The sequence below is a fragment of the Salvia miltiorrhiza genome, chromosome 3 (assembly GCF_028751815.1).
Source record: "Salvia miltiorrhiza cultivar Shanhuang (shh) chromosome 3, IMPLAD_Smil_shh, whole genome shotgun sequence".
NCBI lineage: Eukaryota > Viridiplantae > Streptophyta > Magnoliopsida > Lamiales > Lamiaceae > Salvia > Salvia miltiorrhiza.
Genome location: NC_080389.1, coordinates 6203694 through 6274903, shown reverse-complemented (window position 1 = coordinate 6274903; position 71210 = coordinate 6203694). Strand labels below are relative to the sequence as shown.

Sequence of the window (71210 nt, the reverse complement as noted above, 5' to 3'; positions counted from 1 at the left end):
GAAAATCCAATAATCTAACAAACTCAGCCGAAATCATAACTTTTTGTGAGTGATACAAACCTATCATAAAGAATGAATATTTTGCAACAGTAATCTTCAATTCGCTGGTGAAGCAATCGCCGACGGGAGTAAAGCACGACGCTGCCGTAGCCAAGACAGAGTAATGTGTGGATCGGCGGAAGCCATGAAGATCCATGTCGTCGTCTCTACTGAGGCTTTTCTGGTTGAAATCGAATATGTTGTAAACTATTCTAAAACTTTGCTGAAAACTGTGAGGAGTAATATTCTTGGTCTGATGACTGGGTGACAAACATGGTTTTCGTACCTCAATTCCACATGTTTTGTTGTCATTTCCCTTCATGTTTTGCTTGTGAATGCTTGTTTGTGCCCGAATATTTAGTTTTATGAAGATTTGATATCTTGGTGTAGTTTTGGAGTAATTTCAGGAACCATCAATGATTAATTGGAGGATTTTGAAGATATGAGATTGAAGTACGTCTCGAGAGGAATCCGTGAGCGCAAACGGCGACCAAATCCGAGTCCGGACGAGGGAGAACGGAGCAAAACGAGCGGCCTGCGCAATACGCCCAGTAGCCCGCGGTCACCACCCGCGGTCGCGGGGTGGGACCGCGGGTCAGCTGCCCCCGACTCAGGAGACACCCGCGGTCACCACCCGCGGCCGCGGGGTGGGACCGCGGGTCCCCTGACTCTCCCCCACGTTTGCCGGCCGCGGGCGCGGGCCAAGACCGCGGGAAAAGGGCGGAGCCTCCCCAAGTGGGCCCCAGTCGGGTTTTTCACCCCTTAAACCCCTTTCTCCCCCTTTTCCTCACATTATTCATCATCCCCAACATTCAACACACCCATTTTTCCATCTTCCCCAATTCCTCCACACCAAACCCTAGCCTCCATTACCACATCTTTTTACCAAGATTGAAGGCATTGAAGAGGAGAGAAGATTGAAGAAAGCTCATTAATAGGATTTGTCACTTCTTACTCTCTCTTTCATTTATGTATTCCTTTGATTTAGGTTTGTTGTTTGTGAACATGTTAGGCTAATTTGTCTTTGACTTGGGGATTAGGCTAGATGATTATTGTAATGGATTGATTATTTATGCTCAATATAAATCTTGTTTGTTCCTTTGCACATTATCTTTTCAAACCCTTGTTTTAATTCTTGTATGGTTTGTTGGCCACATTCTATGCATTTCTAATTTGCAATTTGAATCGGGAGAGAATAATTGCAATAGATAAGGTGTTTGAAACATATCAATTCGATAACCGGGAGGTTGAGAGTTGGGTGAGAGTATGTCGATCTTTGTGTGCTTTTGGGAGTTATAGGTTAGAAGTTGACCGGGGACGGCAACTATGACCCGTAATCTACCGTTCTAGTCGTCCGGGAGGGGGCTAGAACTAGTTGGGAGATCACTCTAGATAATTAGGATTGTCAAGATTAATATTGAGCTATAATTGAAGTCTTTTGCTTAATCATCGATGCCTAGTCCCTAAATCGCCTTAATCATCTTATTTATCCACTTTGTTTGATTGTTCTTATTTTGTCTTTGAATTTGTTAGTTAATCAAACCACTCACCTCCTTGTTTAGTCTAAATAGCTCTAGCATAATGAATTAGGATAATCACTAGATTGAACTACTAATCCTTGTGGGATACGACCTTGCTTCCATATATTACAACTACCCGTATACTTGCGGCGTGGTGAAAATATTAGCGAACAAGTTTTTGGCGCCGTTGCCGGGGATTAGTTTAGTTTGATTGATTGTGATATTTTGAATCATTGTGCTTAACTACTTTAGACATTTTACTTGCTTTATTTTTGTTTTCTATTTTAAGATTGAGTCTTGACTCGTTGTTTCTTGTTGGTTGGTAGGTAGTGCATGAACACAAGGTCTAAGGGTGCTCCTCTTATACCCATTGACCTTGAAATTGAAGCTTTTTGCCGACACAACAAAGCAAGAGCGAGAAGAGAGAAAGAAATGGAGGGAAACATGGCGGAAAATCAAGAATTGATCCTCCAACTCCAAAGGCAACTAGAGGCTATGCAAGGACGAATCAATGAGCAAGAAGCTCAAAGGAATGCACCTCCACCACTACCCATTAGTAACATGTTCCAACCCGTGTTGCAACAAGGAGGAGTGAATGCTCCAAGGATCAATGCCAATAATTTTGAGCTCAAGCACGCCCTCATAAATATGGTGCAACAAAACCAATTCGCCGGTCTTTCTCAAGATGACCCGAATGGACATCTTGGAAACTTCTTGGAGATATGCGGCACCATCAAGATAAATGGAGTCTCGGAGGATGCCGTTCGACTTCGACTCTTCCCCTTCTCACTAAGGGGCATAGCCAAGACATGGTATCAATCTTTAGAGGGTGGTTCTATCTCTACATGGGAAAAGATGGCTCAAAAATTTCTTATAAAGTTCTACCCTCCGGGCAAAACCATGAAGATGAAGAAGGATATTGTGCAATTCCAACAATTTGATGGAGAGTCCTTCTATGAGGCTTGGGAGAGGTTCAAGGAAATGCTAAGGAAATGTCCCAACCACGGCTTGGACCAAAATACAATCATTTGCTCATTCTACACCGGGTGTAGTGGTGAGATGCAAAGAGACATGAATGCATCGGCCAATGGAGCATTGTTGGAGAAAAGCCACGAGGAGGCCGCCCACATCATAGAGAACTTGGCCGCTAATTGCCATCAATTCCCGACGGAGAGGATCATCTTGAAGAAAGTGGCGGCTACAACAAGCTCGGATCCCATAGCCCTTTTAACGGCTCAAATGACCGCCATAAATAGCAAGATTGATGCTATGTCAATATCAAGAGTAGAGCCCGTGGTTGAAGAACAAACTAGCTTTGAGGATGTGAACTACATCAACAACAACAACAACCGAGGCTATGGGAACTTCCGGCCCCAACAACAAGGTGGCTATCAAGGACAAGGGCAATACAATCAAGGATTTCAAGCAAATCGCCACCCGAATCTTTCCTATGGTAATCCCAATAACTTCTTGCAACCACCGCCCGGATTTGCGGTGAGTGATGGCATGATCAAGGAAGAGAAGAAGCTCAACCTTGAAGAGATCTTAATGAAATTCATGACGGCCACTCAAGCCCACATGACGAGAACCGATGAAAGGTTAGAGGCTCAAGCAACCCAATTGAAAATGCTTGAGATGAAAGTGGGGCAAATTGCTGAATCCTTAAGCAACCAACATCAAAAGGGGCAATTTCCGAGTAACACCGTTGTGAATCCAAAAGAACATTGCAAGGCTATCACTATAAGAAGTGGGAAGATACTTGAAGAGTCCAAGATACCTCCGGAAGTCAAGAACAATGATGAGAACATTTCCTCAAAAATGCAAGGCGATAAGGAAAAGGAGAAAGATGTGTACAAGGCACCACCACCTTATTGCCCACCAATTCCATTCCCTCAAAGACTTCAAAAGAAAAATGTGGAGAGTGAGTTCTCTAAATTCCTTGAGATCTTTCGGAAGGTACACATCAACATCCCCCTTGTTGAAGCTTTGCAACAAATGCCCAAGTATGCAAAATTTCTCAAGGAAGTTCTATCCAAGAAGAAGAAATTAGAAGAATTTGAGACGGTCAACCTCACCGAAGAATGTTGTGCCATTCTTCAAAAGAAGCTACCCATCAAGATCAAGGATCCCGGGAGCTTTACTATCCCATGTGATGTTGGAAATGGTCGTTTTGGAAAGGCCTTGTGTGATTTGGGAGCAAGCATAAATTTGATGCCTCTCTCCATCTTCAACAAGCTTGAAATAGGAACCATTAAGCCAACCACGATTGCTTTGCAAATGGCGGACCGTTCCGTTTCATATCCAAAAGGGATAGTGGAGGATGTCTTGGTGAGGGTTGACAAATTCATTTTTCCGGTGGATTTTGTGGTGTTGGATATGGTTGAGGACAAGGATGTACCTTTGATCCTTGGACGTCCATTCTTGGCAACGGGGAGGGCCCTAATTGATGTTGCAAAGGGCAAGCTCACATTGAGAGTGAATGATGAGAGTGTTACCTTCTCAATCCACAAAGCTCCCAAGCACAAAGATGGGGAAGAAAGAATGAGAGTGGAGGAATGCAAATTGATGCAAGTGATTGAACCTTGCATCAACATGAAAGAAAAATTGAAGGGAGAAAGGAAAGAGGAGGAAGCCCAAGGCTTGGAGTTGAAGCTTCTCCCCACACACTTGAAGTATGCATTCTTTGGTGAGAATGAGATACATCCAATGGGGCAAGACCGTGTACTCCAACTCAAAGAGTTAGATGAGTATCACGCATTTGAGAAGTCAAGCCTCTACAAAGAGAGGACAACAAGTGCTAATGACGAGATGATGCACAAACGGGAGTTTGCACCCGATGATGAAGTCCTTCTCCTCACCTTCCGTCAATCACTACCTCCGGAAAAGCCAAGATCAAAATGGACGGGTCCTTTCAAAATCAACAAGGTTTTCAACAATGGAGCAATTGAATTGAGAAAGAAGGATGAAAGAACCTTTGTGGTTGAGAAGGAAAGAATCAAGGCATTTTTGCCCTTGAAACCAAAAGTTGAAGTGTTCGTTGGAACCACCCCCGAGCCATAACACCATCATGGAGATGTCTAGCTCATGACGTTAAACTAAGCGCTAGTTGGGAGGCACCCCAACAAGGTACCCTTTAATTTTTGTATGGTTTATTTTTTTTTATATGTTAGTTTTTTTTGTGAGTCCGATACAACTTCTCCTTCTCTTTTCTTCCAAACTCATTTTCACTTTGTGTGAAATATGTTTGGGGGGAGGGGAGAGATGGATTAGTTGTCTCATCTATCTTAAGCTTTACTTGTTTTTGTTTGTTTTAGTATTGTTGTCTTGTTTTTGTTATTGTTGAATAAATGAAAGCTTGAGAGTTAGTTGGGTTGATATTTTTGTTTTTGTTTTGCTTGGGATAATTGTATCAAACTTTGTGATGTTGATTGAATGTCATTGGGCTTATGATATGAATTGTTTCTTGGAAAAATTGTGTGTATCACTTGTGGATTATGCATGAAAAGTTTGAACTTGTGACAAGTGAGTTAAATGTTTTGCCTCCAAGAACTTGATAATGAGCTTGTAAGATTTGAGCCATTGATTGTCATATTATCACAATCTCATTTCATTCTTGAGTGTAAATCAATTGAACATGTTCGTTAATCTCTAGAACTTGCCATAAGTCCTCTCTCAAAAAAATAAAAGTAGATGTGTTATGAATGTTGAGATGATTGAAGGCCATCTTTGCAAACCACTTAACCCAAATCTTGTCCAAATTCTCATATGATCATAGTTTACCCACTTTTGTGCCTTATAACTTTTCTTTGAATTAACCAATGATGGGTAGAACTTAGATTGTTAGTGATTGCTTTGATGAAAAGGTTTGGGAAATGATTGAAATTGCTTATCAAGCTTTGATTAAGTGAAAATCACTAGTCCCCTATGAGCTTAGAAAGAAAAAGAAATGAAAATGAATGTGAATAAAAGAGCATAAATGGGAGTGATTTGCCTTTTGAATCATATCATGATAAGTATCACTAAGAGTGAAAAGAAGAAATGTGGGGATTTTGGTTTTTGATTGATAAGAACAATGGTGAATATGACATATTCAATTTGGGAATTGTATGGGATATGAGTCACTTTGCCTATAAACACCTCACCTCACCAAAGAGCTCTTATTGTAACCTAAATAGAAGCCCTTTTTGATCTTTATTTGTAACACATTGAAGTATAGAGAGTTAGGATAAATGGCAAGCTTATGGTAGATTGCATATTTGTTTCAATTTGAGTGCAAACACGTCCATTCTAAACACTTGAGAGTTGAGTGCGTCATTGAAACATCCACTTTGTTAGGATTCAAACTTGGAGGTTATAATATTGAACTCATTATCACTTGTGACTTCTTGGAATGCATTTCTACTTGTGATGCACTTTTGAAAGATTTTTTGTAAAATTTGAAGCCCTTGAAATGACACCAATTCATGCTCACATGTTTGTTTACTTTTATTTCTCTTCTCTTCGTCGTTTGGGGACAAACAACACTTTAAGTTTGGGGGGTTGACAAACATGGTTTTCGTACCTCAATTCCACATGTTTTGTTGTCATTTCCCTTCATGTTTTGCTTGTGAATGCTTGTTTGTGCCCGAATATTTAGTTTTATGAAGATTTGATATCTTGGTGTAGTTTTGGAGTAATTTCAGGAACCATCAATGATTAATTGGAGGATTTTGAAGATATGAGATTGAAGTACGTCTCGAGAGGAATCCGTGAGCGCAAACGGCGACCAAATCCGAGTCCGGACGAGGGAGAACGGAGCAAAACGAGCGGCCTGCGCAATACGCCCAGTAGCCCGCGGTCACCACCCGCGGCGGCGGGGTGGGACCGCGGGTCAGCTGCCCCGACTCAGGAGACACCCGCGGTCACCACCCGCGGCCGCGGGGTGGGACCGCGGGTCCCCTGACTCTCCCCCACGTTTGCCGGCCGCGGGCGCGGGCCAAGACCGCGGGAAAAGGGCGGAGCCTCCCCAAGTGGGCCCCAGTCGGGTTTTTCACCCCTTAAACCCCTTTCTCCCCCTTTTCCTCACATTATTCATCATCCCCAACATTCAACACACCCATTTTTCCATCTTCCCCAATTCCTCCACACCAAACCCTAGCCTCCATTACCACATCTTTTTACCAAGATTGAAGGCATTGAAGAGGAGAGAAGATTGAAGAAAGCTCATTAATAGGATTTGTCACTTCTTACTCTCTCTTTCATTTATGTATTCCTTTGATTTAGGTTTGTTGTTTGTGAACATGTTAGGCTAATTTCTCTTTGACTTGGGGATTAGGCTAGATGATTATTGTAATGGATTGATTATTTATGCTCAATATAAATCTTGTTTGTTCCTTTGCACATTATCTTTTCAAACCCTTGTTTTAATTCTTGTATGGTTTGTTGGCCACATTCTATGCATTTCTAATTTGCAATTTGAATCGGGAGAGAATAATTGCAATAGATAAGGTGTTTGAAACATATCAATTCGATAATCGGGAGGTTGAGAGTTGGGTGAGAGTATGTCGATCTTTGTGTGCTTTTGGGAGTTATAGGTTAGAAGTTGACCGGGGACGGCAACTATGACCCGTAATCTACCGTTCTAGTCGTCCGGGAGGGGGCTAGAACTAGTTGGGAGATCACTCTAGATAATTAGGATTGTCAAGATTAATATTGAGCTATAATTGAAGTCTTTTGCTTAATCATCGATGCCTAGTCCCTAAATCGCCTTAATCATCTTATTTATCCACTTTGTTTGATTGTTCTTATTTTGTCTTTGAATTTGTTAGTTAATCAAACCACTCACCTCCTTGTTTAGTCTAAATAGCTCTAGCATAATGAATTAGGATAATCACTAGATTGAACTACTAATCCTTGTGGGATACGACCTTGCTTCCATATATTACAACTACCCGTATACTTGCGGCGTGGTGAAAATATTAGCGAACACTGGGAAATGTTCGATGAAATGATTGAATGAGGTGATTTTTAGTGATATAACAAAATCTTCTTTAAACTAAAAATGTCCATATGGAAATTAAAAACAAAAAACCACATGAAAAAAGAAAATATCCACGTTGAAGTCAATTCATAATTTACTCCAACGGAAAGATTAATTGGGCGTGGTCCCAATTACTAAAAATTAATAGCCTTATTTTTGTTTGGTACACTTTGAAATTGGTGATGCAATGACAAATTGGACGAAAATATAATATAAAACAAAAATATAAGAAAAGATAACATTTCTTAGGAATCACATCTACAACCATTCATCATATATGGAATAATGTTTTATTATCACAGTAGTTAAGAGTTCTCATTTGAACCCTTCCCTGTGTATAAGGTCCATTCTATTATTTTTTTGATAAAAATATTTAAATCATTAAATCAATTGGCGTAAGCCTTTGATCGCCGGGATGTCAGGTGGCGGCGCGTTCTCGTTCTCGACCCGATGACAGTAGTCTTCACAGGCTATCCCACATTCAATGCCTCCACAATTGTCTGTACATCCAAAGATACAACTATTATAAGCGAGATCATATGCCACTGCATAATTAGCAGCAAATATTAGGACCATCAAAATTGCACCCACAACTCCGATTCTTGAGGATTTCATGTCTGGTAACTATTAGTATTTGATTTCCTATGAGAAAAGAGAAAACTTTGAGGGTATATTTTATCATCAAGTGGTACTACACTATTTATAGTTTCGATTTTACATATACTTGTCTACATTTATTGGAGTTAACGTAAGTAATTAATTCGGAAGGTTGCAAACAAGTCTGTTAATTAATGATCTTATAATGACTGAAAATATTACAACTCTATTTAAAGACAAATAATTATCATCTTATTTAACAGTTTTTTTTAATTGGATTTATATCTAAGAAACCACGTTTATTGTCGTGTGATTTTATATATTAGAAACCGAAAGAACTAATATATATCATAAATAATTATTTTCTATTATGTATGCTTTGTATCAATCATAGACATGGGTTGCATCTTTTTATATTTATTACGGTCATCAAATCCATTTTTTTGTTTTTTGAACACGTGAATAGCGAGTAGAGAGTATCCTTTTTTTTGGGCTAATAACTGGAAAATAAGATGAAATGTTGGCTACCAACTCAATTTTAATAAGTGTTAGCCAATTTTGACATGAAGAGACTTAAATGCGTTTACTTTAATTTCGTAATGTTGGATATCGAATATAAATATATGGTTCAACTGGTACAAATTCGTAAGCGTAGTGACGCGTAACATCCTAGTGCACCTGGTACAAATGGGACTATTTGTACAAGTACCAGGATGCTGCACGTCACCACTGGTACAAATAGTCTCCATTTGTATTATTTATACCATTGTATTATTTATACCATTGACTGGTGCAACTAGTTGGAACGGTCGGTTCGAATTATCTCATTCATACTAGTATGACTACAATTTTGTCAGCATCTACATATTAGTTATACCGCTGACTAGTGGTATTAGTTGAAACAACCGGTGCCAATAATCTTATTCGTACATGTACAACTACAATTTTGACCGCATTTACTCCAAGGGCAATTTTGTTTCGATTTCTAAAAATTGGCTACGGTTTATTAAAAATTAAGCTGGTGGCCATCTTTTAATTTCCATAATGGTAATCTATGAAGCATGGGGACGGCAGTTTGCTGGACGTACGCGTCCCGGGGACGATACGCGAAAAATACGCGTAAAATACGTCCCCGGTGGTGAAGTCTAACGTTCAAACCTATCTAAACTAGTCGGAAAAGGACGTCGGAATCACCTGTATCGCAGTGTGAGAGGGGATTTGCTTGAAAACTTGCAGATGAGATTTCTTAAGGTAAAATTGCATATATCAAATATTGGTTTACAAAGCGTATTTATAGGATTACATTAGGGCGAAGGGTAAAAGGGGCTTTTCATGTCGTTCACGTACTCCACATGCGGCGTACGTGAACGTTTCTCTCTCCACTAACAAACTCTCTAACTATTTTGCAGCTTTTTGTTGAACACGTGCTCTTTTCCAGCTCTCATTACTGGTTGTTTCCACTCCCTAGGTCTTCTCCATATGTCGCTTTAGTGCTGCGCTATCCTCTCTAGTCTGCGCAGACCTTCGGCGGCGCCGCTATCTTTTATGATATGGCTTTGCCTCTTTCGATCCGAGTGGGCCTGGGGTTTAAACCAGCTTCTTTCTTAGTATGCGCAGACATTCGACGGCGCCGTTGTATTATTTCGACGATCGTGCGGTGTATTCACGCTTCTTGAGTCGAGTGTGTTCCGGGGCTAAGTCGGCGCCGCTGTCCTTGTTTAGGGTAGGATGGCTGATGGGATCCTCACTCCTCATCAGCTACTCCCCCCCTAGTCTACGAAAAGGAGAGCTTTGAATTTTCGTAGCTGTGCTTGAAATCAGGTTTCCCCTATTTTAGTCTGCGCCGACTTGTATCGGTATTGCTACTTTGCCTTGACCGTTGTGTGACGCGATTCTGTTCTTCTGAGTCAAGTATGCTTAGAGCTTGGTTCAGTTTCTTTCTCAATCAACGATGCCTTAGACCTGCGTTGCTTTCTTGTCAAATATGTCTTCTGAGCCGAGTATGTTGAGGGCCCCAAGTCGGCGCCGCCGATCCATAAGGTGGCTGATAGGATCCTTGTTCCTCGTCATCTACTACTCCCCCCCTGGTGGAATCCGTAAGAGAGCTTTGAATTTTCTTGGCTACACTGGTTCTTCGAGTTTCCTCTAAACGGCGCAGGCTTCAGTTGGCACCGCTTCCCTGGTATTTCTGGGTGAGAAGTTTTTGAATTTCTTTTTGCAATTGTATTGAGTGTTTGGTGCTTTCTTGTCTTCGTATGGTTTTTCCCTCTGTCTATGACGTCTTGTCATTTAATGACTGACACCTTTGCTATTCCCCGTACCCGTCTTTTCACAGCCCTAGACTCGATCTACACCCTCCCTTTTCAACAGCCATTTTCGAGATTAAATCTGGACCCTTGAAATTTTTAACCCTAATGATTTCCCTCCTTTTCGGTCTTTTCGAATCCACCTCCTCTATAAATGTTCGTTCTCTCTCATTTTCCTTCTTCTCTTTCTTCCTTCACTCTTCTGTTGCAATTTTTTTTTTCTGTTTCGGTTTCTCCTTTCCCCCCGCCGGTCGTTCCCCTTTCTCTTCTCGCCCTCCCTGTCGCTAGATTTAACCAGGTATCTCTTCTCTCCTTCCTCCAGCTTTGCGATATTTTACTTTTTCCTTTTAACGGCTTCTTCATCCCCCTTCCTTCCCCTTTCTCGCTCCGTGCTGTTTTCTTGTTCGCAATTTTGCACTATCCATGGCCGCTTCGTCTGCACTTCCCCAATCCACTCTGTCTACCCGGTCCATGAAGATGATAAGGGATGCCCTTCGTATCGATGTTGGTGATTCGGGTTACAAAATCCGGATCCAGAATCCCGCTAACCCTGATTCCGATATGCCTAATACTTTCCGGGGCATTAATCCTGACGTTATTCTGATTTGGGTCGATCAAGTTGATGCTGGACTGCGCATTCCTCCTTCTCCTTTTTTGATTGAACTATGTAACTTGTGTGGCATTCCTTTTTTTCAACTTTCTCCTTCTTCTATTCGTCGAGCCCATGTGCTACATATAGTCTGCGCCGCTAACAATTATCCTTATAGCGCTGCCCTCTTCCATAAGACCCATGTTTTGAAACGAACAGGGTCCCATTATAACTTCACCTCCAAGGCTGGGGGTTATATGGCTTTTATGAAAAAAAATGACCTCTTTAGACAAAGATTTTCAAGATAAATATTTCTTTGTCCAAACCCGAAATGGCACTTGGCCAGACATCATCGGCGCCGATGCCCAACTTCAATGGCATGAAACTAAGCATCTCACCCCTTCTAGTTCTGCGCGCGTCACTGATATTGAACATATTCTTCTGACGCGATTGACCGAGGCCCGGGTCAAGGAAGTTTTGGATGTAAAGGTGCTGGTGACTAGACCCTCTGTCTTGGCCGGTGCGGGCTTATTCTCCCGCTATCCCCTATCTCCCGAGGGTATTAAATGTGTTTTAACATTAATACTTGTCATGTTTTGCTTTTACGTCCGCTCCTCTTTCTTGTGAATGTCTGATTTGTTCTTTGGATTGTGTTTCTGATGTGCCTTCCATTTTGTTTGCTCTGTGTTAGGTATGGATACGTGGAAAACCCCGTCGGTTGGTGTCATTGATAGTTTCAACTTTTCCCAAAGTGGTGCTGTTGAACCGTCTCCAGCTGCGCAGACTGTAGGCGGCGCCGCGCAAGCCATTGCCGCGGGGTCTTCCGGCTCTCGACGCCCCCTAGTTAATCCCCTACGGCTTCGCGATGCGGATACCGGAAATGTGGAAGAGGGTGATCCTCTAGTTCTGAAGAAACGCAAAGGCACTTCGACTAAGAAGCAGTTGCAGCAGAAGAAAAAGAAAACCGCGACGTCTGCGGCGCAGCCGGAAACCGTCGTATTATATTCGGAGGATGCTACCTCCTCTGCTCAGATGCCTGTTTCTCCTCATCGTTCCCGCGATGTTGGGGTGTCCTTTGGAACGGGGATCGCCCCTCGTGTTCTTGGAGATCTAACTGGTGAAGAATGTCGATCTCAAATGATCGCCCAGATTGCTCCGGCTGATCTTCAAGCTCAGGAGTCCTTGAACCGCCAGCAAATGGCGGATGGCCTTGTGATGACGATTGAGACGGTGGGCTTATTTTCGTTTATTCTATTTTCGCTTTTTTAGATGTGTGTTCCCTAAGTTCCTTTGTTATATCATCTGCGCAGGCTAGGGTTGAATGTTTGGCTGTTGTTCGAAGTCTTCTCCGTGCAGAGGGCGAGGTCCAGGCCAAAGATAAGGAGTTCCTAGCGGCGCTGGCCCGATGTACTACTGCTGAGGAGAAAGCTCGCCGTTTGCGAGAGGAAAACGAGAAGTTGAAGGCTGAGAGGTTGTTCGTTGATACGGAGCTGGCTCGGGTTCAGGGAGAGTTAGCGCGCGTGAAGCATGAGAGTGAAAAAGAACTTGCAGCAGCCGCCCAAGATCATGCGGAGAAGTTGGCTGCCCTTAGGCAGGAGATCGTCGCGAAGGAAAACGCGGCTTTCCAGAATGGCATTAAGCAACACCGGCTGCGCTACTTTCTTTCCCCGGAGGGTCATGCGTTCTTGCGTATCATGTTGCAAGAAACCATCATCGCATTCACCTGTACCCCCGAATTGCTGACTGCTGCTGCCCCAGCGTTGAAATGGCTTGTCAAGGAGTCTACCCAGATTACTCTTAACTTGACTCAAGCTTCTCTTGAGCAGAGAGCTTTGTGCGAAAATGATGCGGTGCTGCATGCCATTGATTCCAATGCTCTTGGAAAGATTTTGGGTATCCGCGCTGATTCGCCACCGACTCCCGAGTGGTGGTTCCCTATTGTAGACAAGGCCATCAACTTGTTTGTGATGGGCCGCAGTGCTAACCCTCCGCCTACTCTGCCTGCTCGGCCCTTTATTAGGACGCCTTATATGGAGGAGATCCGCTCTCGTATCCGATCAGTTCGGGGTAATTACCCCGGTGGCGGAGTGTTCTATGAGCCAGCTCCCGTGATCATGGCGGCGCCGGCTTCTTTCGCGCATGAATCTCCGCAGCCCGAACCTTCCGGTGGGGACAGTGGTGGCAACACGGATGAGGAGATACAGTTGGAGAAACCCCCAACTCCACCTTCCAACCCTTAGATGCTAGAACGCTTCCTCTTCTGGTTTTGAAAACTTCATATTTGTAATGGGACTTTCATCTGATGAGAACTGGTGTAATTTATAATTTGTTTGGCTCTTCGTATGAATCTTTCCTTTTTGGTATCTTCTTCTTCTTTGTAGCCATTCATTATTTCGCGTTTTGTTTTTGTAAATGTCGTGTGTTGTTTATAAATTCTCTGTTGCTATTGCGCAATGATATTTCTTGAATCAGATTACTCTCCGAATGACAGCTAGGACCGTAATCTTGATTGATGCTCTACACCCCCATACTCGTCAAAATGTTCGGACTCTTGGTTCAACCCTGGGAATTCTGGCTGATTCTTTGGACAAAATGTTTGTCGGCGCAGACTTGGGATCTCGGTCTGCGCAGACTGGGGATCTGGACCATCGTTTTTTTAAGTCTTGCAGTTAATGCCTCGAATTTGTACCGTGAATTTGTGCAATTTATGCCTCGAATTTTATAATTTAATGCCTTGAATTTGTGCAATTTAATGCCCTCGTCGTGCAGTTTATGCCTTGGATTGTGCAATTTATGCCTTGAATTTGTGCAATTAATGCCCTCGTCGTGCAGTTTATGCCTTGGATTGTGCAATTTATGCCTTGAATTTGTGCAATTAATGCCCTCGTCGTGCAATTTATGCCTTGAATTGTGCAATTAATGCCTTGGATTGTGCAATTTATGCCTTGAATTGTGCAATTAATGCCTTGAATTTTGCAATTTAATGCCTTGAATTTGTGCTTACGTCATCTTCTTAACCTGTGTTGTAAATTATGTTGAAGAAAACGTAAGAGGCGAATTTCCCCTAAAACCATAGATCTTTATTGATGACGACCATGGCCCCAGACCTCATTAAAACCCCTGTGGGGAAAAAGAGTATCTGGTCTACATAATGATGGGACATGAATAAGATTCACACATAGAATTTCTTGAGGTGATTGATGTTCCACGGCCTCTCGAGAGCTCTCCCCTCTTGATCAGACAGATGATAGGCTCCGCCTTTTAAGACTTCGGTGATGATATATGGTCCTTCCCAGTTAGCTTCAAATTTCCCAGTAGCTTTCAGAGCATCCGCGTGCTTGAGTACCAGATCGCCCTTCTGGAATCGGCGCTGCTTGACCTTCTTATCATACCCTGCTTTAATGATGCTTTTGTACTTGGCAGCCTTGACCTGGGCTTCTTCTCGCTTTAGATCTATGAGATCCAGCTCAAGCCTGCGCAGTTCTTCATTCTGCGCCGGATCATATGTACAAATTCGATGTGATTCTAACCTTACTTCTGCTGGAATGACCGCATTTGAGCCATAAACCAAAGTGAACGGGGCTTCTCCTGTGGCTGTTTTGGGACTAGTACGCAGCGCCCACAGGACCGTGTCCAATTCCTCTGCCCATCGTCCTCTGCTTCTTTCTAATCTTTTCTTGATTCCCTCACAGATAGTGCGGTTAGCCAGCTCGACTTGACCATTGGCTTGGGGATGGGCTACTGAGACGAATCTCTGCTCGATGTCCATCCTTGAACAAAAATCCTCGATTCTTTGACTAGTGAACTGTGCTCCATTATCTGATATTAGAACTCTGGGCACCCCATATCTGCAACAGATGTTTTTCAAGAGAAATTTTCGTCGGTGGTCTCATCCACCCTTGTTACAGCCTCTACCTCCACCCATTTCGAGAAATAATCTACTGCCACTATCAAGAAACATTTTCCTCCCGGCGCCGTTGGCAGTTTACCCACGATATCAATTCCCCATTTGTCGAAAGGATATGCCGAGTACATCACCCCCATTTCTTCCCCCGGGACGTTAATCCTTGGCGCATGTCTTTGGCAAGATTCGCACTTCTTTACATAAGCTTTGGTATCCCTGTCGATGCCAGGCCAGTAAAAGCCTGCTCTGATGATTTTTCTGGTCAGGTCTTTGTATCCTGCATGGTTTCCACAGCATCCCTGATGGATTTCCTTTAGAGCGAATTCTGCCTCCTCCGATGATAAACATTTAAGGAACGGGTTTGTGAAAGATCTCTTATAAAGCTGGTTGCTGATCAAACAAAAATTTTCATATCTAGCGTATTTTGCTGTGTCTCCCTCCATTCTTTCTCTCGTACGTAAGAAATGAATAATTGGGGCTCGCCAATCATCCCCCACTTCAACGGCGCAGACTTGAATCCCTGGGCTCTTCTTTGGTTCAAACAAGAGTGTGATTTCGTCATTCCATGATTGTTCAACGGCGCTGGCCATCCTTGCTAGCAAGTCAGCCCTTCGATTTTCTTCCCGGGGTACTTGTATTATTTTCAATTCTTCAAACTTTTCCTTGAGCTGCTGCATCCGATCATAATAAGCTCTCATTCTGTCATCGCGAACCTCACATTCGCCTCTCAACTAATGGGCTACCAGTTGCGAATCGGTCTTGATTATTGCTGTGTCTGCTCTGAGCTCCTTCAAGATATGGGCAGGCCTTATCACTGCCTCATATTCTGCCTCGTTATTTGACAGCTTGTCCTCAAACTTGATCGCAAACTGGTAGGTTCCATCCTCTGGCGATTCAATGTATATTCCGACTCTGCACCCCTCTTTGGTGACGGAACCATCGACATGCGCCGTCCATGGTCCTCGCAACGGCCATCTCGTGGTCTCTTGAATGAAGTCAGCTAGGGCCTGTGCTTTAATGGTTGTACGCGGTTCGAACGCCACGTCATATTCGCCCAGCTCAATGGCCCATTTTACCATTCTTCCTGCGAGGTCTGGCCTCCCCAGGATTTGTTGAAAAGGCAGCGCTGTTCTGACGATAACTTTGTGTGACAAAAAGTATGGGCGCAACTTTCTTGCCGTGATCATGATAGCATAAGGTGTTTTCTCTACTGCGGTGTATCTGATCTCCGCTCCTTGGATGATTTTGCTCACGAAATAAACTGGCTTCTGCGTACCCCCTTCCTCCCGCACTAGCACAGCGCTTAAAGATTCTACCCCCACCGAAGTGTATAGATATAGTGGCTCCCCCGGTATCGGTTTGGTCAAGACGGGTAGTCCTTTGAGATATTCCTTGAGGTCCTCGAAGGCTTGCTGGCACTCGCTACTCCACTCGAATCGACTTTCCTTTCTCAAAATTTTGAAGAAGGGGCAGACTTCTTTCTGCTGACCTCGATATGAACCGACTTAGTGCAGTTATTTGTCCGTTCAGTGTTTGTATCTCTTTGATGTTCCGCGGCGCCGTCATGTCAATAATAGCTCTAACTTTGTCTGCATTCACTTCTATCCCCTCAGGCGTAACCTTGTATCCCAGGAATTTTCCCGACTGCACCCCGAAAGTACATTTAACCGGATTGAGCATGAGCTTGTGTCTTCGTATCACCGAGAAGATTTCCTCCAAGTCGTCCGCATGTGTGCGTGCTTCAGTGCTACGTACCAGCATGTCATCTACATAGACCGACACATTCTCTTTCAATTGATCTTTGAAGATTCTGTCCATCATTCTCTGGTAAGTAGCCCCAGCGTTTTTTAGTCCAAATGGCATACTCACATATGCGAAGATCCCTGCGCAGACTGCGAATGCTGTTTTAATAACATCGTTCCTGTACATCTTAACCTGATGGTATCCTTGGTAAGCATCCATCATTGACAAAAGTTCGCATCCTAACGTTGCGTCTACTAACTGATCAATCCGTGGCAATGGGTAACAATCCTTTGGACAGGCTGCATTGAGGTCCCGGTAGTCCACACACATCCTCCAAGTATTAGCCTTCTTTTCCACCATGACAGCGTTTGACACCCAGTCGGGTATTGCACTTCTATGATATGTCCCGCTTCTAACAACGCTTGTATCTGCTCTCGATTAGCAGCATCCTTTTCAGTACCGAAGTGTCTCATCTTTTGCTTGACTGGCTTGATCGTGGGATCCACGTTCAAACGATGCTCGGCTAGCTCTCTGTCGATTCCTTTCAGGTCCGCCGTAGTGAACGCGAATACGTCAGCGTTTCTGCGCAGGCAAGCTATTACTTTTCTTTGCAATTCTGGCTCCATATGTGCCCCGATTTTGGTTGTAAATCCCTCCTTATCCTTGAAAAGCTCAATAACCATGCACGTATCATTGGTAGTGACGAGGGGTGTTTTATCATTTCCCCCTTGCAGCTCTGCGATCTCTCTCCGCTCGGGCTCTGAAGCCGTGATCACTCCAATTTTTCCCTTCTTGCTTGCCTCTTCTTGGTGTACTGACCTTTCCCGTTTTTGTCCGGAGTATTGAGTTAATACTTGTACATGGCATTTCTTCGACACAGCCTGGTCTCCCCACACTTCACCAATTTTGCCTCCTTCCAAGGGGAACTTCATCTTCAAGTAAAGAGTAGAGATGATTGCTTTAAAAGAGTTCAGCGCCGGTCTCCCAAAGATCATGTTGTAAGAGGGCTTCGGTGCGTCGATGACCAAAAACTTGACCATTCGGGTCTTTTTTCCCCATGGTTGCCCTATCGTCATTGGCAACTCAATTATTCCCACCGGTAGGACTGATTCTCCTGAAAACCCATAAAGAGGAGCCACAGCGGGCTCTAGCTTAGCCTCCAAACCCATTGCCTGCCAGCACTCTAGATATAAGATGTTGACGGCGCTGCCTGAATCAACAAAGATGCGGTGTACCAATACGTTGGCCACATTGGCAGAAAATACCAAGGCGTCGTCATGAGGATAGAATAAAGACCTAGCATCCTTTGGTCCAAAGGATATTATCGGTTCATCGGGCGCGGTGTTGATTGTCATGACAGCTTTGTCATAGTATCCAGATCTAACCGTGCGGGCCAATTGTTTTTTGGCCCTGTTAGATGTTGGTATATTATTTTCTCCTGTGATCATGTGTACCTCTCTGTCATACTGGGCGTGGTTTGCGGGGTTGTGTCTATCCTGGCTGTCTCGCCTATGATTTCTTTTTTCCCTTCTCTCCTCATGTCTGTGTCTTCTTTCCCTGTCATCATGGTCGCGGCGGGTGTCATCCCACCGGCGCCGCTCATCCTCCCTACGTTCATCGTAACGGTTCTCTCTATATGAGACTCGTGGTTTTTCTATGTATTGATCCAGGAACCCCTTCCTGACCAAAATTTCTAGCTGATGCTTCAAATGTCCGCATTCGCGGGTGAGATGACCGTAACGGTTGTGATATTCACATAACAAATTGTTCCTGCCTGGGGCTGGGGCTCCGGGTTGGTAATCTTTTGGAGCTCTGAAATAATTCTCTTCTTTGATCTGATGGAAAATTTTGCCTATGTGACGATTCCATTGAGTTGGATTTTGCAAATCATCTCTGTAACCCCCGCGCTCTTCCCTCTTCTCTGTCTGCGCCGTGATTAATGAACCTGTTCTAGCTTCGATGGCCATCGTTGGGATTCTGGGAGGTAGACCTCGGTAGGGATTCCTCGGGATGTACTTTTCTCCAGCGTCTGCACTGTCTTGCTTCTTAGGTTTGAGCTTATCGGCCTCTGCCTTTCTTGCCATTTTAGCGTCCTCCAGTTGGAGGTATCCCGGTATTATTGTCATGATGTCTTCGAAACTGGTGGGCGGCTTGATCTGGAGTGCTTCAAAGAGTGGGCCTTGTTTTAACCCTCTAGCGAAAGCGTACCACTTAATCTGAGATTCGGCGTCTGGTATGTCTAACGCGATTGTGTTGAATCGTGCCACATATTCACGAAGTGCTTCTTGTGGTTCCTGCCTGATGTCCATCAAGGAAATTGGTGTTTTCCCCACCCGCTTTGCGCTGGCAAACTGTCTCATGAACATGAGGTGAAGATCATCGTATGAGTATATAGAATTATTTCTCAGATTGTGGAACCATCGCTGGGCCATGCCCGATAGAGTCGTGGCGAAGATCCTGCATTTGATTCCCTCCCCATACTGATGTAGCGCCGCCAGCCCCTCGAAACGGGCTATATGCACCTCCGGATCGGTGGTGCCATCATAATCCAATGAGATGGGGCGGTAAAATATAGCCATAAACGCAGGCTTGGTAACGAAACCCCCCTTCTTCCCTTTGATTTACGCCAGGATGAACAGATCTAAACCAAACATGGACAAGGACACTCAGACACTCTCTCAAATCTCACGCCTTAGCCCAATTTTCCCACAGACGGCGCCAGTTGGTGAAGTCTAACGTTCAAACCTATCTAAACTAGTCGGAAAAGGACGTCGGAATCACCTGTATCGCAGTGTGAGAGGGGATTTGCTTGAAAACTTGCAGATGAGATTTCTTAAGGTAAAATTGCATATATCAAATATTGGTTTACAAAGCGTATTTATAGGATTACATTAGGGCGAAGGGTAAAAGGGGCTTTTCATGTCGTTCACGTACTCCACATGCGGCGTACGTGAACGTTTCTCTCTCCACTAACAAACTCTCTAACTATTTTGCAGCTTTTTGTTGAACACGTGCTCTTTTCCAGCTCTCATTACTGGTTGTTTCCACTCCCTAGGTCTTCTCCATATGTCGCTTTAGTGCTGCGCTGTCCTCTCTAGTCTGCGCAGACCTTCGGCGGCGCCGCTATCTTTTATGATATGGCTTTGCCTCTTTCGATCCGAGTGGGCCTGGGGTTTAAACCAGCTTCTTTCTTAGTCTGCGCAGACATTCGACGGCGCCGTTGTATTATTTCGACGATCGTGTGGTGTATTCACGCTTCTTGAGTCGAGTGTGTTCCGGGGCTAAGTCGGCGCCGCTGTCCTTATTTAGGGTAGGATGGCTGATGGGATCCTCACTCCTCATCACCCGGGGTAAGGGAGATGAAGAGGGTGCTGGAGAGGGAGATGGAGCAGGAGATGATGATGCAGAGGGTGTGGCAGATGGAAGAGCTGAAGATGTGGAGGAAGATGCTAATGATGGAGGAGGAGAACTTTCAGATAAGGGAGAGCTTTCTGATACAGGGAGATAGACTTGATGTGGAACTGGAGTGTCAGGTAGAGGTAAGATTGGAAGTATATTAGTGGAGTATTCAGTAGGAGCAGGACTTGGAAGAGTAAACATAGTAGAATAAGGAAACTCTTGTTCTTGAAAATGCACAGTATCTGCAATGTACATTCTATGAGAGGGACTGAGACATTTGTACCCTTTGTGGTGTTCACTATACCCCAAGAATAGACATTTAGAAGACCTATAATGCAGTTTATGTTGATTGTATGGTTTAAGATAAGGATAGCAGGCACATCCAAAGACTTTGAGCCACTTGTAGTTGGGAATTTGATGATAAAGAGCCTAAAAGGGAGAGATGTTATTGAGAGAAGGGGAAGGTAACCTATTTATTAGATAGACATCAGACTGGAATGCATCCTACCAAAAGGAGAAAGGAAGTGAAGCTTGAGCTAATAGTGTAATACCCATATCAACTACATGTTGATGTTTCCTTTCAACCCTCCCATTTTGAGTATGCATGTGTGGACAAGGGTGTTGAAAATGTATACCTAAAGTAGTGAGATGGTGAACTAAGGGTCTAAATTCTCTCCCCCCTCCCCAATCAGTTTGAAAGGATTTGATAGATGTTGAAAACTGACACTTAACCAGTTCTATGAAGTGTTTGACTGTGGCAGTGGTTTGAGACTTAAGAGATAAAGGGTAAATCCATGTGTATCTTGTGAAATCATCAACAAAAATTATATAGTACTTATACCCAGCAGTAGATAGTATAGAAGCAGGACCCCACAAATCTGAGTAAACAAGATCAAAGACAGATGTAGATTTAATAGGCTGAGAAGTGTGTGGTTTTTGATGCATTTTTCCCAACTTGCATGCTTCACAGAAGCTAATATCAGTAGATTTATAAGGAATTTGTAACTGAGTACAGACTTTAGCAAGTACATGTGGTCTAGGATGACCAAAAATTCTATGTAAGGTATCTAGAGAAGTGCATACACCAGCAAACTTGCTAGAAGAACTAGAAGCAGACTTATTACATGGAGTTTTATTACAAGTAGATCTAGTAGGGATACTAACAGCAGGAGTGTTATGACAGAGTGATGGAGAAGAAGCTTTGTTGTAGAGAGAAGACAAGTCAAGCTGATAAAGTCCATTAGATAGTGTTCCCTTCAGCAGGACCTGTTGCGTGTTGCAGTCCTTCACAAAACAGGAAGTGTGAGTGAATTCAATGGTTACTGCATTGTCTTTTGTGAACTGAGAGATGCTCAAAAGGTTTTTGGTTATTTGAGGAACATATAGAATGTTGTTGAGTAACAGAGAATGGTTAGAAGATAAAGGAATGGTGTTAAAACCAACTGAAGAGATTGGCAGAGTATTACCATTTCCAACCATGAGACTATCATTACCATGGTAGTCATTATTGATGGCCAAGTTCTGCATGTCATTCGTAATGTGTGTAGCAGCTCCACTATCCACATACCAAGAGGCATCTACAGTAGATGGATCCTGAGAAGAGAGATCATCAACAATATTGGCGGTGTGAGATGGTGTAACATCAGAAAGAAAAGCCTGAGAAGCAGAAGTAGTGTTGTCAGTGAAGTGGATATCAAATCTTTTGAAACATTTTATAGCAACATGTCCTATTCGGCCGCATAATTGACAGACAATACTTTTGGTAGAGGCAGCTACTCGAGAGAAACCACCACGAGCAGGTGAGTTAGAGCCGTGAGAGGAAGGTGCACCTCTTCCCTGTCCTCAATAAGCAACATGAGCTGCTAGTTCAAATTGAGAAGTAGAATGTTGCTGCTGAAGCCGCAGTTCATAAGCTTGGAATGAGTATTGAATCTCTTGTAAGTTCTGAGCATCATTGCGATGCATGATGTTGACAACCAATGCTTCATACTCAGATCCAAAACCAGAGAGAATGTACATAACCAACTCATCATCAGTAATGAGTTGACCTACAGCAGACAATTGATCTGCATAACCACGCATTTTGAGGAAGAATTCCTCAACACTCATAGCACCTTTCTTGGTTGTTTGGAGAAGAAGGCGAAGTTGCATGATCCTGGCCTTCGATTGCGACATGAACAGCCTCTGTGAGGTTGGCCCATTTCTCATTTATCTCTTTTTGTCTGGGCCATCTCTTGGGCCCAGAACCGATCCCATTTCCAAACCCTAGCCCACTCACCCTCAGATATACCCCACCCGAGCCCCACTCTCTCTCTCACTTCTCTCAGCGCCGCTTCCCTTTCCTTTTTTCTTTCTCTCTCCCCAACTCCTTGGCTCCTCCACCCTCCCACCGCCCTTTTGCCTTGATTTCTCCAGCGCCTTCAATGGCGTTTTACCCTACCGTTGCTGCCGCTCCCCTTAAAACCCTGATGCTTTCTCATACTGGGAGTACCGTGATTATCAAAGTGAGAAAGGCTCTGATATTCCTTTCAAGTGTTATTATTTCTTTGGTAGTACGGGATTCCCTGTGTGAGTGGAGGTATCACCGGGCTTTCCAGACCATCGGAGCCCTGATTGGTGGTTACCTGAAGTAGATCTGAGCCGTCGGAGTTCTGTACTTGGCTCCTGCTGTTGGTGGCTCTGCTGAGATCTGAGAAGCTACTCCATATCCACCACCTGGTCTTGATCGAACTGCTGGCGGAAGGGTTGCGAGTTCAAGGGAAAATCTGAGCCCCACCGTGTCCCGAGGACACCTTTTCCCCTCTCTGAATTCTCCTTACTTTATCTTCTTTTTCTTGTATCTTTTTACTCTTTTTCTTTCTCTTATTGTGCAGATCTGAAGCAGAAGAGGAAGAAGGAGCAGAAGACGAAGAAGACGAAGAGTCAAGTGCTTGAGCACGAAGTGGGAAAGACAGGAGGTTCGGGAATCAAGAGGTGTAACCCTGACTAGGCGAAGATACCCAACAGTGGTATCAGAGCCACGGTGACCTAGCCAGGGCACCCTCCGAACACATCTTTCCCACCCCGCCGCCCTTTGGCTGCGTCGAGTCGCTCCCGACGAGCAAGGAAAGGATAAGTCCAGATCTTCCTCCAGAAGAGTTTGGCTCTGGTAAATCGGCTGAAACCCTAGCTCCTAGATTTAGGCTTGGTCAAGGTGCTGCTTTTGTTTTTTCTTTTGGTATCTTGCGTTCCTGAGTTTTGTTTGCTTCCGCGTGTTGGCTATTATCTCGATAATCCCTTGGCATTTCAAGCCTGGTTAAGATCTCCCTTGTAGTTGGTCCAGTTCGTCTGGATTCTTCTTTAAAGGAGTCTTCTCGTGCGAGTAACCTGGAAAGCAAGGGAGAAAGGGAGTTATCCAGTGTGGTTGACTGTGTCTTATTTTCTTGTTATTTTTACTCTGTGTTTGTGTTCACTGAAAGGTCTGTGTGCCTTGAAAACTCTCTTGGATTGAGAGTTTGTGGACTGAGCTAGTCCTCTTGGAACCTCTAGGGTGACCAGTGCGAACCTTGCTCCACAGATCAATCTGTGCTGAGATCTGGGCTCTCTACTGCTCTTTAACTCTAGGTGGATCCTCTCAGGTCAGTTCTGACCTCCCTTCTGTTGTGTGCTTTCTTTGTGCTTGTGTCTGTTGTGTTCTCTTGCCTGTTGCATCTGCATAACCATGAACAACATGCATGTAGTGCCATTTAATGGCAGGGATGATTTCCAGGATTGGAAAATCAAAATTGAGTGCATTCTGGTAAAAGAAAAGGTAAAAAGGGCTATAACTACTAAGATTGATGAGTCTGTCACTGATGCTAGGCAGCATGAAATGAATGATAGTGCTAGAGCCACTATTTTGTTAAACTTGTGTAGCTCTGTGGTCAGAAAGGTGTCACACCATGCTTGTGCAAAAGATTTGTGGGGTGATTTGAACTCCATATATGCTGCACCTACTGAAGTGTCAACTTGGTCCTTACAAAATCAATTCATGTCTTTTCAAATGGACTCTTCAAAAGATATTGACACCAATATGGATGTTTTCAATAAACTGTTGCATGATTTAAAGCTTGCTGGAGATGACTCCATTGAGAAATATGCTCCCCAAATTCTTTTAAACTCTATACCTGAGCCTTTTGCTGAGGTAAAATCTGCTTTGAAGTATGGTGGGTCAAAAGTTACTTGTGAAATGATTACTAATGGCCTTGAGTCTAAAGAAAGTGAACTCAAATTGGTTAAGTCCAAGCCTCTGCATGGTGAAATCCTTTATGTGAACAAGAACCAACCCCAGAACTTCAATAGGGGTCAGAACCTTGATAAGTCTAAGGATATGAGACCTTATCATCAGAAGGCTGAGCATAGTGGTCAAAACCAGAACCAAAACTCTGACCAAAAGCCTAGGAAGGTTTGTTGGAACTGTGGAAAACCTGGTCACTTTATCAATAGATGCAAGCTCCCTAGGCAGAAAAGGCAACCTGTCCCTGAAGAGCCTAATCAAAGTGCCCATAATGTGTATGGGGATGATTGTGTTTATATGATGCATGATTATGATTTTCAGTTCATCAGTTACTCAAATGCTATTTCAAAAACCATGAGCTCCAGTGAATGGCTCATTGACTCTGGCTGCACTTTTCATGTTACTCCATTTGAGCATATGTTTCATAATCTTCAACCTGTTAAGTCAGGGCATGTTGCATTGGCTGATGGTCAGAATTGTGAAATCATGGGAAAGGGTGATGTATGTTTAAAGTTTGAAAATGGAAAGTGTCTCACTCTAACTGAAGTCAGATTTGTTCCCAACTTGAATTTCAGCCTGTTGTCTGTGTCTCAAATTGCTGATAGCATGATAACTGGGTCTGTAGATCACTTGAGTTTTCAGTTTAAAAGGGATTCTGAGCATTACTTCTCTGCACTTAGGAAGGGGAATTTATATGCTGTGCATGCTGAGTCTGTGCCCTTACATGTTGCTAATGTGGTTCATGATGATAAGTCTGCACTCTGGCATGCTAGACTATGACATATAATCAATAAAGGCATGGATATTTTGAAAAAGGCTGGTTCTTTTGAAGATGACAAGATTTCTGACATCATTTTTTGTGAACCTTGCATTTTAGAAAAACATCATAAGTCTGCATTCCCTCCTTCTGTGCCTTATCCCAGAAAACATGTTAGCACTGAAATTCTTGAATATCTGCATGCTGATGTCTGGGGTCCTGCAAAGGTGCTTACTCATGGTGGTAATGTGTATTTCTTATCTGTGATTGATGACTTTTCTAGAAAAACTTGGGTGTTTCTCATGAAGCAAAAATCTGAGGTATTTGATAAACTGTCTAAGTGGGCTGTTCAGATTCAAAACCAAACTAGAAAAAGCATTAAATGCATAAGAACTGATAATGGCCTTGAATTTTGTAATCAGTCTATGGATAAATGGTGTTCTGAGTTAGGCATCATTAGGCATAAGTCAGTCCCTTATACTCCACAGCAAAATGGAGTTGTTGAGAGAATGAATAGAACTCTCCTTGAGAGAGTTAGGAGTCTTCTTGTTGAATCTGGGCTGTCCAAGCATTTCTGGGGTGAAGCTCTTATGAATGCTGTCTACCTGATCAATAGGTCTCCCTCTGTGCCTTTACTTGGTAAATTGCCTGAGTCTGTATTCTGGAATAAGCCTATATGCTTAAAGAACCTGAGAGTCTTTGGTTGTGCTGCTTATGTGCATCAAAATCCTGACAAACTTGAACCTAGAGCTAAGAAGTGCATTTTTCTTGGGTATCCTGAAGGGGTTAAAGGATATAGGTTGTGGGATAGGTCTGTACCTGGGTTCAAAACTTGCATTAGCAGAGATGTTTCTTTTAATGAATTGAGTTTTCCTTGTTTGTTGAATTCCTCACATTCTGCTGCTCCAAGTGAGGTGGAGAACTTGAATGCTTATGACTATGCCAGGTATGAATTTATGTTTACACCTGTGATTCCTTTTGAGGTGGAACCCCAGCCAGACCCTGAACCTACCCCTCCCCTTGAACCATTGATTCCTGAACCCACTATGAATGAGCTTGCTCAAAATGATGTGCCTGTGAATAATAATTTGAATGATTATCAACTTTCAAGAGATAGAGAAAGAAGGCATGTTAGGCAGCCTGCTAGGTTTGATGATTACAACATGTCCATGTATGCTTTTAATGTGTTTAATAATGTGGATCATGCTGAACCTTGCTCTTACTCTGAGGCTGTTAACTCTGATGAATCTGCTAAGTGGCTGACTGCAATGGAATCTGAAATGAATTCTCTGCATAACAATAATACCTGGATTTTGGTTCCTAAACCTGCTGACTGCTCTATTGTTGAATGCAAATGGTTATTTAAAATTAAAAATGAGGTGGAAAATGTCAGATATAAAGCTAGGCTTGTTGCAAAAGGTTTTACTCAAAAAGAGGGCATTGATTATAATGAGATATTTGCTCCTGTTGTGAAATTTACTACTGTGCGCATCATGCTTGCTCTCTGTGCTCATTTCAACTGGGAATTAAAACAAATGGATGTCACTACTGCTTTCTTGCATGGAGAACTTGAAAATGATATTTACATGAAGCAGCCTGAGGGCTTTGTTGACAAGAACTTTCCTGATCATGTGTGCCTTCTCAAAAAGTCATTATATGGTCTAAAACAGTCCCCTAGGCAATGGAACTTGAAGTTTGACCAATGCATGAAAAGCCTGAACTTTGTTAGGAGCAGTTTTGATCATTGTTTGTATCACTTGGGTGGTGAGTCTCCTGTGTTCTTGCTTTTGTATGTTGATGATATGCTTATTCTTGGTCCCTGTTTAAAAACTATACAGCATGTTCAAAAGTGCCTTTGTGAAATGTTTGACATAAAAGATTTAGGGGATGCCAAGAAGATTCTAGGCATGAGCATAGAAAGAAATAGGAAAAACTGCACCCTTTTGCTGCATCAATCTGAGTATGTGAAGCAAGTCTTGCATAAGTTCAACATGTTTGATTGCAACTCTGTCAGTGTGCCTCTTGGATCCCATTTTGAGCTTAGTAAGAAGCAATGTCCCACCTCTGACTCTGATCTTGAAGAAATGAGAAACATCCCATATGCTAATGCTATAGGATCTGTTATGTACTTGATGATTAGCACTAGGCCTGATATTGCATATATTGTTTCTTGTTTGAGCAGGTACATGTCAAATCCTGGTCTCCCTCACTGGGAAGCCATGAAATGGCTCTTTAGATATCTGAAATCTACTATGAATCATGGTCTGCTTTTCTCCAAGTCTGGTAATGGTGTGAAATGTGTTGGTTATGTGGACTCTAATTATGCTAATGATAGGGATAGTAGAAAGTCCTCCACTTCTTATGTGTTTACTTTGTGTGATGCTTGCATTAGTTGGAAGTCTCAGCTACAAGGCATTGTGGCCTTATCTACTACTGAGTCTGAATATATAGTTGCTACTGAAGCTGTGAAAGAAGCAATATGGTTAAATGGTGTGCTCTCTGATATTAATTTTGTTGATGATAAACCTGTGCTTTTCTCTGATAGTCAGTCTACTATACAACTATGCAAAAATCCTGTCTTTCATGATAGAACCAAACACATTGATGTCAAGTATCATTTTATCAGAGATGTTGTTGAAAGGGGAGATGTTATTCTAAACAAAATTCCCTCTGAGTTCAATCCTGCAGATATGGGCACTAAGTGCCTACCAGTTGCAAAGCTGGAATCTTGCAAAAGGACTTTGAACATTGGGCCTGGTTGATCCCTCTGTGTCTTTGTGACAAGTTCAGCCTTTGTGGCTGCTTGTTTCTATTCTTTCCTTTTATTGTCTTCTTGTTTGCTGCATATGCTGAGTCTGCTCTGTACTGTGTTCGTATGCTCTGCATGTCTTCTTTTGCTCTGTGTGTCTGGTCTGCTGTAAGCCCTGCTTTGTTCTGTTGTCTGGTCCTGCTTGTGTCCCTGCTTATTTCTCTTTTGCATGTTGTTTTGCTGCTGTTCTCTTATCTTGAGTTTCTTGTGTGTGTTCTGTATGTTTGTGTTTGTTGAGTCTGTTGAGTCTTCAATGATAACCCTTTGGGTTTGAGAAATGGTGATTTCCCTTGGGTTGGTCTCTGTGGATTGAGACTGAGTTAAATATGCTTAATATTTCTCTCACCCTCTGTTATCTTGTCTTTGTGATAGGATGATAGTAAAAATAGGGGCTGTGATGACAACTCCAACTCAAAGGATGGCCCTTCCTTGGTGACTAAATGATCAATGTGCCAAAGGTGGATATGTGAGGTTGGCCCATTTCTCATTTATCTCTTTTTGTCTGGGCCATCTCTTGGGCCCAGAACCGATCCCATTTCCAAACCCTAGCCCACTCACCCTCAGATATACCCCACCCGAGCCCCACTCTCTCTCTCACTTCTCTCAGCGCCGCTTCCCTTTCCTTTTTTCTTTCTCTCTCTCCAACTTCTCGGCTCATCCACCCTCCCACCGCCCTTTTGCCTTGATTTCTCCAGCGCCTTCAATGGCGTTTTACCCTACCGTTGTTGCCGCTCCCCTTAAAACCCTGATGCTTTCTCATACTGGGAGTACCGTGATTATCAAAGTGAGAAAGGCTCTGCTATTCATTTCAAGTGTTATTATTTCTTTGGTAGTACGGGATTCCCTGTGTGAGTGGAGGTATCACCGGGCTTTCCAGACCATCGGAGCCCTGATTGGTGGTTACCTGAAGTAGATCTGAGCCGCCGGAGTTCTGTACTTGGCTCCTGCTGTTGGTGGCTCTGCTGAGATCTGAGAAGCTGCTCCATATCCACCACCTGGTCTTGATCGAACTGCTGCCGGAAGGGTTGCCGAGTTCAGGGGAAAATCTGAGCCCCACCGTGTCCCGAGGACACCTTTTCCCCTCTCTGAATTCTCCTTACTTTATCTTCTTTTTCTTGTATCTTTTTACTCTTTTTCTTTCTCTTATTGTGCAGATCTGAAGCAGAAGAGGAAGAAGGAGCGGAAGACGAAGAAGACGAAGAGTCAAGTGCTTGAGCACGAAGTAGGGAAGACAGGAGGTTCGGGAATCAAGAGGTGTAACCCTGGCTAGGCGAAGATACCCAACAGCTTCTCGAGCACAAACCAAAATTCTCGAGAAGTATTACAGCGAACGACGTGACCTAACATTGATTCAGTCACCGATGATAGCATCCAACTGAGGAGAAACTGATCGCGTCGTAGCCACAAGGAATGAGCAGGATTTGTTATCGGAGCTGCATTAGATGGAGTCGGAAGAAGAGGTGGTGGTGCCATTGCGGGATCTGTGATGTAGTCATAGAAGCCGTGAGCACGGATTGCCGACAAAGCTTGCGCTCTCCAGAACGTGTAATTCGTTCGATCAAGCTTTAGAATTTGGGGAAAATAAGGAAGATTAGCAGCGGAAGATGAATTCTCCATTGAAGAATGGAGAGAGAGAACAGAAGAGAATTGTATGAAGGATGAAGAGAGAAGAGCAGGAGAAGATTGTATGTAGACGGAAATAAGGATCGAGAGGATGAATCTGGACTATTTTTTGGCAACTAATACCATGTTAAAAGTAATAGCAAGCAGGAGGTTTGAGAAGTGAGAGAAATGATTTCATTTGATTGAATGAATAATTAACAACCGATTCACACATATTTATAATACCGCAGACTACTAACTGACTAACTAATACAAGCTGACTCAGCAAACTAATTAACAAGAAGCTAACTAATCATCTAACAACTAAACAAACAAGTAGACTTCAATATAGCTGATCAAAGCTTGACGTCCAAAACTTCAGCCTGGTAATCACCTGCCAGATGCTCGAAAAAAATCCCAACAGAAAAGAAAAACAGACCTACAGAAGCAAAGAAACAACAGACGCACATAACCTATTCGACAAATGCCAGAACGAAAATCAGAACAAAATCAAAGAAGAAACGAATAGTAGATTGCGCCGTGGATGATCCCAAGGTTAATGCAACAATCAAGCAAAGTATGTACTCTCTACCAAATTGGGAATCATTTGTTTTGGTTAGATACATTTGAAAGATTCCTAGTTTTGATCACTTTTAATTAATTTTAAGTACCATTTTATAAGAGAATTAATTTTCTCTGGAGTGTGAAAAACAGTGATGTTAGCTGAATTAGTTATTAAATACGAGTATTAATTAATCTCAAATTAGAACTTAACGGTCTTAATTTGAGTCTATTAATCACAATTAGTATTAAATTGTGACGCAAAGAGATAATTAAATCAAGCTCATTTAAATAATAACAGAAGAGTGGTTTGTTGTTTCAGTATATTTATGTAATTAACGAGCCAGCTATATGTCGGTTCTACATATAAATATGTAATTAAATTGAATTGAAACACATCTAGCTTTGCCAAATTAGTATAAATACCGAGATCATACATCATTTAACAAAACATCTTAAAAGAGAATATTTCATCAAATACTTCAATTTGAAATATAGTTGAATATCATGATTCAAATCTTGATTTTCCTCGTTATTAGTGGAGCACTGATGGTAAATGAAACTCAGTCGCACCGAATCAAATCGGCCTATTCAAAACAAGCTGATTTAAATGGCAAAATAAAATTTTGTGACAATAACCAAACGGGAATCTCTGAGATTTGTTGTTACAGGCTTGCTGATAGCATTTGCGATACTGATTTCCCTCTAATTTATCATGATTGTTGTGTTGCCTTTCAAAATCTTACAACAAAGAGTCAAAATGAATTTCTTGAGGGAGCTAGGGCATTACCTTATTGTCAAGGGGCTTATGCTTTAGACATTTCTTGCTAGCTTAGTGCTTTAAAATTACTGCGATACATGTAACGTCACAATAATCTTGAATAAATAATAAATATTTTTTTTCTTATTTTAAATATTCAAACATTATCTAGTGTATTGTTAATGTCGATATTTGTTGTCATATTAATGTAAATATTTCTTCATAAGATAAGACAATCACGATTATAATTTTATTTAACACCTAATTCCAAGAACCAATTTATGTTTAATTACACAAATATTAATGACACCAATTCATGTAACGTCATAATAATCCTTAATAAATATGTTTGTTTTTTTTAATGTTTGGGCATTATTATTTTGAACTTTTATATTTATGTAATTACAAGAACCATTAATTAGGCAAATATGGTAACCTTATATTTATACACTGTAATATATATATATATATATATATATATAGATATATGAGTTGAGCAATTAATATCTTCCGAAATAATTATCTCATCAAACTATTTGAGTAGACCAAATATTGGTAGATTCGTTGTAATTAGAAATGGAACCAACACATTAATTTAAATGATATGTAAGAACTAAAATTTGGCCCAAATATTTGATGCCCAAAACACTAATAAAAGTTGCAATTAATTTCATATTAAAATTCTTAATATATATATATATATATATCAAGTAGTACAAAACTCTCGAGAAGCAGAGGGGGTGATCAAGATAATCGAATTCCTATCGAAATACCAATCTCCAAAGGCCTCCAATATGGTCTGCAAAATTTTTAATAAGAAAAAATATTGTAAATATTTTGTATGAAAAAAAAAGTGAGAATAACATAAAAAGTAATTAAACTCACCAAATTTTCCAATTTGACTGTGGAATTTGGTGACCAATACTGCTCACGATATGCCACTGAGTGTGCGAAGCATGCGTCTATAAACATGCCTCTTGAAGGATTATAGGGGAGATTATTAATAGTTTGGAAAAATGCACCCCCAAAATCTGTGTTCAAAACTAAATAATTAATTTCATGTAAAAATAATTCTTAAGTTTCTAATACTAAAAATAAATGTATATTACCATTCAATAATTGTTTATCAGCAGTTGTACAACTAATGTTTTTCGTCACACATGATTGCCATCTTACCCCCTCAGGAGTAGATGGAGGCACCACTCTGCTTACAACCTAAACAACATTTAAATATTAAAAAAAATACTATTTGTGAAAAATAGTAAACCTCTATATATATATTGTAATAAAAATTTGTCAAGGATTTAATTTGTTGTCAGAAACATTGTTATATTAGTCAGCTATAATATGTTAACCATTTCAATAGTTTGAGTATTTTGTTTTTTATTTTTTATTAAATTTCATGAAAAAAAGAAAGAGAGCTGAGAAAGTACATACCTGGAAGTAATCAAATGCACTATTTAGTAGAAATAGTGGAGTTTGAATGTCCCCGACTAGATATTCGGGATATAGACACTACAAAATTTAGAAAAACATGTAGTGATTATATATTCAAATATTTATCAGAATAAAAGAGAGAATTTTTATTTATTTTTAATATAATATAATAATCATATATCACTTACCAAACTCGGATCTCTTGTTTTTCTGCATTTCTCAGGCAATAAGCTAGATATATTCTGCAACACAAATTATTTCATATCATTAATTATTTACATTATTTAAAAACACATGTATTCAAAAAGTTTTACAAGAGGGCGATCAACATACGTGGAGCTGGATGGTCGAGGCAAAAAACTGGTCCCTATAGTCGGCATTCGCCACATTTTCACTGTTTAATCAATAATAATAATAAAATGTATTAACACATAGAAATTAAATAGTTAACATAATTAACAAGGAATGGTATATATTCTCACGCTCGGATGAAAAATCCGGCATCGGAAAGGCATTTCACCCTGCCGACGTTAGGGAGACGTGCTCAGAAGCCATCGCAATGTAGTATAGTTGCTAGGCCTCCGGCCGATCTACCGGAAAGAATAACCTGCAAATAAATAAATATCTTGTAAATTAAGTAATTAATTTAGATGTGATATTGCAATTAATTAAAAAAAAATCATTAATGACCATACATTCTCTCCGGCACCAATTCCCTTAGCCAAAAGTTCATCCACGAGAGCATCGAAATTCCTCGACCCTCTGAATTGAACTATTGGTCCCTGAAAATTTTTATATTAATTAGTTAAATAAATATATTTAATGAATTAATTTAAAATTTTATACTACAACTTACTTGACCATCATCAACTACAGTGTCTCCGAGGAACGATGCCTGGTCACAGTAGGTCACGTAAATCCGGTTCCAGTTGTAGAAATCTACAATAATGCATAAAAAACATTATAATAAAAAAACAGTGAAACACATTTTTGATAAAATAATTAATTAATTACCCGGATTTATGGCTTCGTTTTCGCTTAGAATGCCGGTGAAATCTTCGCTTTTGCTGAGAGTGCCATTCGAATTTGGAATGTTACTCCAGCTTATTCTGCTATTCCCGTAATATTTTTGAAAATTGCCTCGACAGGCGGGAATGCTTTCGCACCACCCGCCTCCCTAAACAAAGACGAAATTAATTAGTTAAACATATATAATCAAAAAGCTATATAATTAATTAATTAATTAATTAATTAAATGAAGAAATTAAGAGGAAAAACATTGATATATATGAGCCAATTTCGGGCTCCGTCTCCTGAGCCCGGCACCAGATAGTATCCGTCTGGTGAGCCATCAATGCAGACTGAAACCAAAATATTAGATATATTATAAAACTAGTAAATATAATTAAGTTTAATTAGATGTTGAAATAAATTAAAGTAAGTAAAAATTATATATGAAGGAATTGAACCTGTTCCTTTTTGAACAGCGTCGGGCAGTGGGGTGAAGGGGACCTTGTCGCATGCCGGCTGCACCCCCATGGCGCCTCCGACGATCACCAAAATTGTCGCACACACAATCATCCACATCGTCGCCATCACAATAGCTCAGAGAGAGAGTCGAGTGAGAGTGAGAGTGAGAGTGAGAGAGAGATAGAAAGAGTTGTTTGAGGTGTGAAGAATTGTGAAGGGATGCAGCATTATTTATAAGCAGAAATTTAGTGTATCTGTTAATTAAAGATGTATGGCGTGATAGATAGATACCGAACTTCATTTGAAAAATCTTCACACCATCAATTATTTCACCTCCTAACTTTGAAAATTGTCACCATCGCTTCCATTTCCATACACTAATTAGATTATTTGAAAAGTACATTAAACATTAGTTAGATAGGTAATTACTGTGATGCATATGTATCCTTTTTTAGAGGAAAGAAAAAATGTTAGGCTTAGATGAATGGAGGTTCTGTTGATGGGAAAGAAAAAATTGGTAAGTGTCTAATTGATATTAAAATGTCCTGTTCGGTATTTCAACAAACACTTGATGGGCGCCACCTTAATTTTGGTTATTTGGCTTCGCCACATTTGCCTTTAATCCTTACTCGAGCTGAGCTGAGCTTAGCTCGTTTAGTAAATTCAACAATCACTTCTTGTGCAACTATGGCTCCACTCGTGATTGATTGTAATGTGGCTAAAAGTGATATCAAACCTATTGATTAGGATTTTTCAAATCTATCAAAACAAAATAATTTTTTTTCCCAAGATGTATTCTTTTTTTTTTCCACTTATAAGATAGTATTTAAATAGGATTTCATCTAAACAAATTAAACTAATGATTCCCTAGATGCAAATCTTTTCACTAGTGTTGTTGGTTAGTGTGGCAATTTAATTTATTTAATAAGCATTTTTAGCGTTAAAATAAACCAACTTCAATTCGGCCTGTTTGGGTTTGGGTACATGAATCGATGGCACTTCAGTACTTCACGAATCAAAACTACAACGTTTTGATTATAAATTAATCTTCAAAAAATTAAAATTTATATATTAGATATACTTCACCCATTCTACGGCGGACGTCGTTGGAGCATTTATTTCCCGGCAATTCCCCGACGGACTACCGACGGAAGAATTACAGACGACAATTTAATATAAAATTCAAACATTAAATATTATAGTCTGTTTATTACTATTTTTTTTTTTTTAATTTGGGTTTAGTAAATGTGTGAATATAATAAAGCTTTCTTATATTTTTGTTCTTTCAATTGCAGTTTAATTTCGGAAAAAAATTGGAACGCCCAGATTTAGATGTGATCAGCATGCAAGTTTTTTGGACGAATTTCACACTTGCATTTAGATTTCTATTTTTACAGACATTGATATTAGGCAATAATTGTTTATTAATATGACGAATATGATTCAATTAAAGCATTAGTGGATTATGATTTTAAGAAATTAACTCTATCACTTATTAGGAACTCTGGTCATTGCACATGGATTGCAATGGTGAGAATTTCAAATTTACGAGTCATGACATTGAAATTGCATTCATAAAGTTTGGTACCACTTACTAATTTAAATATGAATTATTAGAATTCACACACTACATGTGTCTTAAATAATTCGTATAGTATGCCAACAACATAAATAGAGTAAATAATTTGACTCATTGACTGGTACCAAATGATCATAAATACTCAAAATTCTCTGAAATGGTATATGACTATTTATTAATTGAGACTTAAATTCAACTTGTCTTGATTTAGTAATAAAAATTCAGCTATTCACTTTAGATATACTTAATAATGTCCATGAATTGAAAACAAGTCACTTTCTTTAAGCAGAAATTTTCTTAAAAAAAATGTAGGCAAAAAGTTATGGGCATTCAATTCTTGAAAATTGAGCATGACTTCAAAGAGTCAGGAATATACGAAAAAATATTAGGTTTGGTATTGTGAAAGAAAAAGAATAACCTTTATGAAAGAATATGATCTCGTTACTGCTTTTTTTGAAGAATTTTTTCTTTCATTTTTTTTTTTTTTTGAGAATTTTTTCTCCTAACATACTCTTTATTGGAAAGAGGATCACATTGCAAATATAGATCAAAATGAATATAACTTGTACCGAACTTCATGTTTCCAATTCATGTTTTCAAAGATTCCTAATCATTTTATTCATCTTCAAATTCTATATTTAGACGACGGTTTCCCATATTTCAATCGTGATTTTCTTATTTTTATAATGATCAAAATTCCTTATTTCTTATTTCTTGAAATTACATTAATATAAAAGTACAAAATAATAATGCCCAAACATTAAATAAAAATCAAATTTATTAAGGATTATTAACGTTACATGGATATACATATAAAGACAATTATAAATACAACAGGACAAAAGATTGTTAGTGTTGCTTCGTCTGGAACAAAATGTTGTGCAGAGTGTTGGAACAGCACGCACAAAAACACAGAGTAAACAGCAGCGGAAAACTTGATGTGACGCACTGTGTTTAGGAAACACACCAGTGCACACAGAGAAATATTGCAGCGGAAATAAAAATGGAAGACACAAAGAGATGGAAAAATTCTTCAAGTTATAATTTATAACTTGAAGACGCCTTATGGCAAAATGACTAAATGGAGAATGAACACTCACGTTCAATACCTTTACAAGACTCTAGGTATTTGAACATTAGACACTCTCACTAACAAACGAAAACTGGATTCAAGAGCTATACTCCGAAATCCGACGAAATCAATGAATGCTATAAACGATGTTATCCTAACACTCTAAACAGCATTCGTACACAGATCACTCAAATGACTCGATTTTGATCTTCAGACTTCGTGATCTGAACTGAGACTTCTCCTTGGTATATATAGGCATCTCAATCTTGCTTTCCAAGGCTTGAAGTCGTGGCTTTGATCATGGATGAAGTGGCCGTTTGATAGTTATTGGATTTAGTCCACTTCTCCCTTGATTTTAGGAGCTGCCAACAAGCTCCTCTCTTTTCTCTCTCTTTATCTCCACTTCCTCATTTTTAGCAACTGAAACTCTTCCCCTTAATACCTTCGTTTACAGCTTCAAATCTCAAGTCTTGACTAGGTCAGTTTCCTATCAACCAAAGACGTGAAGAAAGAGCAAAACAATAACAAAGCATTTGTGAGTTTAATTTGGAGTTAGAAAAATAACTCCAACAAACTCCCCCTTTTTGCCTTTCTTCACAAAACACATACACTCTCCCTTGCTGTAAACTCCCCCTGTATACATACTCTCTGCAAAACAACGGTGAAGAAAGCGCAAAACAAAAACGATAATGTTGGAGTACATGTGAGCATAACACACACGTTAACGCACACTAACAAAGATAATAATGATGGAGTAAGAAAATATACAAAAATTTACTATGATATGGGCATCAGAATCAATTCCCAATTGTGTTTGCAGTCATGCATAAAGAATGGGTAAGATTTTTGTAGTAATTGTCAAAATCAATTCGCCAAATTTAGTCAAAGGAGAATTAATAATGCATGTGATATGTCTATTTCATGGGAATGAATTAATGACAGCTTTTACTTTCACAAAAAAAGAATTATTATGGGCTGCTTCATACGTACTCTATTAAATAAGGACTGCTTCATATAAAACTTTCATCAATTTTTTTTATAGAAGATTCGGTTTGTAATTAATTGCACTATTAATTGATTCTGATTATGCAACAATGTCAATTTACCCCCAAATTATTATAGAGTATTACATTCATGACATAATTACGTCGAAGAGGATATTTAAATATTAATTAGATACCTAACATTTTTCTTTCTTCTATACATATGCAACACAATAATTACCTACCTACCTACTCCCTCCGTCCCACGAATCTTGCCACGTTTTTCTTTTTGGACCGTCCCACAAATCTTGACACATTTTCAAATAAAGTAATAATTATTATCTTCTCTCTCCCACTTCATCACTTTTATTACCTACTTCATCAGAGGCCGATTGTATTCTGTGTAAGGAGCAGACAAAATCCTTTGAACATTTGTTCTTTTCATGCCCAACAACTATAAATAGTACGCCTTATTATCTTGGCTTGGAAATCAGTCCGCTCTTCATACTACAGCACAGGATCACATGCTTTCTTTCACAAATCTCGGGAAAAAAAAAGACACCGCTCTCGTGTTATGTATCTGGATTTGCTCAGTTTGGTGCATTTGGAAAAATAGGAATGCAAGTTTAATCAAGGAGTGTGGAAACGGGAAAAAGTGATAGCGGAAATTAAGTCAAGAGTTTGGGGGTGGAAAATGGCATATAATGTGTCGACACACACCACTGATTTTAGATCATGGTTTTCTGAAGCGAAGATGCTTGTGTAATTTAGTTCTGGGGTGGATTTTTGATGCAAAGATGCTGATGTGAATTAGCTCTGGGGTGGTTTAATGGAGGGGTAGGAGATGTTAGATCCTTTTGTTTTTGGTTCTTTTCCTTGTTACACATTTGCTGTATCTTTTTTTCGAGCAAATGGTATCTCTGGTACCGGAGCTTGCTTTTGGTTATAAAATTCTCTTTCCTGATCAAAAAAAAAAAAAAAAAAAAAAAACTACACACTTAAAACACTAATCTACGACTCCTTAATTCCTGTGTCGAAACCAAACGTGTCAAGATTCGTGGGACTGAGAGAGTAATATCTAGTATACTTTCCCCTACAAATTAAATTTCCACCACCCGTGACTACCGTACAATTTTAATCAATCATATATGGATACTCTGCAAAAGAATCTAATTAGTGTATGGAAATGGAAGCGATGGTGACAATTTTCAAAGTTAGGAGGTGAAATAATTGATGGTGTGAAGATTGTTCAAATTTAGTTTGGTATATATATATGATCTGTCAAGTCATATATGAATTGAAAACAAGTCATATATTCCTTTTGTAATATTGCAATGTCTCTTTCCAATAAAGAAGGAGAAAAAAAAAATCTCCAACAGTGCTAGGTAGCGAGTCGCAATGGGGAGTGGTGTCGTTGGACAGCGGTGCGCTGCAATTAAGATGAAGAAGGACAACAGCAATGGAACGAGTAGCAACAGCAGTAGCCGAATAAATCCCTAAGACAGGATTTTCTTGTTTTTTTTTTTTTTTTTTTTTTTAAATTCAACAACTATATATGGTTCCTCAAATATATAATACTATATTAAATAATATATATGTAGTTATCAACTATCCATAAATTAGGTGTTAAATAAAAAAATTTTATTCACGATTTTCTTATTTTCTGAAGAAATTATTACATTAATATGACAACAAATATGTACATTAATAATTTCATACAAAAAGATAATGTTTGAATATTAAAAATATATTTATTATTTATTCAAGATATATTATACGTGGTGACGTTACATGTATAGTAGTAATTTTAAAGCACTAATTAAGCTAGCAAGAAATGACTAAAGAATAAGCCCCTCGACAATAACGTATTGCCCTAGCTCCCTCAAGAAATTCATTTTGACTCTTTGTTGTAAGATTTTGAAAGGCATCACAACAATTATGATAAATTAGAGCGAAATCAGTATCGCAAATGCTATCAACAAGACTGAAACAACAAACACAGTGGATTATATTTTATCATAATATATACTCACACACACACTGTGGATTATGTGTGTGCGTGTGTGACACACTAACACAGTGGATTATACAAATTGTACCAAAAGCCACGTGGTCGGACCACCACTCAAAAAACAATTCATGTGTAATGAGACATGAGGGAAAAATTGAGTTGTATTAATTTATGTTGTTTTGATAGTAATTATTGCCATTTTTATGTAGTCAAACCCACTAACAGATATGCACATGGTCCCAAACCCTTGAATGAGAAGATCCCCACTGTCACAAAATAATTTTTTCTCTCAACTTCAATAATTTAATTGATTCAATTGGTGAATCCATAATTAAATCAAATGTCTTTTCAGGGAGAAGATCATATATGAATATGATTAATTAGGTACATGAATGTTTGCCCTTTTTAGTGGCAATTGAGAAGACTATAATTAATCGGATAATGAAGAAAATGAGATTAAATATGTCTTTATCGTAATTGTTGGTGTTGTATTGCTGATTTTGATGTCTCGGAAAAATCAAGAGGGTAATTAATTAATAAATAGAAGAATAGGTTAGAGTCAGAGGATTTTTTAGGACAATAACTTATGTTGATTTGGAAATTAGGACAATAACTTTCGGACTTGTAAAAATAGGACACTAATTTTTTTAGAGTAAAAATAGGACACTAATTAATAAGCGTCCTTAAAATAGGACATTTCTCGGTCGGTAATGGGCCGAAAAATGTCCTGCGGATGCAACACTTATTAATTAGTGTCCAATTTTACTCTTAAAAAAAATTAGTGTCCTATTTTTACAAGTCCGAAAGTTATTGTCCTAATTTCCAAATCAATCTAAGTTATTGTCCTAAAAAACCCTCGAACTCAATAGGTTAAATACATACTATAATTAATATGATGAATAAAGATTTTATGAATCGTACGTCCCATCGTTCACTACTAACATAGAACGAAGATTCACGTGATCGATTTTTGATATTGGGGTGCATATGTATATGCATGTAATGTAACAATAATAAATTATGTCGGGAGCTAGCATGTAAGATTTGATAACATGTAGAATAATTTCATCTATAGTTAAAGATCAGTAATGTCTCAATGTTACAAAACTAAAGATCATGCGCACAAAATCCAGTAGTACAAAACTCAAGTTTATAAAGGCACCGGATGGATATGCCAATTTGAAGGGGTAAGTCGACGCTTATAATTCTTCACAATAGACAACGGACCTACGACTTCCGACACGTCCAAAAAATACTGTGCTAGGTTTACAAGTGACCAAATGCCTCATTCTGCACAGAAATTATTTTGTCATCAAGTTTTAGGCTTCTTTTGAGAAGATTCTCCATTCTCAGCCTTGCGTTTGATATTCAAGAAGTGCTCAACCTTTTTATCACCAAGCATGGGTGTCAAAATTTCCGCTTAAGACAAGATAAGGCGCTTTAAGCTTAGCTTGAGCTTCCCTCATTCTTTATTTTCAACTCCTCATGATACTGTCGCATTCGCTTTTCTTGTTTCATCTTTCCAGGACCTTTCCCATGGAACTTGTGCGAGAGTAAACGAAAAGCTTCTTTTGGTGTCAAAATCCGCCCATATTCATCTGTCCGCTCAATGCGTATTAACGATGCCAACAAGTTTGCTTTTTTTCTTATCCATGTTTCGACCACCCCATTCAATGGTTTCCTTGAGAGTTCCACGACCTTTCAGAAGTTGACACTACTACAAAAGTTTACATACATAACAGTACATAGATAACGGTTTTTTTCAAAAACCGTTATCTATGAGCGCACTTTTAGGAATAGATAACGGTTTTGAAAAAATCCGTTATCTATGTAATGTTGTCTATATCCATAGATAACGGTTTTTGAAAAACCGTTATGTTTTTGCGTTATCTATTAGTTGCATACATAACGGTTTACAAAACCGTTATGTAACCGTTATCTATGACCATCTTTTATAACGGTTTATTCATAACGTTAAAGAACCGTTATGTATAAGAGTCATTTACAACGGTTTTAGAACCGTTATCTTTGAGCGTATCTAAAAACTGTTGTGTATAATTTTTTTTATTAATTTTTTTAAAATTATATTATATTATATTAAAAAATAACATATAAATTATTTATCCTAAAATCTGAATTTATTCCTATATATAGACTTTGAGAAAAAAAAAACTCATAACATTTTTTTTATTAAATAACACTTAAATAAAATCTGAAAATATTTTTAGAAACCTAAATACCAAAATTGAATAATAAAAATTAAACAAAAGAAAAAGGAAAAAGATTTTCGTTCCTAACAGCCCTAACACTTCTCTATCTATTTCGCCTCCCCCCAAATCCCAATTTGCCGCGCCTTCCCTGAGTCCGCCGCGCCTTCATCAAGCTCCCCCAGTCGCGCCTTCATCCAGCTCCGTCTGCCTCCGTCGCGCCTTCGTTCTTGCTCCGGTGTGTTTTATTGGCCGAGTGTGCGGCGGCGGCAGGCTAGGGTTTTCAAACCCTAGCTGTGATGAAGAGAAGAAACGGGTCAAAAAGATGGGCTAGGGTTTTCCAGACTCCAGTCTTCGCGCGCCTCCACGATCTGCCGCGCCGCTTCCTTTTCAGACCGCCGTCCGTCTGTCCACTGGCAACTCACGCACACCGCACACGGTAAGCCCTCTCTTTCAGCTGGCCTGCAGCATCTACAGTCCTCGAACAATGCGGTTCCTCCAGCTCAGGTAAGTTTGGGCGATTTTACGATTTTGGTGGGTTTGAACTTGCGCAGATCTGATTCCACGAGCTGGAACTCAGATATTTGATTTTTCTGATTTTTCTTTTGTTTATTTTTTGCTTTATTCAAATTAGGATTTTGGATATTACAATGGAGGCGGTCAGGGTTCGAGAATGTACAAGAGTGTGCAGGCGCAAAGGACGTACAGTGGAGGCGATTTGTTTGCGGAGCCGTTGACGCTGCCAGGGCATTCACGGGAAGAATGGCGAGGAGCTGGTTTGGCCAAATGAGAGTAGCCCGGGGCTATTGGATCTGCATTCGTTTGACACTGAGCTACTTCCGGAGGTAGATTTCTTGATTTGAGAAGTGGAGTAGTTATTTTTCGTTAATCAGTATATGCTAGTTTGTGGGCGTCGGTTTTATGGGTTATGGTTGTAGTTTATGTGGTAGGAAATGAACTCTATCTTACATTGTGGATAAAGTAGTAGCTTTAGCCGTCATGTTCGATGGTTTTGATAGAAATAGGGGTTGTTGTCAGATGACTCCTGTCTAGCAATGCAATTTTATGCTTTGTATCTTGTGTATTTGATGAGGTGGTGTTGCTTCATTGATGCTTTACGGATTTCTGATGCTGTTTTACTATAATTTTGGACGCTTTGGTTGATTCCTTATGTATGAGATTTTCGTGTTTCTTCCTTCCTGCAGCATCTAATGCCTTTGATCAAATTAGTTTTAGAGTTGTACAAAACCGTATTATAGAAACGGTGACGAAAGTCTGCTGCTGAGGATATTTGCATCTTCTCCCCCTTTTTTTTCCTTTGAAATTATTTTCTTAGCCACAATTTCCCCATCTGGCAGAGATATACAAAACCAGCTCCTGTAATAATGAGGAATTTTGGCTTCTTGTTCATATTGTTGATTGGGGCAGCTGCTTTCTTATACCTTAGTTTTCCCAGCAAGGAAAGAGCTATCATCAATCCAGGTAAACTGTTTTTTTTTTTTTTTCATTTACTCTTTAGTTTTGTGTGCAGCATTTAGTTTCTAAAAAAAGTGAGGTAAAATTACTGCATACTGCTATTAAGATTTATGAATTTAATCAATTTCAGCATAAGAAAACTTTCTCTCCATTTTAGATTCTGTGCAGTTCTGTGATGCTGAACTGAGATCAATTTTAAAAATTTTCCTTTTTACATGCACATGTGATTATCAAACGCCTTTCTAAGCTCATATATGTCTTTTGCAGTTCCTATGTCAATACTTGTTATTTGCCAATCTTGAAATTATATTCTAAGATGATTGATAAGTTCGTTTTGAACTCAAGCCAGAAATTGCCTTTTCTATCATCCTGTAATGGATAAAGTGCTAAAATAAGATCCTGCCTTCTGAGAATTCTCCTTTCGAAATGCTTAGATCTAAGAATCAAATAGATCCGTAGGCTGATTTCGTAGTGAAACTGAGGGTGTTTTTTGTTTTTTTGCACTCTTATGCAGCATATTTGACATTGACTTTGGTTAATGGTTATATAATTGGATTGAGCGGCGAATTCAACAATTTGTTTCCTTGTACTGGATTTAGGTATGGTTTCAATAGGCGGCATGAATGATATGGCTTTGATGACTAAAAGAAGGAAGGTGAAGGTACAGTTACTTAAGCTAGCCTAAGATGTTTCAACTTCTTTGATATACTCGTATAATAAACAAAAGTAGATGTAGATGAAATAGATGATAAGTTTTATGGTTGTGTTATTGACCACCTGCACAGCAGCAAAACTTTTTTCCCAATATTCTTGTTTTTGGCTTGATGCACCTTCTTATCCTCATTTAAAAATCCCTGGCCTTAATGCACCAATCCCCGCTGGAGCTAAATTTGGCTATGGGCATGGAGAATGGGGCAAACCACCTGTTGATGAAGTGAGTTTACCTTAATATACTTTGTGGTTTTACCTTGAGTTTCATTAATGAATATCCCTCACATATTTGTATTTTCTCTTGTGAACTAGTATGGACGTCCCCTCTATGGAGATGTTTTCGGCTTTGTGCAACAAGAACAGCCCAATTATGAGGTAAAGGAACATAGTATATTAGAACCTTTTTCATACATGCTCCCCTCTTTGTAACGGCGAGCATTTTATCATGATTTTGTCTCCATGTAATTCATACCGACTGATTTTCAGGAAGAACCAGTTGATAAGACTAAGCACTGGGGTGACTTGGAGGAGGAAGAGGAAGAGGAAGAAGAAGAAGAGGAGGAGGAGGAACAGATGGCAGAAGAGGAACTTGAAGATGGCATTCAGTCTGTTGACAGCCTTTCAAGGTGAAAGACATGCTTTGCTCTTTTGTGTTGAGATTTTGATTGTACTGTACACTAGAGACTGGTCTATATGTCTTCTTAAGTTGCTCTAACTGGTTATCTGGTGGATGATTGTAGCACTCCTACTGGCGTTGAAACCCCTGATGTTATTGATCTTCGAAAGCAGCAGAGGAAGGAACCTGATAGGCCTCTCTACCAAGTAATTATTTTTCTTTTTTCCTTACATTGTTACACCTTATTTTGAAGGTTTCTAGATGAAAAATCTTTCCATTTCAGGTAGCTTCTTTGCTTGATTATGTATTTCTTTCTACATTTTATGCCTGCTGGATTATAGATTCATTTCAGGTTCAAGAGATTCTGCCTGAAGTATAAAGGTTACAAGTCTATTGGTGCTAGAAACATTGTATGATAGATTTTTGTTTTAGCTATAAGGTTGTTGGTATTTTCAATTTTGAATCGGAATATGCAATGATGATGTATACTTGATATTTGGTTCATTTGTATAATAATGTATGAATTTCTTGGATGATATATAATATTGTTATCGTTGATTTTATCATTTTGTCGTTTTATAAAAATTGCAAAATTTAAAAATATACTACAATTATATAAAGTGCAAAAAACTGTTATAAAAGGTGCAAAAAATCGTTATGTATTCTAATTAAAGATAACGGTTAAAATCGTTATAAAAACTGCAAAAATCGTTATAAAAAGTGCAAAAAATCGTTATAAAAAGTGCAAAAAACCGTTATGTATTCTATCAAAGATAACGGTTAAAACCGTTATAAAAAGTGTAAAAAACTGTTAACTATGATAAAAAAAAATTAAAAAAAATTAATACATAACGGAAAAATCTTAATACATAACGGTGAAAAACCGTTATGTATTCTATCAAAGATAACGGTTAAAACCGTTATAAAAAGTGCAAAAAACTGTTAACTATGATAAAAAAAATAAAAAAAAAATAATACATAACGGAAAAATCTTAATACATAACGGTGAAAAACCGTTATGTATTCTATCAAAGATAACGGTTAAAACCGTTATAAAAAGTGCAAAAAACTGTTAACTATGATAAAAAAAAAAAAAAAAAAAAAATAATACATAACGGAAAAATGTTAATACATAACGGTGAAAAACCGTTATGTATAACCGTTATAGATAACGAATGCGTACTGTTATGTATGACACATCGTACCGTTATCTATGCTACTATACATAACGGTTTTGAAACCGTTGTCTATGATGTATAGAATAGATAACACCACTATACACAACGCTTTTTTTGCTCATAGATAACGGATCAACTGCAGCTTCATGAATTGTCTCATCTGGAGCCACCTCCTCTTCTATTTCCTGTACATCAGTCCAGCCACCATCTTCATCCTTCATTTCATGATCGGATGTGCTGGCTGCCATGAAGACATCTTCACTTCCAGGTTTTTTCTCTTCTTCATCAAGTTGCACACCCCAAACAAATTCTTCCATCTCTGTCAAGACAACCTTATTCTCTGGTTGATCCCCAGAGCTTGCATTTGGATTGTCAGAAGCTGACTCATTGGCATTACGCTTTATCACCATGGAGCCAGATTTTTCTGTTCCACTTTGTTTTTTCAAGGCTATTCTTCTCGCTCTCTCCAATGATTTCCGGAGCTCATCGTCATCATCACCAAAAGCAGGTGCATCTTCTTCCTCAGTCTGCATGGTAGGTACTTGCTCTTGCCGGAGAGTCTTAGATGCCTCACCAGCTCTAGCTAATGCTGATTGGTAAGCATTGCTCCTCATTTCAGCCTCAATCCTATCCTCTTCCTCCTTAAGGATCTGCCGTCTCCCGTCTTTCCTAGAACCAAGATCCTCAACTCCCAGTCCAGCAGCTATAGCCTCAGCTTCAAGGGCATTTATGTCCAGCTTATCCTTCTTCCTTAAAGACTTGTTTTTCTTGGGCTTTTTAAATTTGGCCATTTCTTCTTGGGTGTAATAATCTGTTGATGTCTTCCCAATCGAATTCAGATTTTCACCATGATTGCTTGCAGACACTCCTTGAATTCTTCTCCGGAGCTCTTCCAATTTCCTTTCAGCTTCACCAGAAAAATGTTCACTTGAATCAAGAGTTAACCCCTCATCAGCAACAGGATCATCATATTGTGGAAGCATTTTTTTCTCTACACCAGGTTCATCATAAACACCAACTTTCTTCTTTGAATCTCGATAAGCCTCGTCCCTTCGTTTTTGCTCTCCAATCTCCACATTTTCAAGCATATCAACCTCTTCATTGATGTCTCCATCAGCTAGTATGCTTTGATCTTTAAGCGTTAGCACAACTGCGCCCCCTTCAAGTACTTTGTCAAGTCCATGAAGAACTTTGACTCCACCCAAGTGTTGAGTTATGTCTTGAGCTGCTGACTCGTCATCACTTCCTTCATCATTCATATTGTCCTGCTCCTCAAAAATTCGTGAAAGCTGCAATGCTTTCTCCTTCTCAGCATTCCTTTTCTCTTCAATCTTCCTGCTCTTGTTAACCCAAGATAAAATCTCGGGAGCACCTTCAGACGACTTCATCAACCTTTGTTCTTTCATTTTTGAAATGCGCTGCTCTAACTTAGATGTTGATTCACGATTATCAGCCTTGTCAGTTTGGTCAAGAATTTTGGAGCCACTCTTGGCATCCGAGTTGTCAACTTGCTGCTTACTAGCTTGATTGCGAGCATAATCATTCTGAAATCTAGAGTGAGCATCCTTGCTTGTATCATAACTCTCGTCCTTGTGCTTTCGACTACTTTTATCTCTGTCACTAGCCCTATCCTTCTCCTGATCTACCAGTTTTTCCTTCTCTTTTTCTCTCTCCTTCCCCTTCTCTCTCTCAGCTGTATCTTTACCTCTATGTCTACCAGTTTCCCTTTCCCTATCCCTATCCCTATCCCTCTCTTTGTGTTTTTCTCGCTCCTTATCCTTTGATCTATCCTTTTCCTTCTCCTTGTCTCTATCCTTATCTCTGCTCTTCTCTTTGTTGAAAATAAGAAAAAGAATAAGTCAAAGATTATTATTCAAAGATCATGAATAATAATTCAAAGACAAAATCTTAGCTTTTGATTTTAAGGGATTTTAGTTTGACATTTGATTCATCCTTACACTATAAAAGGATGCATTGTAATCTAAAGAAATACATCAAGCAATACAAAACAATCATTTGCTTCTCTTTATCTTTCTCTATGCATTATGATAATACCATATTTTAACATGGTATCAAAGCTGGTTCAATCCTAGGAACTCAGAAACAAATCATCATCGTTCATAATCCCAAACCAAAACCTTTCTTAGCCAATTCACCAAATCAAGGCAGCCTCTGTTCTTCATTTCCTGAAAAAAAAAATTGCCAGGAGAGATTGAAACCATAAACCAAACAGATTCAAATAACCCAAATCCAAACAGAATCCACAGAATGGGTCGAAGAGACCCAAATACAATCAACTGCAATGAAGAAGGGAAAATGGCGGACGGAAGTGGAGAAAATTCGGAACAGATCGGAGCAACACCGACTGGATCGGCGGTGGCCGAGAACCGATCGGCGTGGGCCGCAAGAGTGGCGGCCATGGCTGTCGACCGACTGGCAGCCTCTGGAACGTGGGGCACGAGGGAGATATCGGCGGCTGGAAATCAGTCGCCGCTGACCGTGGGGGCGGCGGCACCGGCCGTGGACCGAGCAGCTGTGGATCGTCCGGCAGAGGCTGCAGGACCAAAGATTGGAGGAGGCCAAGTTCTCCGGCATCGGCGCTTTCGGCGTCGGCCCCCTGGATCTGAGCGATCTGACAGCGGAGCAGCTGGGGCTCATCGACCAGCTGCAGCGGAGCACGGTGGCGGAAGAGCGGAGGATATCGGAGAAAGTGGCGAAGCAGCAGGAGAGTGTGGCGGGTATGGAGACGTCACGAAGCTCCAGACCGGAGCAGCGGCGGTGGCTGTGGACCGGTCGTCTCCGGCTGGGCAGAATGGAGGCAGCGGGCGTGAGGGGGAGGCGGCTGGTGTGGTTTGGGGAGAATTACAAGCAGGTATAGGGTTTGGTGTTTTCACACCAAACCCTCCATCTTTTCCTTATTATCATAAAAGACCCCATTTTATGCCAACTAACCCCCCAAGTTCCGAGATATTACAAAAGCCACCCCTTGATTCTAATGAATTGCAGAAATTACCCCATGTTATGCAAAAAGACCCACCTACTCTTATTAAATATCAGAATAGCCCCCATTTGCAGCCTAGTCCCTCGAAATTTAGGGATTTATATAGTATACCCCATTTTATGCAAAACCAACCCCAAAAAATGCATAATCATGATATTGACCCTAAAAGGCCTTCAAACTTTTCCGCTGTGTACCAGATGTCAGGTAATAATAGGGATAGAGATAAAGGGTGGATTTTTGATTGTGGAGCCACTGATACAATGACTTTTGATAAAACTGATATTATTAAGTCATCAACATCACATCGTACGCATGTTCAGACTGCAAATGGTGATTTGACTCGTGTTAAAGGAGCCGGAACTATAGAAATTTCCCCTACTTTACGTCTCTCAAATTGTCTTTATGTCCCGTCTCTTTCACACAAACTCTTATCTATTAGCCATGTTACAAAAGAATTCAATTGTACCATGATAATGCATCCCCACTTCTGTTTGCTTCAGGATATCAGGACGGGGGAGATTATTGGGCGTGGCACTGAGCGGGATGGATTGTACTATGTGGATGAGATAGCTCAACAAGGCAAGGTGATGCTGGCTCACGGAACTGCTGACCGGGAAGCCTGGCTTTGGCACCGTCGGTTAGGGCATCCATCCATGGGGTATCTTAAGCTTTTATTTCCTAAATTAATAAAAAATGATGAGAATTTATCTTGTGAAACTTGTGTTTTAGCTAAAAGCCACCGAAAATCTTTTAAGCCTAATGACACACAAGTAAACTCCATATTTTCTCTTGTTCATTCTGATGTTTGGGGTCCTTCACCCGTGGTAGGGGGACAAGGTTTTAAATATTTTCTGTTATTTATTGATGATTGCACTAGGATGACATGGGTATATTTTTTAAAACACAAATCTGAAGTTTTTGAAAAATTTACTCATTTCCATACTATGGTTCAAACTCAGTTTCAGAAAAACATCCAAACCCTTAGAACTGATAATGGGGGGGAATTTGTTAATAATTCAATGAAAATATTTTGTCAAACAAAAGGGATTATTCATCAAACTACTTGCCCCCACACTCCTGAACAAAACGGAGTTGCCGAAAGAAAAAACCGAATTTTACTTGAAATGACTCGTTCTATGATGATTGAGTCTCATGTTCCCTCCTCTTTTTGGCCCGAGGCCGTGAAAACCTCGGCTTACCTTATTAACCGTCTCCCTACTAGGACTCTTAAACTTCAAACACCATTACAGAAATTGTCTACTCTGGCCTCCATACCTCTTGCCCTTACACTTCAACCACGGGTCTTTGGGTGCTTTGTTTTCGTTCACATTCCGAAACATGAACGCACCAAACTCTCTCCTTGTGCAGTCAAGTGTGTGTTTGTAGGTTATGGAGTTAATCAAAAAGGATATAGGTGTTACAATTCCAAAACCCGTCAAATCATCACCACCATGAACTGTGATTTCCTTGAAACTGAGTATTTCTACGATAACCACCTTACCAGTCAGGGGGAGAGTGAGAGTGAGATCGACTTGTTAAGTTGGTTACCAATGCCAGTCTCGGAAGCAGATCCAACAGAAAAAGTTAGCCTTGCCACCGAGCATGTTTCATCCACTCCAGAACAATCTAGTCTGCTGCATGAGCCTATATCTTCTCCGCCACTGATATCTGAGGTAAGATCTTCTGAACCTACTATTGTGGCTTCTGATTCTGCTGATAATATTTCTCAAGTCATTGAAGAAGAACAGGAGGATAATACAGTAGATGGAGATACTGGGAGATATGTGCTACCACCCAGGAGTAATCGGGGTGAACCTCCTAAACGGTATACCCCAGAGAAAATTGTGAGGAATTCGCGATACTCAATTGGGAATATCGCCAAGGGAAACTTGTCCAAAAATGCCACAGCCTATGAAGCGGCCTTATATGATGAGGAGATTCCACAAACAGCAGAGCAAGCCCTGAAGATCGAGCATTGGAGAAATGCTATGAAGAAAGAGATAGGAGCCCTAAACCGGAATCACACATGGGAGAAGTGTCGGTTGCCAAAAGGGAAGAAAACTGTGGGATGCAGATGGGTTTTCACAATCAAAAGAAGACCAGATGGATCTATTGAGCGTTACAAAGCTCGATTGGTCGCAAAAGGATACACACAGATGTATGGAATCGACTATGAGGAGACCTTCTCACCTGTGGCAAAGATGAACACTGTCAGGGTGCTCCTCTCAATTGCTGCTAATAAAGACTGGGATCTTCATCAGTTCGATGTTACAAATGCTTTCCTACATGGAGAGCTTGAAGAAGAGAGGGAAGTCTACATGGAGGTGCCTCAAGGTTTTTCAGGAGATTTTGGAGAGGGTGAAGTTTGCAAGTTGAAGAAAACCTTATATGGGCTCAAGCAGTCTCCCAGAGCTTGGTTTGGAAGATTCACCGCAGCCATGAAGAAGTTTGGGTACCAGCAAAGCAACTCAGATCACACCTTATTCTTAAAGAAACGAGGTGATATGATCTCTTGTTTAGTCATCTATGTTGATGACATGATCATAACAGGGGATGACACAGAGGAGATTCAGAAGTTGAAAGAAAGCTTGTTCAAAGAGTTCGAAATGAAGGACTTAGGGAAACTAAAATACTTCCTCGGAATTGAAGTTCTCAGATCAAAGAAGGGGATCTTCATCAACCAGAAGAAGTATACTCTAGATCTCCTAGCTGAAACTGGGATGCTAGATTGCAAGCCAGCAGAAACTCCTATTATCGTAAATCATGGGCTACAAATTGTGGAAGGAGCTCAGTTAGCCGATCGAGGAAAATATCAACGTTTGGTAGGGAAACTTATATATCTTTCCCATACTCGACCTGACATTGCTTATGCTGTTGGTGTTGTTAGTCAATTCATGCACCAACCACAGGATGATCACATGGAAGCTGCGCTCAGAATTGTGAGATATTTGAAGAAGACCTTTGACTATGGAGTGCTGTTCAAAAAGACTGGACACCTTGAGATACAAGCTTACACCGATGCTGACTGGGCAGGAAACCCGAATGACAGAAAATCAACAGCTGGATACTTTGCATCTGTGGGAGGAAATCTTGTCTCATGGAGAAGCAAGAAACAAAAGGTGGTTGCTCTCTCAAGTGCAGAATCAGAATTCAGAGGGATCAAAAGTGGGTTAACTGAAGTCCTTTGGCTAAGAAGATTGTTGATGGAATTAGGCCTTCACCAAACAAAGACATGCCAAATGTACTGCGACAACAAGGCTGCCATCAGCATATCTGAGAACCCAGTTCAACATGATAGAACTAAACATGTCGAAGTGGATAGGCACTTTATCAAGGAGAAGATTGAGGAAAAGATTGTGGAGCTCCCGTTTGTGAGGTCCGAAGATCAGCTCGCTGATATCCTAACCAAGGCTGTGGACTTCAAAAGTTTTTCAGAAGTTCTCTCCAAGTTGAGTATCGGAAATCCCGTCACTCAACTTGAGGGGGAGTGTTGAAAATAAGAAAAAGAATAAGTCAAAGATTATTATTCAAAGATCATGAATAATAATTCAAAGACAAAATCTTAGCTTTTGATTTTAAGGGATTTTAGTTTGACATTTGATTCATCCTTACACTATAAAAGGATGCATTGTAATCTAAAGAAATACATCAAGCAATACAAAACAATCATTTGCTTCTCTTTATCTTTCTCTATGCATTATGATAATACCATATTTTAACACTCTTTTACTCTCTCTTTATCTCGTCCTCTGTCAGCATCCTTCTCTGTCTCCTTTTCCCTTACACGGTCCCTTCGTTCTTTATCTTTCTCTTTTTCTCTGTGCTTGTCCCTATCAGAATCCAGCTCTCGGCCCTTATCACGAGCTTTATCCTTCTCTTTCTCATCCCTATCCTCCTTCCGCCTATCCCTACTGGAGGTTCGATCTTTCTCAGAGTCTTTATTTTCCTTAATATTGTCAAGAACCTTCGACCTTTCTCGGTCCTTAATCCTGTGCTCTTTATCCTCCCTTCGGCCACTGCTTTTACTATTATCTTTGCCACGGTTCTTGCCAGACTCTAGTGCTTCATCAGATTCATTTTCTCCCATATCACCATATTCTCCTGTCCATCTCTCCCTCATTGGCTCATCTTCATCCTGTCTTTCGACACTTCTGCGGTGTGTGGGTTCAGCTAAATCAACCCCCATACTTACAAGATTAATGATGATTGCCTTCAAATTACAAGATTAATGATGATTGCCTTCAAATCGAATTATGGTATTCACAAAATATCTGAGGGGATTGTTTGCAACGAACGGCCCTGCGGCGGGAGCCTGGACCTGTAGAGAGATGAGCAATGGGGGCCTGTGGGGGGTCAATGGAGAATGAGGGCGGGGAAACGAATCGTGGTCGGAGGGGAATGAGACTGACTACTGAAGAGGAGATGAGCCGTGGGAGCTTAGGGGGAGACGACCGGCCTTTTTTTGAATCTACTTGAAAACGGAAAGGAGAGCAAGGTGGCGAAATCAGTGGGGAGAAACGGAGCAGAGCCGTGGAGCGCGACTTTAAATGGCGGATCTCGCCGGAATTGGTGAATGAGGGTTTCTGTTGGCGAGGGAGATGATTTGTGCCGTGCGAGAGTCTGAGAGAGAGGAAAACATATGTCTCAATGTATAAACATATGTCAAGTAATATTAATTTAATAAAGATAAGTTGTTATATCGAACTTGAAAGTAACCTAAAATTTGCATTTAAAGGAATGGGCCGGGTTTTTATGCTTGTTGGGTGATGGGCCGGTTTATAGTGGTTGTGTGTTTTTACTGAATTATCCCTTGTATTTTTAAAGGAGTGGTATCCGAAAATTCAGTTTTTTTCTTTCCTTATTTTTCGTCCATTCTGTTTCCTTATATTTCGTTTGTATTGTTTCCTTATTTCTCTGTTTTTACTGAAGAAAATTATATATTTGTTTCCTTATTTCGTTTTTTGATTTATTTGTTTCAAAATTGCATTATTGATTTCAATAATTTATGGTTTCTTGTTAAAATAATCATAGATTTATTTCCTACTATTATTTTTTTCGATATTAATACTTTCTCCGTCCACGAAAGAACTTCCTATCTTTCCTTTTTGGCACGTCCACAAAAAAACTTGGGTGAGATTTTTATGTAGCACTTTCTATAAAATAAATAAGTTAAGTATCAAGGCTCATAAAAAAATAAGTTTTATAGCACATTCTCTCTCAATATCTAATGGTCCCCACATATATCACTTCTCTCTCTCAATATCTAATAAAAAAAATTATTAAAAATGTCCACATCCCCACAAAATCTCGGCCACAACACTTCAAATGAAAAAGTAAGTCAATTTTCGAATCTTCTATCAAAATCAATTTTGTCCTATATTGTCTTTTTCTCTCTCTTCCTACACGAACCCTAGCCTCCCGTGTATGCACAGAATTTTCACGCCTCTCACTCTTTTGCTCAAGAAAATTTCCAAGTGAAACCGTGTGTGCACACCATTTCCCTCTCTTGTACAAGCTCAAATTTCACCCAATTTGAGAGCAAAATTTCACCCAATTTCACGCCTCTCACTATTTTCTACAAACTACCTACCGTGTGTGTACCGTGTGTGGTTTGAAAATTGAAACCCCAAAGCCGTGTACTCCATAATAGAGCAAAAACAACTTGGTGAATTATTCTATCTTCTCAATTAACAATGAGTGAAACTGAATCCGACTACTCCAGAGAGGAAGAACAGCCTGTAGAACGAGGCCATCGCCCGAGTACATCGAGGAGGGAAAAATACCCGACGCCGAATCCGGTAAGTAACCGTGAACTATATTTGTTAAAATTTGAATTTATGTGTTTTGTATTGTTAAATTGTGCACAATAGTTGATTATTAGGTGTTTATGTATGGCATAATGTTGGTAATTTGTGAAATTTTGATTCTGGAAAGTAATTTGAACAACCGTGTACAACCGTGTATGGTTCTTCAGTACACGGTTGTACACGATTAGGTATTTATGTTACACGATTAGTATTAATTGATTTAATATGCCCTAATTATGTATTTTCAACGTATAGATGTATTTTTCGTGTATGAACAAACCGTGTACAACCGTACACGGTTTGTTCATCCATACACGGTTGTACACGGTTGTACACGGTTGGTCTATAATCTGAAACGGTTGTACACGGTTGGTCTATAATCGTACACGGTTGTACACGGTTGGTCTAGAATCTGTACACGGTTGATATTTTTTGATACTGATCATCTTTTTGAATTAATTGCAGCCTCCGAGGCATGTTTGGTTACGTCCGTGCATGCAAGGTTATGCCGGACGAATCAATCACTATGTAAAGGACACAACACTGAAGGAAGTGGAGACCTGTCTGACGCACTACCAGCGATTGGAACAATTTAATCAAGGTCCGTTTGGGCATTTACTTCAGTTGAAGAGGCAGGATAGTGCGAATGCCGCACTGCACCATCTTCTTGCACGGGAGTTGTATGACGAAGCATTCGGTCCGTGGGAGAAGTGGTTCCACGTTGGTGGACACGACATTCGATTCGGCGCAGTGGAGTATTGTCTGGTGACGGGGTTGTGTTTCGGGCCATCCCCGCAGCGTTTTGATCCTGATGTGGATCACCGTGTTGGGAAGCAGAGTCTATGGCACCGGTAATAGGAAGACGTACCACTTCTATGGGCCCATATGGGCATTACAGATTTGGTCGTACGAGGCCATTCCGAGGTTGGGCCGCGCGTGTGGGATGCGTGACACGAGGTTGCAGATGCCACGATTGGTGAACTGGACGACTTGGAAGTCGGCTTCTGACTTCACCCACTTTTTTGATGCTCATGAGGTAATTATTGTTGTTTTTTACAGTTTCAATCCTTTTATTATGTTATGATTAACGAATAATGAGAAATGATCGATTCATCTTTGTGCAGGCTGAGTGTCACCGGACACTCGAACCGGTCGAGGAGGAGAATGATTCATGGTATTTGCAGACCCTGAGGCATCCAGAGCCCTTTTCTGTACGATACCATCCCGGAGGGAAATACGCTGGCTTGACAGAGCCAGTTGTACCGGAGCCGCCTCCTCCTGTTAGGCCTCCCCCTGTGCAGAGGAGTATCTCACGAGCAGAGAGGACTCGTGAGAAGCAGCCTGTCCCTGTCCCGAGGAGTAGCTCACGGGCAGAGAGGGCTCGTGAGAAGCAGCCTGTCCCTGTCCATGTCGAGCGACATAGGCAGACGTATGAGGAGCCAGGTGGCAGCCCGTCGAAGCGGCGCAGGTCAGAGGAGTTTGATGATCGCGAGCCTCAGGCAGACCGAGATGAGGATTATTGGAGGCGACGCGATGAGGACCTGATTGCCCGTATCACACAGGAGCAGATCCGGACTGTGGTCCCAGAGATGCGGCGCGAGATACGTCGCGAGCTTGTAGACGACGACTCTGAGCATGGACTGGTCGCCAAAATTACGAAGAAGGTCATAGCCGCTGTGAAGGACATCTTTGGGAGACGTTCTTCTTCGAGGAGGCATAGATCATCATCCAGCCATGCCAGTCGTCATAGACATGGGAGTGAGGAGTACGACCAGCCGAGCCCCAGTCGCAGACGGTCTACATCTCACATTCCTAGTCCTAGGCGATCAGAGCGTGAGGATCCACCTCATGTTAGCCATAGGCACTCAGTTGGAGACATGGATCCGCCTCGTGGCAGTCAGAGACGCTCAGAGCGTGGAGAGGATCCACCCCGTGCGAGTCAGCGGCGATCTGCCTCACGTCACAGTGAGAGGGAGGCATCTATGAGGCGATCAGCCTCACATCATGGTGAGGGGCAGACATCTTTGAGGCGATCCGCCTCACGTCACAGTGATCGCCCAGGGCCATCGGCTGGGTACCAACGTCCAGAGACCCCTGCGCCTAAGGCGGGGGATGTAAGTGATGATCTGAATTTTTCCTGGACGTCGTCAGAGGAGGAGGCGGGTGCTAGAGAGAGGCCTCAATTGGTTATTGACCCGGACTTGCCGTATGGTAAGGCCCTGCTGAAGGCGAAGAAGCGGGGCTTCAAGGCGTTTATGAGATCGCCGCCGGGTACTTATGTGCAAGTGATCGAGACGGGTTGGGTGATGTCGCAGGAGCTATTCCACAGGATTCTGAATCCTCGCGTGGAGTTCGACGGGGAGGTATAATAATTTGATTTTACTGTGTTTCTTAAGATTTGCATTGTACATAACTAATCATGATTTTTTTAAGCAGATATTAGACCTCTGGAATCTGAAGGCTCTCCGACGGCTCCGTCAAAATCAGCAGTGGATAGCTCGGGGACAGACGAGGCTCGTTGCAGGCGTGACACGGGAGAGAACGCCGATAGCTTTTCTGGATTTTTATGTAAGTTTTTGACAGAATAATTTATGTTTATGTATATACAACTACCTATAAATTAATCATGAATCTGTGATTGTAGGAGACCCTTTTCAGAGAGTTCAGGTCGTTGCATCCGGATGAGCAAGATTGGGACAACATTCGGGATCGACACGGATACGAGGAGTGGGTGGTGCCCGAAAAGCTGATCGCCATGTTTCATGGAACTGATTCAGGCCATACATGGCCTTGGTTGGAAGCGAAAGAGGTAAGTATAATATAAACATATTTTGGAATTTTTTAACTGAAATACGTAACGTTTCTAAATATTTTTCATATTGTGTTGCAGATAATAGCTATGTGCAATCTCGATAAGAGTCATTGGTGTACTGTGGTTATATCTATCTCCGCATGGGAGGTGAGAGTGTATGACTCACTGATACATGTGGAAGGTGCACGAAAGCGTCGAGAAAATGCAATGAAGCCAATCACTCGCCTGATGCCTAAATTGCTGCACACTGTGGGTTATTATGCACACAATACCGTGAGGTATGTTGCCGCTCCAGATAGGCCTATGAAAGTCGTCATTATGCCAATCAGAGAGCAATTCATCCAAGAAGATAGTGTAAGTTGTGGTGTGTTTGCATGTGCCTATCTGGATCGTTTGATTTGTGGCGCACCAACACGTGAGCAGCTGAGGACACCCGCACAGATACAAAAGTTTCGACAAATTATAGCTATTAGGATATGGGAGTTGTGTACGGATCCTCCCCCTATTCATTTCAGTTGATGAACATTTTTTTTGTGTTAAAATACACTTGATTTGCTGTTGTTTTGTGGTTTGATTTTAGCTTATGTTTGGTGGTTTGCTGTTTTTGTGTTTGGCATGGTTGTTGGTTGTTAAAATACGGTTGATTTTATGACTTGTTGGTGTTTTTGGGGTGAACAAGGGCTGAATGAGCTCTGTACACGGTTAGACCCTAACCGTGTACAGTTTCACGAAAACGTGCACGCAACCGTGCACGGAAGAACTCGAAACCGTGTACAGCACACGGACCGACCCTAACCGTGTAACCGTACACGGTTGCGAGTTCTTCCTTGCACGGTTGCGTGCACGGTTTCGTGAAACTGTACACGGTTAGGGTCTAACCGTGTACAGAGCTCATTCAGCCCTTGTTCACCCCCAAAACCCCTGTTTTTCGAATTTTAAAGCAAGTTCAACAAATACCAACAACAAAATCAGACCCCAAACAACAAGTAAACATCCAACAACATTCCAACAACATTTTGAAGATCAAAGATTCAAAATCACTCACGACCCAACATTTTGAGGACATGCATTCCTAGTGTGTGTTCCACTCCTACAAATGCCGCATTTCTTCTTTCGCCGCCTTCGTGCATCGGGTGGTTGCTCGACACCTTCCACCGGCACGTTCAAGTCCAATGGTCCCACTTGCGCTTTGCATCTCCGGGCATTGTGACCTCCACCCTTGCAACGTGAGCATACTTGAGGTCGAGAATTAGGAGTACCCGAATTAGGAGGACCCTCAACTGCTGAACGAGCCCTACTCAACTTCGGCCGTCCCGCATGGACCGTGATATCCGGGGGTTTCACAACATAGGCTGATATCTCATCGGGCACATTCCAATACGTAGGATGTGGAACGGGAACAATACGCTCCATATATGTGGCCAACAGCACGGATTGTTTGAAATATCCTCCAACAAAATCCGTGACTTGCAGTCCTGCACGCCTAATAAAATGCAAAGATAAAAAGATAAATTTGCAAAAAAATAATTCAATATGCAAAATTTGTAATAAATGAGGTACCTAATAGCGGCACAAGCATGACGACACGGAATGTCATCCAGGTCGAACTGAGCACAACTACAAGTCCGATTCTCGAGATCGACAATGTAGAATGCATGATCATCCTCAACACTAAACATGTGCGTCGTCGTCCCTCGAACAGCCAATTGCCGACCCGCTTCGACAGCCACATGCAACTTTCCCTCTACTACCTCAGTCAACTCATGTGACCTCGATGCAGCCGAGATGCGTCGCCTATCGAACCATTTCTCCATAATGGCTCGATAGGTCTCGATCAATGAAGCAACCGGGAGGCGTCGTGCCCACAACAGTCTACTGTTCATCGTCTCGGCAGCATTCGACGTCATGAAGCTCGTGCGTCGTACAGGGCACTTGGACCTGGCCCATCTCTCCACACCAATAGTGTCGAGGCGTGTGTACGCGTTGACTTTCAGTACTTGAAGCGCAGAAAAATTCCTTTGAAAATCGTCTGATCGATAGGAATATGCCGCTGCTTTGAAGACTGCAGCTACATGCTGCCCATAATGCGAGAGATTCTTCTGGATATGGTAATAGCACAACCCGTGAGGGACGTTCGGGTAGACACACTCCACAGCATTTCTGATGCTCTTGTGCTGATCAGACACAATCAAGAGATCATCCGGCTGACCAAAGCAAGTCCGCAGTCGGTGGAAGAACCAAGTCCAAGACTCGTCGTTCTCGATAGGACCAAGCCCAACTGCGAGAGGAAATATTGCTTCGTTCCCATCCTTTGTAACAGCGACGAACAAAATGCCGCCGTTCCTTCCCTTCAGATGGGTCCCGTCTACGACGATGACCGGCCTCAAGTAACCCTTCTCAAAGGCAGCCACGCTCTGTCCAAGTGCAACAAACATATGATGGAACTTGCCATCATCCTTCATCTCAAGGTCGTATAATGTGCCGGGATTACTCATTCTCAGCATATACAAATACGATGGGAGCATCTGATACGAGTTCCCAAAATCACCATACGTCATCTCAATCGCGATGTTTCTTGCACGGAGAGCGAAGCTGTAATTGATCTCAATACCGAATAAGCGCTGCATCTCTGACATCATCTCCTTCGGCTTCAAAACGACCCCCTCGCCTACCAATTTCCGTGCAAAATATCTTCCAACAACCCTCGCCGGAATCTGTCTCGGGGCAGTGCGATTCAAATCCATGTGGCAGGTATGATGCATCACCACCTTGATCACTCTCCAGATCGATGCACTCTGAACGGCTCGCAGCATGAACGGACAACCGTTGCCATGCTTGCAAACAAACCACAAACGGGTCGTACTGGAACGATGCACGGCGTACTCCACGTGATTCTCCATATGGTACAGGCCAACAGCGATTGCCAAATCATCCTTCGACCGGAATAGAGCCCCCACCGATAATATCCCGCTCTCCAATACGTTAGAATCCTCCCAACCTAATGCCGGCGCATCGTCAAAATCGAGGACTGGAATCCCCCAATCACGTGCCTCAAGCTGCTGAACTCCAACACGAGGCTCGACATCGGGCTGATCATCCGATGTGAAATTCTGAGGCCCTGTCTGTCTCCACGCTTCCTGTTCAGTCGACACTGAATCCAATATCTCTCTGCGTCGTATCGCCTCTTCTTCCTCATCCGAAGACTCGGACTCGTCTTCCTCCTCCTGCGACGATGAATCGTCCCTACTATCATCGTGTGTAGGGATACTTCTTCCAATGTCCGTCTCAATAGGAAACATAGTAGACCGATGTCCCTCATAATATACCCGCTCTTGAGTCTGAGGAACCGGAGCCGCAGATTGTTTGCCCTTCTCCATCACGTAAACAACGGGATATTTCTTATGCTCGGAAATCAGCCGGTTCAAATCCGAATCAGTCTTCAAAGCCACTTTTATTTTTCGCCCTTCGTCCGTGGTCGATGTGTAGAAAAGCATATAAGTGGATCGACCATCCTCGTTTAATTGATCGTGCACCTCTTGCATCAACTTCGCATGACAAAGGTCTTCCTTAGACATGTACACGACAACCTCATCGCCTCCTTCATACTCGGTTAATTTCCACTGACCACTGTGCCGTATAACGATTGCTTGAAACGACATCTGCTTCAAAACGACAAAAATACAACATTTAAATACACAAACAGGAAACCGTGTACCCCAATACATCAACTGAATATACAAACATGCTAAAAATAACATCAAAATCATATTCAACCCAACCGTGTACAGCAAATTCGACCACCGTGTACAACCGTGTACACAACCGTGTACACGGAAACCCTAACCGTGTACAGCAGAACACTAAGGGTTCAAAAATAAGATAATTTGCGTACAGAGTGTTTTTTTATGCCGTTTTTAGTCCAAAACATGTAATAAGTCATATATATAACATAATTATTGAAATAAACAACAAAAAATCACTAAAATACAAACCGTGTACAACCGTGTACTCAAGAACACAAACCGTGTACAGACGAAATTTAAAAAAAAATATGTATTTCACATACCTTATGTAATACAAGCCTTTAGATGATTTTTTTTTTATATTCGGAGCAACCGTGTACTACCGTGTATGTGTTTCGAGAGGATTTTCTTCTTCTTTCTTGTTCAAATGAGTGATGAATGAACATTTGGTTGGTATTCTTCATTAACTACCTACCAGCAACCGTGTACGGACCAATTAAGTTCGTAAATTTAAGGTTGTTTCCTTAACAAGTGTGTATGACTTTGAGTTGGTATAAATGCACCCAACAACCGTGTGATATGGTTTTAATTCCCACATAAAATCACGCCATAAATTCATGTGCACCCATAATATGTCACCCATAAATTCATGTACACAAGATATCAGCCTTATGGGAATCAAAATTTCTCACATAAAATCACGCCATTTTAACGTGAATAGAGAGAGAATCAGATTTTGGTTTTACTTTCTTATTTTTAAATCAAAAATAACTAATATGTCACTATCATTCACTTTATTGACGTGTACTTATGTACTTTAGGTCAAATGTGCTACAAAACTTATTTTTTTATGGGGTGTGATACAAAACTTATTTATTTTATCAAAAATGCTACTACTATGTATTGTCACAAAAAACTTCTTACCTATTTTTGGACTATACCCCACCACTTATAATCCTCTTACTTTTCACTTTTCACAACTCTCAGGGCGTGTTTGAAAACTTGGTTGAGATAAGGCCATTTGCCCAAACTCAAGAAAATGTTGCTGGGTTTGGGCCAGTAATGAACCGAGGGCTTTGTGTTTGGTAGGAAACTATTAAAAGCTCGCAAATGTATTAAGTCCGTTTGATAACAGGCGCTGCTATCATGAGATTAGCATGAGATGTCTAAAATATCCCTAAAAGAGAAGTGGGCTGCAATGTCGATGCCATTCACACTCTCTCTTGATCAACAACCGTCCTCCGTCGCCACCGTCACTACTACCACCACCACCACTCAATTGCAGTAGAATAAGATGAGGGGAGGAAGAACTAGAAAAAGAAACAAAATGGAGTAGAGTGAGGCGAAGAAGAAGAACCACAAAAATGTATACTAATTAAACACACTCTTTCTGCTCCAAAAAAAAAACACACTCTTTCTTTAATGACTTGCAGTCTGCTTAAATTGTGTACCCAAAAAAATCCCATAAATTAGTCTAATTAAGATGCGTGGAAGATTGGAAGATTCTCCAAAAAAAATTGAAGAAGCTAAGAATGACAATACAAATCCAGGCGGTGGTGCGGGGTCCAACACAAAAAAACACACCCCTTTCTCAAAAATTGATAGAAATTAATGGTGAGAGATTAACAAATGGATAGAAATTAATTATAGCTCGCACAATTCATGGTGAGAAATCATGGCGTCTTCAAAATTGGAGAGGGCGTCTTCTTCAAAAATTGGTGAGAAATCATTGTTGTCTTTGTAATTGGACCTTTTTCCCAAAGAAAATCATGGAATCTTCTTCAAAATTCATGGTGAAAGATAAATACCAAAGAAATTCAATTGAAGGCAGGGGTTGACGGGTATGGAGAGGTAGGCGAAGACAGGGGCCAGCGAAATATTGCAGGGAATTGGGGGTGGTGGTGAACGAAATCGGTAGAGGCCTGGCGGTGGTGATGAAATATTGCAGAGAATTGAGGGTGGTGGTAAACGAGATCGGCGAGGGCAGGTGGTGATATTTGGCAGGCGGTGGTTGTCTTAAAAAATTGGGGAGGAAGCGATGGGAATATTGGGGGCAATTGTGCCAAAGCAAAATTAAACAAGATATACTGTAGCAATGAGCATCACTAACCGAGGGTGACCCCTGCATCTGTTTCCTTTGAGGAACAGTGTTTTTAGCTTAGGCCCATGTCCAAATACGGGCCTCCATCTTTATTATACTTACAAATCAAACTGATAAAAAAACCCAGCTAAGCATGTAATGAGGCTTCTACTTGCATATCAAACTGAGCCTCAATATTAATTAATTATAACACCTTTTCATAACTCCCAATACACTCAACTACCTTTTATTCACTCTCAATACACTCAACAATAATTTTTCTTAAAACATGTGCCACTTCCTCCTAGGAAGTTCTTCCATGGACGGAGGGAGTATTATTTATTTTTATTAAAGATTAAATTATTATTTTTTAGAAAAATATTTTTTCTTTATTTATTTCAACTTATTTTGTGATTCTCCTTAAAATAATCCTAGATTTGTTTCCATATATTATTTTTTTATTGTTTCAAAAATAATATTTTTTTAATGAAATTAATTTTTTTATATTCGAAAATTATGTTATTTTTTCCGAACATTTATTTTTGTTTTTTTCAATTTTTTTTTTTCAACTAATTTGTATATTATTCTAAAACTAATCCTAGATTTGTTTCCACTAATTCAGTGATTCTAATTCTGCTATAATTAATCCTAGATTTGTTTACACTAATTGAGGGATTCTAATTCTCCCAAAAGTAACCCTAGATTTGATTACACTAATTTAGAAATTCTCCTAAAAATAATCCTAAATTTGTTTCAACATATATTTTTTTTTCGATAATTATTTTTTATTTTTTGAATTTTATGTAAAAATATACACTTGCGCATTTTGGAAAGAATATTGTGTGTCGAATTAGGAACATAATTTAGGAACTCATATCGTGTGCAAATATAATCTCACGAAATTAAAATATGAATTTAAATATTGTGTCGTCATAGAGCATGGCTGCCCAATCTTCCTCCGCTGGCGCTTCTACCATGCGAAACGATACTTTGTGCCACTGCAAACTCCGCGTGGTGATGAAAACGTCGACAACAATCCATAACCTGGGTCGCAGGTTCCTATGTTGTCCGATAAAAGATGTAATGACTTCTCGTTGTTGATTTTCGTTAAAGTGTGCCAAAACCAAGTCAATCTTGGTTTTTTTTTGCTTCATAATCTAGAACCCTATTTTTCAGGTTGCGCTTCAGTGTTCATTCTTTGATTGGGTTGATCCAGAGATTCAGTCAAGCAATGTAGATGCGGATGAAGTTGATTCAAAGCTTAATTTATGGATTGAGGAATGCTATCGACTACAAAAGTATGTCGAGGAGGATTCGAGGAGAATCCGGATGTTGGAAGATGAGATTAAGCACTTGAGAGCGAAAGATAGCAGGAAGCACTTCATTTATGGGGCTTGTTTTGGAGTATTCGTTTACGCATTTTTAGTTTCATTTCTTGCCTAGGTTTGGAGTATTCGTTTAAGTATTTTGGGATTCATTTCTTGCCTAGTAATGGTGAGTAGATCAGCATTAGATTTGCATGTCATTCTTTACCTTGTATTTTTCAATTTTCAAATGCAATGAAAATACAGGATTCATAGTCAAAATCAGCCGGAATGTTTTGTGAAGATTTAATTTTGCAAATGGCCGAGTTTAATCCATTGTTTGGGAAGATTTAAGTATTTTGGGATTCATTATTTATTTTTATTGATGATTTAATTATTTTTTTAAAATTATGTTTTATTTAATTGTTTCCACTAATTTGATGATTCTCCTAAAAATAATATGTGAGTTATACTTTGCCACCTTGTTCGGTAGTGGCAACCGCATTAGTGAAGCGTTAGAAATAAAAATAAAATGAATCATATGATGGGCATCGATCAAAAAAATAAATAACATATACTTGGATTAAATGTATTATAATCATGCAGTAAACGCGATATAATAATAGGAAATAAATTCTAATTAATTAATTGAAATAAATTTGTGAACTTGAAAAAAAAATTGTGAATAAGATGGGATATCGCTCGAAAAATTATAACATATACTTGAAGACAATGTATTATAATATAGTCTTGAAGTCGAAATAATTAAACTCAACGTTCATCAAGTTTAATTATATAATTGAAATATTATTGAAGTTGGAAGCAAAAATAAAGTATACGATGAGATTTTGCTCGGAATCTATATAATATATACTTGAATTATAATTTAGTATGAAACGCGATATAATAATAATAAATGATTATACTCAATGAAATAAAGTTGAATTAATTAATTGAAATAAATTAGTGAATTTGGAAATAAAAAATGAAATAAAATGAATCATACGACGAGATTTTGCTCGGAGAACTATATAACAAATATTTGAAGACAATGTATTATAATATAGTATTGAAGTCGCTTTGATAATAAGAAAATGAACTACTATAGTGTAAATAATGAAGTCGAAATAATTATACTTAATGAATTAATTAATTGAATTAAAATAGCGAAGTTTTTTAAAAAATACTATGAATCATATGATGGGACATCAATCGAAAAACTAAAATAACATATACTTTATTGAACGCGATATAACAATAAGAAAATGAAGTATTATAGTGTGAGTAATGGAAAAAATAAAAAAAAAATGAATCAGACGCAAGGATTTTGGTCGTAAAACTATATAACATATACTTTATTTGAATATATTATAATCAAGTATTGTAATCGATATGATAATAAAGAAATGAACCACTATTGTGTGAGTAACGAAGTCGAAATAATTATACTCAATGAAATAAAGTTTAATTAATTAGTGAAATTGTAATAAAAAATGAATCATATGATGGGACGTCGATCGAAAAACTACATATACTTTGTTAAAAGCGATATAATAATAAGAAAATGAACTACTATAGTGTGAGTAATGAAAACGAAAATTAATTCAAGTGAATCATACGATGGGATTTTGCTCGTAAAACTATATAACATATACTTTAATTTATTAGAATATATTATAATCAAGTATTGTAATCGATATGATGATAACAAAATGAACCACTATTGTGTGAGTAACGAAGTTGAGATAATTATACTCAATGAAATAAAGTTTAATTAATTAGTGAAGTTGTAATAAAAAATGAATTCTATAAGATAAATATAATAAAGGAAATTTTATTAAAAATGAAGGAGTATATATGTTGGCCAAAAAGATGAAGACATCTACAAAATTAAATATATTATAATATTTTTTTAATGGAGGGGTGAATTTTTTTTCTTTTCAATAATTACACGACAACAACACATAAGTTAATTTCCAACCATGAATTAATGTGGCTACCATTGTCGGGTAAGGTGGCAAAGTATCATTCACATGTAATGGAGGTCGCGGGTTTGAAGCCTCCATGCTCCTAAAAGAGGGGTGTTTTTTTTTTCAATAATTACGCGACAACAACACATAAGTTAATTTCCAACCATGAATTGATGTAGTTTCCAGTACTGGGTAAGGTGGCAAAGTATCATTCATATGTAATGGAGGTTGTGGGTTTGAATCCTCCATGCCCCTTCAAGGGGTGATTTTTATTTTTATTTTTTTAATTGTGCATCTTTTTTCCCTTAAGTTATACTCCTCTTAATTTGTTTTTTGGTTTGTTTAATTTCCTTCTTTTACTATATGATTTTTTTTTGGTTCCTTAAGATTGTCAACATCTGGCGTGCATTCAAGCTCTTTAATCTAATAAACTTACGTAAGAATTTTAAATTTAAGTAAAAAAAAATGATTACTTAATTATTTACAAGTATTAATATTATTAGTGGAAAAAAAATCATAATTTTTGAAAAAATAAAAATAAAATTTCCAAGGAAAAATAATACGTGAGGAATCAAATCTATGATTATTTTTAGGATAATCCTTAAATATGTGTAAACAAATTAATAAAAGCATTATCGAAAAATATAAATAATAGAATTTTCAGAAAAAAAAATAATATGCGTGGAAAAAAATCTTGTATTATTTTAGGAGAATCTCTAAATTAGTGGAAACAAATCTAGGATTATTTTGTGGAGAATGAGAATATCTAAATTAGTGAAAACAAATTTAGGATTATTTTTAGAAGAATATCCAAATTAGTGGAAACAAATAAAAATAACATATTAAAATGCATTTTATAAATAAAAAAGAAAAGGAAAAAGAACCTAAAAAAAAAACCCTTGAAAGCACAAGAAAAGCAGACTAAGGGCCGAGCCTCATTAAAACCTTTTTACGGAAAACCCAGTGGGAAAAACCGTAAAAAGGAAAAAGAGTACCCGTCTAACAGAAAAAGAACAGAAGGAGAAAAGCGGAAGAGAGGGTTTCGGGAACTCCGGCCTAACCATCGTCCCCAAACAATCTCGGCTCTAACCCAACCAAAAAACGAAACAAAGGAATGGTGGGCCGAGGGCCGGTGAGACGCCGTCGCCAACAGCCAACCAAGAAGAGAAAACGCAAAGAAAAAAGGAAAGCAGCACGGCCGGTTAGACGCCGTCGCCGTGAGCAAGAAAAAAGAGACAATACGGCCGGTAAGATGCCGTCGCCGTAAGTCAACAAAAACGCCACGCCCGTCAAGACCAGAGGTAACTAACAGCCGGTTATATGCCGTCGCCGTTAGCACCTCCAGCAGAAGAAAACCGCAAAGCATCCCAACGCTAGTAGTTTTGGCCGGTGAGATGCCGTCGCCAAAACTACCAAACCTCAAAGAGCAGCTCACGCACAAGACTCCCTGCGAGCAACGAGGAACAGAACACCGATGCAGAACCACGCCATTGCGAAGAGAAGACCAATCGGCAACAGCCACAGCGAGAGAAAGAGCATTCAGCCACAGCCGGCTGCCGAGACCATGCAAGCTTGACAGCCCCCGCCGTGCAACCAGCCAGGCATACAACGACAACAACAGCCAAACAAAAAGTCCAGCGCCTTCCAACCAAAGATCCAGCTCACCCAAATGCGAAGGACCCCAGTAATCTGGTAAAGAACAGCACAACATCCAATCCATAGAAAACATCCCAAAAGAAAAGCCCACCAACTGTTTGAGAGAAAGCTTGCGCTTCCTACGCCTCCCAACAGCAAGAGCAACAAGAGCAAAACAATCAAGATCGGTCCCAACCGCAAGCCGAGGAATGCCGGACCCCAAACCAAACACGTAAAACATGAGGCAAAGACGCCACCCACGAAAACTTAACCAGAAACACACGCCCACCAGGTGTTCGACAGAAAGCCAAGACAAAACCAAATAAAAATAACATAATTTTCGAAAAAAAATAAAAAAATAAATCTTCAGAAAAAACTAGCATAATTTTCGAATATAAAAATACAAAATTTCAGAAGAAAAAAATATTTTCAAAACAATAAAAAAATAATGTGGAAACAAAAATAGGATTATTTTTAGGAGAATCATAAAATTAGTGGAAACAAATAAATAAAACATAATTTTTTTAATATAAATAAATAATTTAATCATCAATAAAAATAAATAATATTAAATTCAAAAAAAAAAGTTGGAAACAAATATAGGATTATTTTAACAAGAAACAAATAATCAAAAGAATTCCAGAAATAAACTATTAATATCATTTATATAATTTTCGAAAATCAAAAATCAAAAAATAAGGAAAGAAAAAACAATAAATAAGAAAACTGAAAAACATAAATTTCGGATATCTTAAAAACGAAAAATACAAAACAATAATATGAGTATACTTAATAAGGGATAAATAAAGAAATCACTCTAAAACCGGCTAATCATGTTGTGCAAAATGATGCACGTGAACATGATGTCGCTCATCGCCTCCTTGCTCCAAAGACGCGCTGGGCCTTTGACGATTGCCCAACGAGCTTGAAGGACGCCGAAGGCTCGTTCAATATCCTTGCGAGCCGCTTCCTGCATCACTTTGAACATCTTCCCCTTCGGATCCGTCGGATGTGTAGGACTCTTCACGAATACAGGTCAATTGGGATAGATGCCGTCAGTCAAGTAGTACCCACTTGTGTAGTAGGAGTTGTTGACTTCATATGTGACCGGCACCCCCATTCCTTGCAGTCGATCGTTGATTAACAACGTCGAGTTGTTGAGCACGTTGATGTCGTTGTTCGAACCAGGAGTCCCAAAAAAAGCATGCCAGATCCATAGATCTTGCGAGGCGACGGCTTCGAGGATGATGGTCGGTTCCCCCTGATCGCCGAAAAAACAACGCACGACGCATCCGAAAACGGAGGCGAAAGATGTTGTCGGGGTAGACCGGATTTTCATCAAAGTAATCCGCGTGCAAACGTACAGCGCCGGCTTCACGGTCCCGACGAATGAAAGCCTTCTTCCGCGCACCTCGTCGGCGACGACGAGGTTGCTCTTCTGGATCACCAATATCTTGAACAATTTGGTGAAATTGTTGTACAAGATTGGAAAATTCTTCAGCACGTCGCTCGTCCTCGTGGCTTGATGAGGAGGAAGACATTTTTTTTAGAAATTTTTTTGATGTGGAGATGATTTTTGGATGTGGAGATGTGAAATGAATGAAAAAGAGTGGTGATATATATAGATAAAAGGGGAATAAAAAAAAAGAAAAAAGATTGAAATTCGGCCGTTGCCTCCAACGGTCCATTTTTTTTAAAAAAAAAAAAAACAAAAATTTAAACGGTCATTTTTTGAAAAATTCACGAATTTAGATTTTTTTTTTTAAAAACGGCGCGTCCGCAGGACGCGCCACACACTCCTCCTCTTCAACCCGTGTCTAGGCTTCGCCTCGGCCTCGCACTTGGCCGATTCTCCAGTGCGCGGCCTCCTCTCTCGCCCCGGGTCGATCCCTCCTTCGCACCAGCCGCTGCGGATGCTCTAAGTGAGTGTCTTGGACACTAAGTGTCCATTTATCACTACCCTTTGTTAAATGATGTATGATCTCGATATTTATACTAATTTGGCGAAGCTAGATGTGTTTCGATTCATTTTAATTACATATTTCTACATAGAACCGACATATAACTGGCTTGTTAATTACATAAATATACTGAAACAACAAACCAATCTGCTGTTATATATTATTTAAATGAGCTTGATTTAATTACCTCTTTGCGTCACAATTTAATACTAATTGTGATTAATAGACTCAAATTAAGACCGTTAAGTTCTAATTTGAGATTAATTAATACAATAAATCTATACAGCCACATTGTGGCCACCCACACACTAATATAATAAGGATAATCTTGATTTATTTAATTTATTTTTTTAAATAAAAATAGGATTTAGTTATTTTATTATATTCTCTACATTGTACTTATTTTTTTAAATTTTTTTACATTTTTTATTTTTAATTTTTTTTAATAAAAATAAAAAAGTTACCAAAAAATTGCAAAAAAATTACTATAATATAGAGAATATGATAAAATAACTAAATCTTATTTTTATTTTAAAAAATATAAGTTAAATAAATTAAATTATTTTCTATTTAAGTAAATTATGGGTAGCCACAATGTGGCTGTTTAGCATTACTCTAATTAATACTCGTATTTAATAATTCAGCTAACATCACTATTTTTCACACTCCGAAGAAAATTCTCTTATAAAATAGTACATAAAATTAAAAGTGATCAAAACTAGGAATCTTTCAAATGTATCTTACCAAAACAAACGATTCCCAAGATGCAAAATCTTTTCTTTTTCACTTTTTCCTTCACATACACACGCGCGCGCACGCGCACACACACACTCAATTAGGTAGAGAGTGCATACTTTGCTTGATTGTTGCGTTAACCTTGGGACCATCCACGGCGCAACATACTATCCCTTTCTTCTTTGATTTTGTCCTGATTTTCGTTCTGGCATTTGTCGAACAGGTTATGTGCGTCTGTTTCTCTTTTCTCTTGGGATTTTCGTCGAGCATCTGGCAGGTAATTACTTGCCTGAAGTTTTGGAAGTCAAGCTTGATCAGATAACATGTATGAAGCTATCACATTTACCCAAATTCTGCAACTTAGTAATTCATGCTTAATTTTCAATAACTGAATGCCCATAACTTTTTCAACTTTTGCCCAACTTCTGCAACTTTTGCCTTCATTTGTTTTTCAGATATTTTCCCATAACATATTCTTTATTAGAAAGAGCACAAAAGGAAAATGACTTGAGAAATGGACATTATTAAGTATCTAAAGTGAATATTATTATTTCATGAGGCG

General features: G+C 39.9%; 4 protein-coding genes, 1 long non-coding RNA gene, 1 other non-coding gene and 1 pseudogene across 6 annotated transcripts; 3 read left to right on the top strand and 4 right to left on the bottom strand.

Annotated features, from left to right (window-relative positions):
- Positions 1–2462: 2462 nt before the first annotated feature.
- On the bottom strand, positions 2463–2569 carry LOC131019297 (small nucleolar RNA R71). The gene has a single exon (XR_009100215.1). It is a non-coding gene; the product is annotated as a small nucleolar RNA R71 (small nucleolar RNA).
- Positions 2570–31519: 28950 nt separating this feature from the next.
- On the bottom strand, positions 31520–33966 carry LOC131017234 (pectin acetylesterase 11-like). Its single transcript, XM_057945961.1, has 10 exons — positions 33767–33966; positions 33576–33658; positions 33312–33474; positions 33154–33236; positions 32993–33079; positions 32780–32904; positions 32631–32691; positions 32486–32539; positions 32298–32375; positions 31520–32075 (listed from the first exon to the last, which is right to left on the bottom strand). The coding sequence occupies exons 1-6, from the start codon at positions 33891–33893 to the stop codon at positions 32842–32844; spliced, it is 606 nt and encodes a 201-aa protein (XP_057801944.1). The 5' UTR covers positions 33894–33966; the 3' UTR covers positions 31520–32075; positions 32298–32375; positions 32486–32539; positions 32631–32691; positions 32780–32841.
- A 6546-nt stretch (positions 33967–40512) lies between these two features.
- On the bottom strand, positions 40513–52811 carry LOC131017232 (SART-1 family protein DOT2-like; annotated as a pseudogene).
- LOC131017233 (uncharacterized) lies at positions 41575–42696 on the top strand. The gene is made up of 2 exons (XR_009099488.1): positions 41575–42126; positions 42254–42696. It is a non-coding gene; the product is annotated as an uncharacterized LOC131017233 (long non-coding RNA).
- LOC131017231 (uncharacterized) lies at positions 42884–44985 on the top strand. Its single transcript, XM_057945960.1, has 6 exons — positions 42884–43101; positions 43695–44029; positions 44119–44181; positions 44293–44432; positions 44547–44628; positions 44706–44985. Exons 2-6 carry the CDS (start codon positions 43841–43843, stop codon positions 44799–44801), a joined length of 570 nt encoding a protein of 189 aa, XP_057801943.1. The 5' UTR covers positions 42884–43101; positions 43695–43840; the 3' UTR covers positions 44802–44985.
- A 2062-nt stretch (positions 52812–54873) lies between the features above and the next one.
- LOC131017229 (uncharacterized) lies at positions 54874–57804 on the top strand. The gene is made up of 5 exons (XM_057945959.1): positions 54874–55444; positions 55533–56771; positions 56845–56976; positions 57053–57217; positions 57299–57804. Exons 1-5 carry the CDS (start codon positions 55220–55222, stop codon positions 57737–57739), a joined length of 2202 nt encoding a protein of 733 aa, XP_057801942.1. The 5' UTR covers positions 54874–55219; the 3' UTR covers positions 57740–57804.
- Positions 57805–58174: 370 nt separating this feature from the next.
- LOC131017228 (uncharacterized) lies at positions 58175–61654 on the bottom strand. The gene is made up of 2 exons (XM_057945958.1): positions 58781–61654; positions 58175–58703 (listed from the first exon to the last, which is right to left on the bottom strand). Exons 1-2 carry the CDS (start codon positions 60985–60987, stop codon positions 58262–58264), a joined length of 2649 nt encoding a protein of 882 aa, XP_057801941.1. The 5' UTR covers positions 60988–61654; the 3' UTR covers positions 58175–58261.
- Positions 61655–71210: the final 9556 nt, after the last annotated feature.

What these genes read in the sequence shown, in the direction of transcription:
- LOC131017228 (XM_057945958.1), bottom strand. Translation starts at nt 60,987, where the DNA reads ATGATTTTGATGTTATTTTTAGCATGTTTGTATATTCAGTTGATGTAT. An exon ending in CATGCTTGTGCCGCTATTAG is followed by an intron (nt 58,704 to 58,780) that starts GTACCTCATTTA and finishes GCATTTTATTAG; the next exon opens with GCGTGCAGGACTGCAAGTCA.
- LOC131017234 (XM_057945961.1), bottom strand. Translation starts at nt 33,893, where the DNA reads ATGGCGACGATGTGGATGATTGTGTGTGCGACAATTTTGGTGATCGTC. An exon ending in CGCTGTTCAAAAAGGAACAG is followed by an intron (nt 33,659 to 33,766) that starts GTTCAATTCCTT and finishes TTTTGGTTTCAG; the next exon opens with TCTGCATTGATGGCTCACCA. An exon ending in AAACGAAGCCATAAATCCGG is followed by an intron (nt 33,237 to 33,311) that starts GTAATTAATTAA and finishes GCATTATTGTAG; the next exon opens with ATTTCTACAACTGGAACCGG.
- LOC131017229 (XM_057945959.1), top strand. Translation starts at nt 55,220, where the DNA reads ATGTGGATCACCGTGTTGGGAAGCAGAGTCTATGGCACCGGTAATAGG. An exon ending in ACTTTTTTGATGCTCATGAG is followed by an intron (nt 55,445 to 55,532) that starts GTAATTATTGTT and finishes ATCTTTGTGCAG; the next exon opens with GCTGAGTGTCACCGGACACT. An exon ending in CTTGGTTGGAAGCGAAAGAG is followed by an intron (nt 57,218 to 57,298) that starts GTAAGTATAATA and finishes ATTGTGTTGCAG; the next exon opens with ATAATAGCTATGTGCAATCT.
- LOC131017231 (XM_057945960.1), top strand. Translation starts at nt 43,841, where the DNA reads ATGATAAGTTTTATGGTTGTGTTATTGACCACCTGCACAGCAGCAAAA. An exon ending in GCAAACCACCTGTTGATGAA is followed by an intron (nt 44,030 to 44,118) that starts GTGAGTTTACCT and finishes CTTGTGAACTAG; the next exon opens with TATGGACGTCCCCTCTATGG. An exon ending in AAGAACAGCCCAATTATGAG is followed by an intron (nt 44,182 to 44,292) that starts GTAAAGGAACAT and finishes ACTGATTTTCAG; the next exon opens with GAAGAACCAGTTGATAAGAC.